At 42.3% G+C, this 59,821-nt stretch overlaps 4 protein-coding genes across 6 annotated transcripts; 2 read left to right on the top strand and 2 right to left on the bottom strand.

Moving 5' to 3' along the window:
• The first annotated feature begins 393 nt into the window (after window positions 1-393).
• Window positions 394-16,129, top strand: LOC128696665 (active regulator of SIRT1). Of its 3 annotated transcripts, XM_070094470.1 has the most exons (6): window positions 395-1,535; window positions 8,352-8,820; window positions 10,820-10,962; window positions 13,971-14,087; window positions 14,754-14,966; window positions 15,989-16,129. In XM_070094470.1, exons 2-5 carry the CDS (start codon window positions 8,766-8,768, stop codon window positions 14,907-14,909), a joined length of 471 nt encoding a protein of 156 aa, XP_069950571.1. In that variant the 5' UTR covers window positions 395-1,535; window positions 8,352-8,765; the 3' UTR covers window positions 14,910-14,966; window positions 15,989-16,129. The 3 variants fall into 3 exon arrangements, with proteins under 3 accessions (XP_069950570.1, XP_069950571.1, XP_053643972.1); XM_070094469.1 differs by lacking the exon at window positions 15,989-16,129 and having other exon boundaries at window positions 394-1,535; window positions 14,754-14,909; XM_053787997.2 differs by lacking the exons at window positions 395-1,535; window positions 8,352-8,820; window positions 15,989-16,129 and adding an exon at window positions 8,152-8,263 and having other exon boundaries at window positions 14,754-14,909.
• A 525-nt stretch (window positions 16,130-16,654) lies between these two features.
• On the top strand, window positions 16,655-18,178 carry LOC128696664 (nicotinamide riboside kinase 1). The gene has a single exon (XM_053787994.2). The coding sequence runs from the start codon at window positions 16,655-16,657 to the stop codon at window positions 17,309-17,311; it is 657 nt and encodes a 218-aa protein (XP_053643969.1). The 3' UTR covers window positions 17,312-18,178.
• Window positions 18,179-28,306: 10,128 nt separating this feature from the next.
• LOC128696735 (hornerin-like) lies at window positions 28,307-35,075 on the bottom strand. Its single transcript, XM_070094468.1, has 4 exons — window positions 35,026-35,075; window positions 34,038-34,112; window positions 33,572-33,708; window positions 28,307-32,938 (listed from the first exon to the last, which is right to left on the bottom strand). Exons 1-4 carry the CDS (start codon window positions 35,029-35,031, stop codon window positions 28,594-28,596), a joined length of 4,563 nt encoding a protein of 1,520 aa, XP_069950569.1. The 5' UTR covers window positions 35,032-35,075; the 3' UTR covers window positions 28,307-28,593.
• A 13,258-nt stretch (window positions 35,076-48,333) lies between these two features.
• Window positions 48,334-58,659, bottom strand: LOC128696736 (cuticle protein 16.8-like). Its single transcript, XM_070094467.1, has 4 exons — window positions 58,570-58,659; window positions 51,062-51,127; window positions 50,463-50,599; window positions 48,334-49,571 (listed from the first exon to the last, which is right to left on the bottom strand). The coding sequence occupies exons 1-4, from the start codon at window positions 58,582-58,584 to the stop codon at window positions 49,151-49,153; spliced, it is 639 nt and encodes a 212-aa protein (XP_069950568.1). The 5' UTR covers window positions 58,585-58,659; the 3' UTR covers window positions 48,334-49,150.
• Window positions 58,660-59,821: the final 1,162 nt, after the last annotated feature.

Raw genomic sequence — 59,821 nt, 5'->3', positions numbered from 1 at the left:
GAAACGTTTCATAATAAAGATACCTAACTGTTGCATATGTGTCTTACCTAACAACTAGTTACAAAGGTAATGAACTCCAGGTAGCTTGTGATGGAAATAGGATATGCCAGTCTGTGGTGGAAAATAACGGGGAAAATTATCCTGTGATGGGAAAAAGGCAAAACTCTCTTGTTCTGGAATATACCATTAAAATCATTATGTATGATGGAATATAAAAGGAAAACCATCCTTGATGAAGGAATATAATAGGGAAAACATCCTGGGATGGAATATAACAGGCAAGCTATAGTGTGTTACGATATAATACCATCCTGTGTGACAGAATATAATATGAAAATTATAGTGTTCAGTGAAGTAATACACAAACCCAGTTGTCGTAGTCGTGAAGCGTGTCAGCGTGCCTCGTTGTGCTCCGGGTTTTTCGTGTTTTCACGGTCGCTCTTACGTGCTAGAACTTTAATTTGTGTCATCAATCCTATACGATACATCCCTCTAGCGCCTGGAACAAATCTTGGGCGGAAAACATTATATACTGAGTCAAAAAAGGAGAATTAGTGTGCACTAGCAGAGTTTACTGCCAGAGGGGAATCATAGGCCTGTCCCGTGTGGAAAAAAAAATAATAATTGAACTTTTCATGTCAGAGGAAAGAAAGTCTCCCTGATAACATTGAGTATACATAGTGTATAGTGTATACTACAGGGGCTCCCTAGTATATTGATGATAAAGGCTAAAGTGTCATTTGAAAACAGGTGAATTTGTAAATGAAGTGATAAGCCTATAGAGGCAGGTGCCAGAAGTCGCCAGAACTTACCACAGGTCAGCTGTTTTTAATAATCTTCCTGGCTTGCCAGTGTACTCGCATATAACTAGTGATACCAGTGATTAGCAGAATACAGTGTTGTAGTAGCAACTAACCAGTATTATAATGGTACTTAGTGGAGTGGAGTGACTTTCATTAGTTTCTTTTTCTTGAAATACGAGACGTTACTGTGAATTTCATATAACCTGTAGTTACCAGCAGTCGCAATATACACAACGAGAAGCAATTATTACTACAGAAAAAGCGTCCTTCCTCCAAAATTTGCACCAGTCAACTATAGTGATAATATAGCATTTATTGTGGTGGAGACGGAAAAAAGAAAAAAAAAAAAAAAAAAAAAAAAAGAGAAAAGCCAGATACAGCGATTGATAAACAAGGAGGTGACCGTTCGTCATTGTAGGAGCTGCCAGATATCACCGGCTCTTCAACACGCAAGTTATACTTTTGTATCAGTCAAATCACATATTACTCGGGTAGATAATTTCCAGTAGATCCTTCATGTGTTAGCTCAAATCACCGACCAGTATGTTTTAAATAAGTGACCCACTGATCAGAGCAGATCGTCTGGCCCGAACCCTTGCCTGGTCCGAACCCTTGACTGGTCCGAACCCGGGACTGGTTTCAAACAGTTTCGTTGGACAATAAAGCAGACTGTAAACGGATGGGGTTGTAGGCGCCCTATAAACACAAACATTAAAAATCAGGAACGTGACGGTAAGCTGTCCAATATACAAAAAGAGTTAGAAACAGAAATACAAATAGCTAGAGCTTCATTTAAGGTTATTAATAGAATTTTCAAGAGGTTGCTAGTAGAATTTGCAGTAAATCAACCATTCAAATCATTATGAAGCCCTGTGTAGTCTGTGGTCAGTCAAACAAACGGGCTTCCACATGGATAAATTGTCATTTTTGTGGAAATTGGTGTCACGCCCCTTGTGCAGATATCCCAGAACTAGCTACAAGCAGTATTAAAACAGAGAAGTGTTTTTGGGTATGCTCAAATGAGGAAAATCTGTGGACTAAAATCACAAGGGTATTAAAAGAGGACAACATCAAAGCTGCTTTCATAGAAAACCTGGAAGCTTTCTACAACAGATGGGAACATAAAATGTCTGGGCTGAATGGTACTGCCCTTGATACTGGCCATGTAGTCATAAACTGTAAGGCTGGAGGTGATGTCCTGGTAGTCAGTAAATGTGGGGCTGATAGTGCTGTCCTGGGAGACAGTAATGGTGAAGCTGGAGGTGCTGTCCTGGGAGTCAGTAATGGTGAAGCTGGAGGTGCTGTCCTGGGAGACAGTAATGGTGAAGCTGGAGGTGCTGTCCTGGGAGACAGAAATGGTGAAGCTGGAGATACTGTCCTGGGAGACAGAAATGGTGAAGCTGGAGGTGCTGTCCTGGGAGACAGAAATGGTGAAGCTGGAGATACTGTCCTGGGAGACAGTAATGGTGAAGCTGGAGGTGCTGTCCTGGGAGACAGAAATGGTGAAGCTGGAGATACTGTCCTGGGAGACAGAAATGGTGAAGCTGGAGATATTGTCCAGGTAGTCGGGAATTATACGCAGGAAGGAATACATATAAATGATCTCATAGGGGACAGGAGCCATAGTAGGGAAACAAGTGTAGTCAAAGATAAGATAAAACCAATATTGCAAACTAGAAATACCGCAGGAAATAGCAAACAAGAGGACTCCAATAGCAATAGTGAGGATAAATTACCAAAAACAACTGGTGGGAGCTCCATTGTTGGTGCTAGGGAGGATAGAAGTAAGACAGGGAAACATGCACCAACAGGGAATACAGTCACAGAAACCCAAGGCAAGCGGAAACCAAGCCTGTGCACATACTATGCACTTGGTATCTGCTGGCATGGGAAATCTGGAAAAACAGATGGGACATGCAACTATGACCACCCTAGAAAATGCCATGCCCATATGAAAACAGGAAAATGCAAACTCCCTTCCTGTAAGCTTTTTCACCCTGAAATGTGTACCTCTTCAGTACAGGAAAGACTGTGCTATAACTTAAATTGCCAGGCATACCATCTAAAGGGGACAAAAAGATACAAAACATCCAGGCCATGGGAAAACCTGGGTAGCCACAGCCACTCAAGAGGGAGAGGTTTTTTAGTGCCAGGAAGGAAAAAAAACTGGCAGGAAATGGCAGAAATCGTACACCAAATCCAGTCATTCCTGGAGTGGAACCACAGTCGATGGCCTCCACTCCAAACCAACAGATACAGATACTAATGCCGGAAAAAAAATCCCCCCCCAGTACCAACAATACCACCAGTCCGATAACATTCTTCTTTGCAAATATACAGGGTCTAAAGCCAGCTACAAACAACAAAATACCTTTCATCCGTGGACTGCTTGCAGAGGCAAAGGCAATGTTCGCGGCTTTCACTGAGACCCACATAAAGGATCACTTGGACAACGAAGTATGGATCCCAGGTTACAACCTATACAGATGTGACAGAGTGAACAGGCAAAAGGGGGGGGTTGGCCTGTACATTGCAGAGTCACTTGTTTGCACAGAACTGCTTAATGCCTCAAATGACGTAGTGGAAGTTTTAGCAGTAAAGGTCGAGAACCAAAACCTAGTCATTGTGGTAGTCTACAAGCCTCCGGATGCAACATCCCAGCAATTCCAGGAACAGCTGTTAAAAATTGACCACTGTCTGGAAAATCTTCCAGCTCCTGCACCCAACATCTTGCTCCTGGGGGATTTCAACTTAAGGCACCTAAAATGGAGGAATATAGCAAATAATATTGTTGCAGTAATAACACCAGGAGGCAGCTCTGATGAAAACTCACACTCACACGAGCTTTTAAATCTCTGCACAAAATTCAATTTAAACCAGCAAATAATAGAGCCTACAAGACTGGAGAATACACTAGACCTCATCTTCACTAACAATGATGATCTGATAAGAAATGTCACCATATCAAAAACAATATACTCAGATCACAACATAATTGAGGTTCAGACATGTATGCATGGAGCCCCAGACCGACAAAATGAGACTAGTCACGAGGGAGCATTCACCAAATTCAACTTCAATAACAAAAACATAAAGTGGGACCAAGTAAACCAAGTCCTAACCGATATAAGCTGGGAAGATATACTAAGCAACACAGACCCAAACTTATGCCTAGAACAGATTAACTCGGTGGCACTCGATGTATGCACAAGGCTTATTCCTCTAAGAAAAAGGAGGAGTAGATGTAAAATAGAAAGAGACAGGCGCTCCCTTTACAGGCGACGGAAAAGAATAACAGAGCGGCTAAAAGAGGTCAATATATCTGAAATGCGCAGGGAGACACTGGTCAGAGAAATAGCAAGCATCGAACTTAAGCTAAAAGAATCCTTTAGGAGTCAGGAATCGCGGGAAGAACTAAAAGCCATAAATGAAATCGAAAGAAACCCAAAGTATTTCTTCTCCTATGCCAAATCAAAATCGAGAACAACGTCCAGTATTGGGCCCCTACTTAAACAAGATGGGTCCTACACAGATGACAGCAAGGAAATGAGTGAGCTACTCAAGTCCCAATATGACTCAGTTTTTAGCAAGCCGCTAACCAGACTGAGAGTCGAAGACCAAAATGAATTTTTTATGAGAGAGCCACAAAATTTGACTAACACAAGCCTATCCGATGTTATCCTGACGCCAAATGACTTCGAACAGGCGATAAATGACATGCCCATGCACTCTGCCCCAGGGCCAGACTCATGGAACTCTGTGTTCATCAAGAACTGCAAGAAGCCCCTATCACGAGCCTTTTCCATCCTATGGAGAGGGAGCATGGACACGGGGGTCGTCCCTCAGTTACTAAAAACAACAGACATAGCCCCACTCCACAAAGGGGGCAGTAAAGCAACAGCAAAGAACTACAGACCAATAGCACTAACATCCCATATCATAAAAATCTTTGAAAGGGTCCTAAGAAGCAAGATCACCACCCATCTAGAAACCCATCAGTTACACAACCCAGGGCAACATGGGTTTAGAACAGGTCGCTCCTGTCTGTCTCAACTACTGGATCACTACGACAAGGTCCTAAATGCACTAGAAGACAAAAAGAATGCAGATGTAATATATACAGACTTTGCAAAAGCCTTCGACAAGTGTGACCATGGCGTAATAGCGCACAAAATGCGCGCTAAAGGAATAACAGGAAAAGTCGGTCGATGGATCTATAATTTCCTCACTAACAGAACACAGAGAGTAGTCGTCAACAGAGTAAAGTCCGAGGCAGCTACGGTGAAAAGCTCTGTCCCACAAGGCACAGTACTAGCTCCCATCTTGTTCCTCATCCTCATATCCGACATAGACAAGGATGTCAGCCACAGCACCGTGTCTTCCTTTGCAGATGACACCCGAATCTGCATGACAGTGTCTTCCATTGCAGACACTGAAAGGCTCCAGGCGGACATCAACCAAATCTTTCAGTGGGCTGCAGAAAACAATATGAAGTTCAACGATGAGAAATTTCAATTACTCAGATATGGTAAACATGAGGAAATTAAATCTTCATCAGAGTACAAAACAAATTCTGGCCACAAAATAGAGCGAAACACCAACGTCAAAGACCTAGGAGTGATTATGTCGGAGGATCTCACCTTCAAGGACCATAACATTGTATCAATCGCATCTGCTAGAAAAATGACAGGATGGATAATGAGAACCTTCAAAACTAGGGAGGCCAAGCCCATGATGACACTCTTCAGGTCACTTGTTCTATCTAGGCTGGAATATTGCTGCACTCTAACAGCACCTTTCAAGGCAGGTGAAATTGCCGACCTAGAAAATGTACAGAGAACTTTCACGGCGCGCATAACGGAGATAAAACACCTCAATTACTGGGAGCGCTTGAGGTTTCTAAACCTGTATTCCCTGGAACGCAGGAGGGAGAGATACATGATTATATACACCTGGAAAATCCTAGAGGGACTAGTACCAAACTTGCACACGAAAATCACTCACTACGAAAGCAAAAGACTTGGCAGACGATGCACCATCCCCCCAATGAAAAGCAGGGGTGTCACTAGCACGTTAAGAGACCATACAATAAGTGTCAGGGGCCCGAGACTGTTCAACTGCCTCCCAGCACACATAAGGGGGATTACCAACAGACCCCTGGCAGTCTTCAAGCTGGCACTGGACAAGCAACTAAAGTCAGTTCCTGATCAGCCGGGCTGTGGCTCGTACGTTGGTTTGCGTGCAGCCAGCAGCAACAGCCTGGTTGATCAGGCGCTGATCCACCAGGAGGCCTGGTCACAGACCGGGCCGCGGGGGCGTTGACCCCCGAAACTCTCTCCAGGTAAACTCCAGGTAAAACCCCGGGAAAGATACATGATTATATACACTTGGAAAATCCTAGAGATATCACTGGCTGGATGAGGCATCACTAAGTCGAGGCATCACTGACTGGATGAGGCATCACTGGCTGGAAGAGGTATCACTGGCTGGAAGAGGAATCACTGGCTGGAAGAGGTATCACTGGCTGGAAGAGGAATCACTGGCTGGAAGAGGCATCACTGGCTGGAAGAGGTATCACTGGCTGGAAGAGGAATCATTGGCTGGAAGAGGCATCACTGGCTGGAAGAGGCATCACTGGCTGGAAGAGGTATCACTGGCTGGATGAGGCATCACTAAGTCGAGGCATCACTGACTGGATGAGGCATCACTGGCTGGAAGAGGTATCACTGGCTGGAAGAGGAATCACTGGCTGGAAGAGGCATCACTGGCTGGAAGAGGCATCACTGGCTGGAAGAGGTATCACTGGCTGGAAGAGGTATCACTGGCTGGAAGAGGAATCACTAGCTAGAAGAGGCATCGTTGGCAGGAACACTGCTGCATATCTGAAACATTTCTTTTCTTCTCTTGATTCTCCGGTACTCTCCCTGCCCGGGCCTTGGCTCCGTTTCGGGAGTATCTCAGACTAATGTCTGCCATGGGAGGAGGTACAAGTACCTCCTCATCGTTGGAACCAACTGTCCCCAGGCCTAGCCACATTCCCCGCCCTCACGGCTCGTAGGGAGAAGCTAGGCCTCTGTTCTGCCATCCCCGCACCAGGGAGGTTAATGGGAATGGCAGTCTTGTGAGCTGCAAGATCTGGCTCAGGCACCTACCCAACCCTAGAAGAGCTGAGCATAGTGTCGATCCTTTTAAACGCTTCTCTGCATTGCTTAATACAGTACATGAATTATGTTTATTTTTGTTGTTAATCTTGCTATAGTTTTTGCTATTGTGGTTATTATAGATTATTGATAATGAACCAGTTACACTAAAACCCATCACTAAGTATGATACATTAGTTAAATTAAAATTTAAAATAATGCAAGTTAGCTGATATACATATCATAGTATTTGAGAATATAGGTGATCCAGGTGGGAACCATGGACCATACCCACCTCTCCCAGCTGAGGCCGACAGACTTCATCACCAGTTGGTTGGAGTATTGAGGGAAACTATCCTATGTGGTAAAAAATAACAAGAAAACCATTTTGTGTGAAAAAAACATGTGGAAAACTATCTTGTATTAAAAAAAAATGCAATACAATTATAGGAAAGCATTCCTTAATGGAAAATAATTGGAAAAACAGAATGAACAAACTGGATAGAGCAACTAGGTAAGAAGCGAAAGACCTAAGTTTGATCCTGGGGTGGGTGGAAACGTTGGGCCATGTTTCCTTACACGTGTTGTCCCTGTTCTCTTAGCAATAATTAATGAACATAGATATGGTACCTGTTATGAATAATAGCCAACTGTTTTGGAATGCATCCTGCGGAGGAGGATTAGAGGATCCCATTGGAAGCAAGACCCACTACTTGGCTTTCTTTCTTGGGGTATCCTAGATTAATAACCCTCCTGGTTTATGCTTCGAATAAAGTCTTCTCGTCTTTATCAAGATGTTTTCCTTGAAGTGGGAAATTTTAAAGCTTCAAACACCTTTTATTGTACAGCAATAATGGAATGGAACAGATTGCCTGTACATTTCAAAGCCAGTCATAGGCATGAACCAGTTCAAGAAGAGAGCCAAAAGTTGCCTAGTGAATGTAGCGACCGAAAGGGAGAATTTTTTTTATATATTTTTAGCTAACACATGTAAATAAAAATAACTCAGTTTACCTTATTTCTAGTACATAGCCTTTATAGTATAATAATAAGATATTATTTCCTTTATAGTATAATAATGTGTTAAAAGGAATTCAGTGGAAATAAGTGACTGTCTGACTTTTTTGGATTATCCTAGGTTCTCGACACATATGCTGTTATGTATGATGATCTATGTAACTAAATGTATATACTTGAATAAACTTACTAATGTTACTGGGGAGCTCTGACGGTAGTGTCCAGGCGGCTCCCTGCGCTGACACTACCCTTACCCCCAACACAACACCTCCATTAGGTCTGCAGTTTCTTTCACATGGTCAGGTAGATGTTATAGGGGTGATTTTAGTCTTACTTTTTCCTAGACATGAAATGATAGATAAATTGATGTATACAATTATTTCTTTTCTAGAGTAAAACTTGTAAATTGTCAACGTTGGTAAATTATTATTGGGTGATGAACGGAGCCGGGTACCACTGAGACCTAGGACCCTGCATGGTAGCCTCAGCTGGCTGAGTGCTTCACCTGGCTGCCTCTCACCACCTGCCTCTCCTCATCACCCACGCTGTCACGACGATTGGTCACCGAGGTGGAACATGTCTCTTCCTGCGTTGAATTTCAACACCAAGAAGCGAAGACAACAAATAAAGAACATTCCGTGAAGATCTCATAAAAAAAAAAGAACTTGGGCAGGTTGCTCAATTCATGCATAAAACAGTATCCTCTCATACAGATGTTACAGTGTTTGTTCATTAAGTAAAGTGCTAGAATTGGAGTGTAAAAATAGGTATTTGTGAGGTTGAAAGAGTATAAAACACGAGCAGGATGTCCTGGGACCTTGTTCATAAAGGTTTAGAACTGTTTGACACAGATCTAGCAGGTGAGTTGTCATATTTTTTTTTTATTTTGCTCTGTTCATCAGTTTTGTAGTGTGAGTAATAAGTAAATGCTGTGTTCCGCTGGTATTATGCCAGTATAGTAGGCCTGGTCTGAGACGAGGTCATGGTGGTCCCACAGCTACTAACAGGTATTAACATGTACCCTGAGGTAAGTCTCCCAGGTCAAAGACACCAGAGGTAAAATCATCAGGTGAAACAATGTACTAGCAGCACCACATCAAGGACAAGAACAGGACTGGCCTAGGCTGAGCAGGTCCTACACCCTATCTACTAAAGTACCAACTCTCATGTATTTGTCAAAATATCTTTTTTTTCAGCTATATAAAGTGCTCGCTCAGTGCAAATAAGGTTTATTGGGTTCTCCTGGATTATTAATCATCTAGACTAATAAACTGAATGAAATCTTAATTTTCTGCTTCTTCAGTGACATATTATTCCATTCATCCACCCTTACTAGAGGGACTAGTACCGAACTTGCACACGAAAATCACTCACTACGAAAGCAAAAGACTTGGCAGACGATGCACCATCCCCCCAATGAAAAGCAGGGGTGTCACTAGCACGTTAAGAGACCATACAATAAGTGCCAGGGGCCCGAGACTGTTCAACTGCCTCCCAGCACACATAAGGGGGATTACCAACAGACCCCTGGCAGTCTTCAAGCTGGCACTGGACAAGCACCTAAAGACAGTTCCTGATCAGCCGGGCTGTGGCTCGTACGTTGGTTTGCGTGCAGCCAGCAGCAACAGCCTGGTTGATCAGGCGCTGATCCACCAGGAGGCCTGGTCACAGACCGGGCCGCGGGGGCGTTGACCCCCAAAACTCTCTCCAGGTAAACTCCAGGTTACTGCCAAATTTATGGTTTCCTATATTGTTTCTAGTTAAAAATATGTTCAGTGACCCATAAGAGTTTATTGCTTGGTTTACAATATAGCAGTGATGATAATTTTCATAAAAAAGCAACTTTAATGATAATTTTCATAAAAAAAGCAACTTTAATGATAATTTTCATAAAAAAGCAACTTTAATGATAATTTTCATAAAAAAGCAACTTTAATGATAATTTTCATAAAAAAGCAACTTTAATGATAATTTTCATAAAAAAGCAACTTTAATGATAATTTTCATAAAAAAGCAACTTTAATGATAATTTTCATAAAAAAGCAACTTTAATGATAATTTTCATAAAAAAGCAACTTTAATGATAATTTTCATAAAAAAGCAACTTTAATCCCTTGTGAGTTCTCTCTTGATTAGATATTTTCAGCACATTTGTATGCCTTACTTTTTCCATTTGTAAGCTTCAACAATGGCCACCTGTTTCTACATATTTTACAGAGGAGGTGCTTTGATGCTGGTGAGGGGCTCATGATCCCAGGAATTGGATCTGTTCTTCCCTTCCTGGGATCAAACCAGATTTCCTCCCATTTCCTCGACACTGTGTGACTTCTGTAATTTTAGTGCTTCCCCATGATAATAGTAATTATCATAATAAAAATAAAGGAAATTCTAGAAGGAAAAGAAAAGGATTTTCAATGTGTTATACTGACCCCCTGAATTTAGCAATTAAGGGAGACTGCTTTGGGACAAAATCATTGAGGCTTAAAGACACAAAAATGCATAGTTTCATCACTTAAAATTATTATTACCTGTAATAATTTCATATTCAGACAATTATATTAATCTTGGCATTCAGATAATCAAACTTTAGTTATATAATGTCAAATACTGTTGTTATAAATTATAATTTTAGTGTGCCCAGAATGCTCTGTGTAACAAAGGAATTTACAAAATTTATGAAATAAATGTCACCTAATTTTGTAATGATTATGTATACGGTATTTTGAAAATAAAATGTTTGTTTGCCAAATTATTGAAAACTCCATTATACAATATATTCTGTTTGAATTTTATTTTTAATTACTTAAGGCTCAGTGAATATGTTTTTATTAATTATTCCCCATTCTCTTATTTTCACAGAAAATAGTAGTTGGAAGGCTGATGGCAGTGCCAAGCCAATGAATGTCAGCACTAACCGTCACGGAATCAAAAAAGCGGCCAAGCAGAAGCAGAAGGCTCAGGCAAGGAGGAGAGAAGTTAAAGCACAACTTATTCAGAAACAGGTACAGTATATATTTATCTCATCTCATCCTAATTAAAATATGGTTAACATTCCTTTATTCTGCTATTAATATTATTTTGCAAAGCTTCTGTCAGTCTTTCTCAAATTGGTTTTCATTTTGGTTTCTCTTGCTGTCTCTGACTCGAACACTGGTAAAAACAGGTATGTTTTCCTACACCCACTGTTGTGGATTGCATCCTTGGGAAGTGGGTCAAAAGGTCCCAGTAGAAATAAGATGGACATAAGTCTTTACGTACTAGGTTACCCTAGGTTATGAACCCTCCTAATTAGTCATTTAAATAAAATCTTTTAATTTGACCTCTCCAGTTCCAGCCTTTATAACTCCTCTGTCTATCGATTTTGTTTTATTCTACACTTCATCATCATGGTCAGGGTGCTTCTTAAATGTTGCATCTACTACATTCCATAATCAAGACAAAATTGGTTCATAAAGCATTCTTAAACATTAAGAAAGCATATGAACAAGATAAGATAGTTTGCCCATTTGAGTGTGAAGATAATGTTCCTTATAGATTGCACTTTTATTGGCTCATCTGCTTTGCCATTATCATTTCAACTGTTAAAAAAAAAACTGAATACACAATATACACAATGAGAAGTTTTCAAAAGTCCTGTTCTTTTTTGTATTATTCTCTCTGATCATTAGTAAGGATTCTGTGAGGCCCTTTCTAGTAGTGATCTTTCTTAGTGGGTGCATTTAGTGCTAATTTTGTGAAATGTTGTGCAATATGTGAATATGAGATTATGATGCCATTTTATTTGTCAAATTTTGCTGCATAAATGACATTTAAAAAAAACAATTAAAAAAGTTAGGTAGTAGGTTGGTAGACAGCAACCGCCCAGGGAGGTACTACCGTCCTGCCAAGTGAGTGTAAAACGAAAGCCTGTAATTGTTTTACATGATGGTAGGATTGCTGGTGTCCTTTTTTTCTCTCTCATAAACATGCAAGATTTCAGGTACGTCTTGCTACTTCTACTTACACTTAGGTCACACTACACATACATGTACAAGCATATATATACACACCCCTCTAGGTATTCTTCTATTTTTTTTTTTCCAACAAGTCGGCCGTCTCCCACCGAGGCAGGGTGACCCAAAAAAGAAAGAAAATCCCCAAAAAGAAAATACTTTCATCATCATTCAACACTTTCACCACACTCACACATTATCACTGTTTTTGCAGAGGTGCTCAGAATACAACAGTTTAGAAGCATATACATATAAAGATACACAACATATCCCTCCAAACTGCCATGTACAAGCATGTATATACACACCCCTCTGGGTTTTCTTCTATTTTCTTTCTAGTTCTTGTTCTTGTTTATTTCCTCTTATCTCCATGGGGAAGTGGAACAGAATTCTTCCTCCGTAAGCCATGCGTGTTGTAAGAGGCGACTAAAATGCTGGGAGCAAGGGGCTAGTAACCCCTTCTCCCATATAAATTACTAAATTTAAAAAGAGAATCTTTCGTTTATCTTTTTGGGCCACCCTGCCTTGGTGGGATACGGCCGGTTTGTTGAAAAAAAAAAATTAAAGTTTCAAAAATATTGATTAGATAAGAAATAAAAGCTTTCAGAGAAATAAAATGAAATAAAATGCTTTCAGAGAAACTGGGCAAATGTCAGTTCAATACAGTAAACCCTTATTTGGTAGATCTCAATTTCACAGACTTCAGAAATACAGAACAAACTCTTCTCCATCATTTGATTCAGAAAGAATGGACAGTGTGTGGCCCGGTGGTCTAGTGGCTAAAACTCCCGCTTCACACATGGAAGGCCCGGGTTCAATTCCCGGCGGGTGGAAATTCCGACACGTTTCCTTACACCTATTGTCCTGTTCACCTAGCAGCAAATAGGTACCTGGGTGTTAGTCGACTGGTGTGGGTCGCATCCTGGGGGACAAGATTAAGGACCCCAATGGAAATAAGTTACAGTCCTTGATGACGCACTGACTTTCTTGGGTTATCCTGGGTGGTTAACCCTCCGGGGTTAAAAATCCGAACGAAATCTTATCTCTTATCTTATCTTATGATCACAAGAAAATAATCTGATCTCTATCCATCAAAATCACTAATACCAGCCATTCTTTGCCCACTGTTTATCTGTGACATTTAGAGTTTACTCTGACTTAACTGCTTGTCTTCAGATTTTCAGTACACCCATTTTTTTTGCATCATATTCTTCGCTCTATAATGTAGGGACATTATGACAGCTATAATAATTAATTTTGCTCATTGTATCTTAAAGGTGTATTTGCTACTAATTTTCTGGAGTCAAGATTCTGTTTTTCATTGCAGAAATTATTCTTTGCTTCTGGCTTTGCTTTACATAATTATTGCAAAGAAATATGTTTGTTTTTGTTGTCATTTATAGACAATTTATCTTGTATTGAGGTCACATTGGAAGTGTCATTAGTTTTAGTTTGTACCAATCTTATCTCTAGTGTAAGGAGGGAGTGATTTTTTTTTGGGAAAATGACAACCTTCCACATGGTTGTAAAATGATGTTGTTAGAATAGTTTAATTCCCTTACACTTCCTCCTGCTTCATATTGTTACACTTACAGTGTAGTAACTTGAGTTTTTCATCTTTGATGTTTAGCTTTATATTTATTTCAGATGCAAGAAGTCTAAGCTTTGCACGACTTGAACAGGAGGATCTTGAATGAGCTTATTTAAATTTACTGTATTGAAATTTCTATAGAAAAATATTTAGTCTTTTTCATCTGAGAGTCATAATCATGAGGATAGACTGCTATCCTGCATCATTCCACATGTTATTTTACCCAAGCACTTCCTTTTCTTAATTCATTCTAAAAAGGTTAAAACATACTATACCCTAAGATAAAAAGAATACTGTATTAAGTATGGTTGAGATTGATCTTGCATATGTACTATTGTAATTTAAAACTAGTGATGTATGTATTTTTTCACTTATTTTTCCAAATACAAAAGTTAAATATACTAATGTCATTTATTATTATTCACAGGTCACAAATGCCATTGCTGAGTATGAGAAATATGCAAAAATTGATTGCACAAATGATAATATTAAGCTATTGAAAAAGATTGACAGAAAGAAAGCACCCAACCAATACATTGAACAGGTAATAGTGTATTGCCTTAATATGTTGTACAGTAAAAGAATTCAATCCCTTAACCCTTTAAGGCATCTTTCCATGTGATTTGAATGAGATTTTTGTTGTTTTCTAGAAGCATTAGATTATTTTTTAATCTAGGGAATTGGTAATTTTCTGTGGCACTTTGTTGTCAGTGCTTTCACAGTACATTCGGATAAGCAGCATAGTGTTAAGCCCTATGCTTATATTCAGTCTGTTTTTCTCTTAGGGTTAAATAGGATACTGAGACTACTCAGAACTATCTTTACAAGTTGTTATCAGGTGTAGTATTTAAGTTTAATATAAGGGATTATTAAATGTATCTGCTTGGCCCATCCAGATGGACTTGTATAGCATTACAATCCCTATGAACTAAATATCACTTTGTATCTATTAGGGTGAAAATAAATATCAGTTGTTTGTTCACAAAGTCCTGCATGGGTCTCCTGGCTCTTTCAGGTGAATATGTTCATGATATAGGTAGATCCTGTAATAAAACATGATATAGGTAGATCCCATAATAAAACATGATATAGGTAGATCCCATAATAAAATATGATATAGGTAGATCCCATAATAAAACAGAGTTGTAGCAAACAATATAAATTAGTAAGTAGCCTTCTAGCTGTTCAGATTTGCATAAACCATTTCCAGGTTGTAAATCATCACGCTAAGGAGCTGGAGAGAAAAGGTGGTGTTCGAGATTTTGACCATCAGAAGAAAGGCAAAAAACGTGATATGGAAGAAACATCTGTATTCACTGATGAAGATTTTGAGAAGATGAACAAAGAGTGGCTGCGTCTCTACTAAATTTTGACTTCATGCTCCAATAGAATCAACAAATTTGCTGATCCAGTGCTTGAAAATGTTCGTAAGGTGTTTTTGTTACCTAGACGCATTGCATGGGCACAAATGGTATACCCTGAAAATCCTGGTACTGAAATTCATTCCATAGTATTGTATTTGTATATATACTGGTAGTTTGTATGATTGTAGATATTTGTGCAGTTATGGTGTTGCATGCAGTTCATTGACAAAGAATTTAGTAGAGCTGTAATTAAAGGTATTTACTTCCAAACTATTTGCATGTATTAATTAATTCATTTAACATTATTTAAATACTTGAAACAGAAATTCTAATGAAATCTACAGACAAAATATAAATTACCTACTTGTAAATGAACTGTAAATTATCTGTTTCAGCTGCATATAGTGTTACATAGTCTAGTACTTGTTTTTTAATTATTAAAATTTCCAGCTGCAGTTCTTATTGGTGTAGATGTCTTTGTGTGTGTATTGCAAAGGGAAGTATTGTCTTGTATGTTACTGTGTAATGATTGACTGCATGTTATCAATTTTTGTGTTAGGCAAAATTTATTTACTTATCAGAGGTTGAATATGGCTTTACAGTATTAAAGAATCTTAGGAATATTTTGTTGATACTGATATGCAGTATATCCATAAATACAGCTCTTCTGGTGGACAGAAAAATTATTAGCTGATCACTAACAAGCAGTCATCTTGCTCATTTAAAACTGGTAAAGTGTGACTAAAGTGCATTTGTGGAGTGTGTTTATTTGACTATTCTAAAACTGCTTGCATTTGCTTTATATAAATTTTTTTTACCCCATCACCACTTAAACCAATTAGAATGGCTTTAAACGAGAGGCTAACAGGTAGAATTGTTTTGTTTGTATTTGTGAGTTCCCTTGTGATAGTAACATTGTGGCACTTTCTGTATGGCTCTGAATATGATCTCTACAACCTTGTGCCATCACCAATGTATGCCTTTGTGATTACTAGATATCTCTTTCTTATGTTATCACTTGTTATTCTTTGCTTTATGATTTATGCCTGTGTTAATTCCCGTTCTCACACTTGATTTTCAGGGTTGGCACGATTGATGGATAAGGAGACAAAAGTTCCCATACTGTGGATATTAAAAATGCCCTAAATGTGTGATTGCAGAAGTTAGTGAAGTAAAAACTGGGAGATTTGCATAACTGCTCGCAGAAAATGTCAGACTTGAGATTTTATTTTTTTGAGGGTGGCTTATTTAGACCGAACCATTAATGTTTGGGCATGACAAAGTGATAGGTGAGTGTGTGCTTGGAGTGACAGCAGTTGTTGTGTCTTACTACCTTGTGTGGATTGTTGGATTACGTTTTGTGGATGAAGATAGTTCCTTGAGATCCTTTTTTCCTGATCCTCTCATTGCTATCATTGTCCCTGCTATTATTCTTGTGTTTCTTCTAACACTTACAGGAGTATACATTGTTGGGGCTCTGTATAAAGCTCACAGGATTGAGAGGGACTAATTGGATTAGTTATTGCCAAAAGATGTAAGTTTTTATGTGCATGGTGTTCGAATTTGTCACTTAGTACTTATTTTACGAACAGCAGTCCTAACATTGTGTGCATTTGTTTAAAGAAAATGTTGTCCTCCATGTCATACATCTTATAACAAAAACAGCTACCAGAAAGGCAAATTTGTTCATTTACCAACACCCCGTGTAGTCACAATTAATTACCCTTTACACTTATTAAAACTGATTATGTCACGCTGGCTTATCGTTGGAATCTCAGGTGCTACAAATAGTGGAAAATCAACTTTAGCCAAGAAGTTATTGGAGATTCTTCCTGAAACAACAAGACTTATCTGCCAGGATGACTATTTCTACCCTGTAGACTCGGCTCATCATATTCCCTCTCCAGGAGGCTTGAATAATCACAACTGGGAAGTCCTTTCAAGCTTGGATATGAACAAGATGATTAAGGATATCACAGAGACAATAAATTCCATACCAGAATTACCTGTCAAAGACCCAGTTTCTACAAGTGTTACAGTCTCTCTCTCTTCATGCTTAAATGGCTCTGTTGGAAGTCTACCAATTTTGCTTTTAGAAGGATTTCTACTTTTTGGTCATAGCAAACTGGCAGAAATGTGTGACCTTCGTTACTTCCTCAAACTGAGCCGTGAGCAGTGTTGGCAAAGGAGAAGTTGTCGTATTTATGATCCTCCAGATCCCCTGGGTTACTTTGAACAGTGTGTTTGGCCTATGCATGAATTGCACTTAAAGTATGTGAAAGAACATGTCCCAGATTTAATATTTTTGAATGGCAAGGAAGATCATTCCTCAGTCGTATACAAAGAAATTTTGGAAGCTTCAAGAACTCTATCATGCAAGCCAAATGGTCATTTGTTACATTAGTATTGTTACTGGACTAAAGTAATACAGTTCCAGCAAAGTTTAATCATTTATAAATTTCATTATTTACCAGTAGGGTGATATATGGTCACATCAACCACCCTGTAACATTATTATTATTGATACCTTTTTTTTTTTTTTTTTGGCCTGATTTATATATACAGTATAGGAGTTGAGGCTTTTTTTTTTATGCTCATGGAATTTTTTTTTTTTTTTTTTGTAATCTTTCTTGGCTCCTTGTAAAACTACAAATGTCCTCATTCTGTGTACCTCCATTGCATTTACAATGTATGTAGTACTTCTTTATTCAGTCATTGCACATACCCATATAATTTTAGTAGTTCAATGCTGAGATCCCGCCTATGTGTGAACTTGTGTTTTGTCTCATAATAGTTATACTGTTATGTTGGTGGAAGTGCTAACATAGAGCATGTCAACCAAAAAGAAGTTGCTCATATTTTCTCAGTGAATATTTTAAGTATCGAAGCAATACAGTATTTTAAAAGTGCTCAAAATATTTTGTATTATTCTCCCTCTCCTGTGTTCTTCTTTTTTGAGTAAATAGTTCACCTTAACTTTGTCTCTCTCTCTGTCTTCCCACCAATCTCCCAAGTTTGTCATCTTGCCTTGTGTTTTGTTTGTACTTGCAGTTTTTGTTATTGTTTCTTAGTTTTACTCTGGGTTTTCCTTTGTATGTTTTATATATATTTTTATTGCCAAAGGCACTGAGAGATATCTCAGGTCAAAGTACTCTTCAAATCTTCCACCTTGTTTTTTCCCTCTCATCTCTTCCATGGTCATGTGGACTTTCTTGTGCATTTTCATTAGCACTCATGCATGTGTGTGATCCAGGCAGTTACCAGACAGAATTCCTCTTCAAGGGGGGCTCCTTGGCGTGGTGAAGAGGCTCTTGGTCTGAGGAATTAGACCTATCGGTCTTCTTCCTCAGACCGAACCTAATTACCCCCCAATCTCCCCTCCCCTATCCCATCCTCCCCATCCTCCCCTTTTTCCTTTCCTCCTCCTCCTCCCTACTCCTCCCTTTTGCCCTTCCTCTTTTTGTCCTTTGGGATTTCTCCCACAGGCGCGCTAGTTCCTAGGTAGGGGAAAGGACACCGGGGTCCATCCCATTCCGTTGAGGTTTCTTGGCGGTGGCGTAGTTTGCCGTGGAATCTGGATTGCCTAGGGATGTCCCGATCCCTCTCCGGTATCCCGGAGTAGCTTTGGGCGTCTTTTGGGCGACGGGTGTATCTCTGGAAGCCACCTTTCGGATTCCGGGGGTGGTGGCTGAAGGAGGTATGCTTTGTGGCGGATATCCGGCCGCCCTCTCTTTTGTCCACCGAGGTAGCTCGGCAGATGTGAGGTTGCTATCCCAGATTGCTGGTTTACTGGCATGAAGGGTAGGGTATGGCACGGGTTCCATGCTGCATCTGCGCTACTAGCGGTGTCGAGTCCTCTTGGGCGCGGAGGGAGATTTCTGGCCCTTTCATTCCTCCTAGGAACTATCCCTCCCCGGTCCCCCCTTTTTTTTCTTTTTTTTATTTTTATTTTCTTTTCTTCTTTCTTTTTTTTTCTTAAAAACAAAAAGAAAGAAGTAACCTAACCATGGCAGCCCTAGTCCATGAACCTGGTACCCCCGGGCCCCTTCTTGATACCGCACCCCGTTCTGACCCCGCCTCGTCTTTGGACCACTCTTCAGACATTCCTCATGCCTCTGTACCTATTGCCGGTGCTGTTTCCTCACCTGCTTCAGGTACTGAGGCCTCGACTGACTCCTTCGATTTATCAGACCTTCGCTCTCCTCTGACTATGCTTCCGGCCTCTCCCTCTACGGTGCGGCAATTTTCAAATCGCCGACCCGTTCCACGTCGGACCAACTCTGGTCCCACGCCTAAACGTCAACGACAATTACCTGCTGATGATACTTCTCCACCTTCACCTTCTCGTTCTTCTCAGAAACGATCGACACGTCCTTCACTACCTTTCCACGCTCAGTTTCAGACTGAACAGTGGACTAAATTCTTCACTTTACGACCAACTTCCTCTACTGCCTATCTTTCTGACCATAGTATTGGCAAGGCACTCCTACGCCATGTTGGTAAAGATATTTCTTTTCATGCTCTTAAGAGCGGTACGCGCATCATTACCGTACAGAATGCTACCCAGGCTCGTGAGCTCTCTCGTCTTTCCCATATAGATACTGTTCCTGTCACCCTTGAAAAACATCATTCCCTCAATTCTTGTAGTGGTACCGTTATTCTGCCCCATACCATAGTTCAACAAAATTTCCAGACATGTGGCACCGACATTCTAGAACAGCTGGAACTCCAAGATCTCCCAATCCTCAAGGTAGACACTTACGTTCTTCCTGCCCGTGGGCGGAGACGATACCCTAGCAATGTGGCTCGTTTAACTTTTGACAGCCGAGAACTCCCATCCTCAGTTTATATAGCAGGACATCGGTTACAAGTTCGAAAGGTGATCCCTACACCACAACAGTGTAGAAATTGCTGGCGATTTGGCCATCCAGCGAAATATTGCAGATCTATCGCCGAATGCCCAGTCTGTGGTGCCGATGACCATTCTAATACGTCTTGCAATCGATCTCCCTCTTGCCTTAACTGTCATGAGGCTCACCCTTCGTACTCTCGCCGTTGTCAGGTCTATTTAAACGAGCGGGAAATCCGTTACCTCAAAGAGACAGAAGGTCTCCCTTATGCCATGGCAGTTTCTCATCTCCGCCTCCAAGGGAGACTCCCACGTGTTTCTTATTCCCGTGTTTCAAAACGTCCCCCCACTTCTGGTATCCCATCTTCTACACCCACCTCTGTGGTTACCTCTCCCATAATCACTCCTGTATCTAATCCTTTTGCTGTCCTCGGCTCAGACGTCCCTACTTCAACGCCTCAGTCTAATCTCGCTTCTTCGAGTTCTCTCTTACAAGCCTCAGTATCGACGAGACCTCGTACGACACCTCTTCCCAATCGTCCCTCTACTTCTCAAAAGTCAAAAAAAGGTCCGGTAACACCTCCTACCCATCTTCCACCTCCTCATTTTACCCTCCCTGTCTCTGTTCCTAGTTCTTCCCCTCTCACTGGCTCAGTTACAAGTGCAGAGGTTCACCCTCCTCCTCGTAATGTACCTTCCTCCCCTGTTCCCTCCCAAGTTTCTTCCTCTTCTGCCACCTCCCAGGTTCCTGTCTCTTCTGTCCCCTGCCACGCTTCTCCAGTTCCCTCCACCCTTTCGCCCCCCCCTACCTTGGTACAGTCCAATACAGTTCCAATCTTTACTCATCCTCCCCCTACCATTCCCAATATTGTCTCCCGTACGACATCTCTGAATTCCGAAACACTTGAAGCAATCTCTGAATATATTGCAGAGACCAAACCATCAATGGACACTGATCCACCTTCCGCTCTTTCTCTCTCCTCTGCTCCATCTGCGCAACTCCTTTCTTCACAGCGCACCGTTCCTTCGCTGCTTGAACATTTTCCACTGCCTCCGCATGTGGACTTTTCTAACCCTTCTAGTCCGTAGGAACCCTTACCTGCGGATTTCAAGTATCTTTATCATTGCCAATCATGGCCTTTTTACAGTGGAATATACGTGGCCTCAGGGGTAATCGGGGTGAGCTTCAGATGTTACTCTCCCAGTTTGCCCCTGTTGGTGTTTGCTTACAGGAACCAAAATTACACTCTGCTGTTATTTCTCACATCTCAGGCTATAATTTATTGTATTCTTCAGATCCTTTTCCTGATGGGACCTTTAATGAAAGTGCCCTTCTTCTCCGCACTGATATTCCGTACCATCAGCTATTTGTTCATACTTCGCTGCATTACACAGCAGCCCGTATCCACTTACATAGGTGGTATACGCTCTGTTCTTTATATCTCTCTCCTTCTCGGGCATTATCTATTCCGGATTTTGCCTTCCTTGTTTCGTCACTACCGCCACCGATTCTGTTACTTGGTGATTTTAATGCCCACCATTTCCTCTGGGGGGGGTCTCACTGTGATTCCCGTGGAATTCAGTTAGAGGCTTTTCTTGCCACCCACCCCCTCCATGTTTTAAATACAGGTACTCATACCCATTTTGATCCTCGGACTCATAATCTCTCTTGCATCGATCTCTCAGTTTGCTCTTCCTCCGCCGCATTAGACTTCACTTGGTCTGTTCTCCCGGACTTACATGACAGTGATCATTTCCCAATCATTCTTACTTCCCCTTCATATTCGCCACCTCTTCGCACCCCACGCTGGCAATTTAATCGGGCAAATTGGAACCTTTACTCACACCTGACTGTTTTTAAAGAGGTTCCTTCTTCGTCCTCCATCGATGAGCTTTTACACCTCTTCTCGTCCTCCGTTTTCACCGCAGCTTCTCATTCTATACCCCAAACTTCGGGCAGGCATTCTCAGAAATGCGTGCCTTGGTGGTCTCCTGCTTGTGCTCGTGCAGTACGTTTGAAACGCGCTGCATGGGGCAGGTACCGGTACAATAGAACCACAGAGCGACTCCTTGATTTTAAACAGAAGCGTGCGATCGCTCGCCGTGTCATCCGTGACGCTAAACGCACTTGCTGGCGAGATTATGTCTCCACCATCACCTCTGCTTCCTCTATGAGTGCAGTCTGGAAAAAAGTACGAAAACTGAGTGGTAAATATTCTCCTGACCCGGCTCCTGTTCTGCGGGTTGCCGGTGTTGATATAGCAAACCCACTAGATGTTGCCAATGAAATTGGCAATCATCTGGTCCGTATTTCTCAGGGACTCCATCTATGCCCCTCATTTCTTTCCTCAAAGTCTGCCAGAGAGTTAGCACCCTTGGACTTTTCTTCTCTCAGAGAAGAACAGTATAATGTGCCTTTTACACTTCAAGAACTGGAGGCAACACTCTCAGCTTGTCGATCATCGGCAGCTGGGCCCGACGACATTCATATTTGTATGCTACAACATTTACATCAGTCAGCCCTTGCAGTCCTATTACGCCTTTACAATCTTATTTGGTCACAAGGAGTTCTTCCACAGCTGTGGAAATCCGCCATTGTTCTCCCTTTCCGCAAACCAGGCACTACGGGACATGAAACCTCCCACTATCGTCCCATTGCTCTTACCAGTGCAGTTTGCAAAGTAATGGAACGTCTAGTAAATAGACGTTTAGTGTGGTATTTAGAGACACACAACAGTCTCTCCACTCGTCAATATGGCTTTCGTAAGGGACGTTCTACCATAGACCCCTTACTGCGCTTGGATACGTATGTTCGTAATGCCTTTGCGAATAACCACTCAGTTATTGCCATATTTTTTGACCTTGAGAAGGCATATGACACAACTTGGAGGTATAATATTTTATCCCAAGCCCACTCCTTAGGCCTTCGAGGCAATCTACCATCCTTCCTTAAGAACTTTTTAACTGACAGGCATTTCCGTGTTCGGGTTAATAATGTGCTCTCCCCGGACTTTATCCAAGCTGAAGGTGTCCCCCAGGGATGTGTTCTGAGCACAACACTTTTTCTCCTTGCTATTAATGATTTGGCCTCTAGTCTTCCATCAAATATTTGGTCATCACTCTATGTTGATGACTTCGCTATTGCCTGTGCAGGCGCTGACTGTCACCTCCTTACAGTTTCTCTCCAGCATGCAGTCGACCGTGTTTCCAATTGGGCCACCACACATGGGTTTAAATTTTCCAGCACTAAAACCCACCAAATCACTTTCACTAGACGCTCTGTCATCTCCGATCATCCTTTGTACCTCTATGGCTCCCGTATCCCTGAACGTGATACAGTCAAGTTTCTGGGCCTCCTCTTTGATCGTAGGTTATCCTGGAAACCTCACATTACCTCTCTGAAGGCAACTTGTCACAGCCGGCTGAACCTTCTTAAAACCCTTGCTCATCTTTCGTGGGGAGCTGATCGTCGAACCCTCCTTCACCTACATTCCACCCTTATTTTATCGAAACTTGATTATGGTGACCAGATCTATTCAGCGGCATCTCCTGCTACTCTCTCTAGCCTTAACCCTATTCATCACCAAGGATTACGTTTATGCCTTGGTGCTTTTCGCTCTTCCCCTGTCGAAAGCCTCTATGCAGAAGCGAACGTTCCATCCTTATCCGATCGCCGTGATGCCCATTGCCTGCGCTACTATGTACGCTCTCATGATCTCCGCAATCCTTCCATTTATAGAATGGTCACTGATATTAGTAGACATTCTTTATTTGTTCGCCGCCCCTGCTTACTCCGTCCCTTCTCTCTTCGCCTTCATTCGCTCTTGTCTTCTCTTCAACTACCACCTTTCTATGTACATGTAGCATCTCACTTTTCCCTACCCCCCTGGGAAGTTCCAGCTGTTCGAGTCTGTTCTTTCTCCCTCCCTTGCTCGAAAGCCCAACTGTCTACGGTCGCTTCCCGCTCTCTTTTTCTTGACCACTTTCACTCTCATTCTCATGCCATTGCTGTGTACACAGATGGCTCTAAGTCTTCTGACGGCGTAGGATTCGCAGCAGTGTTTCCGGACAGCGTCGTACAAGGGCATTTACTATCTTCGGCTAGTATTTTTACTGCTGAATTATATGCCATCCTTACAGCACTTATCCGTATTGCATCTATGCCTGTGTCATCATTTGTGGTTGTCTCAGACTCCCTTAGTGCTTTACAGGCTATACAAAAATTTGATACACCTCACCCCTTAGTCCTCCGTATCCAACTTTGGCTACGCCGCATCTTTACCAAGCATAAAGATATTGTTTTTTGTTGGGTCCCTGGTCATGTTGACGTACAGGGCAATGAACAGGCAGACACTGCTGCGCGGTCAGCAGTACATGACCTACCAGTTTCTTATAGAGGTATTCCATGTACGGACTATTTTGCTGTAATATCTTCCCACCTTCACACCCGTTGGCAACAACGTTGGTCTACTATGCTCGGCAACAAACTTCAGTCTATTAAACCGAGTATAGGTTACTGGCCGTCTTCTTATCACCAGTGTCGAGGTTGGGAGACTACTCTCTCCCGTCTTCGCATTGGCCATACTCGTCTTACTCATGGATATCTCATGGAGAGGCGTCTTGCTCCTCTCTGTGAGAATTGCCAAGCTCCATTATCAGTCAGCCACATTCTGTTGGACTGCCCACTTTATCAACGAGCACGCAGAATTTACCTCTGTCGTCGTCTTCGCCCCGCTGCTCTCTCTTTACCTTCCCTTCTCGCTGATGGACCCACCTTTCATCCGGACTCTCTCATTGACTTTTTGACAACGACTGACTTACTACACAAATTCTGATACTTTCAGCCCTTTCTACTTGAATCTCTTGCTACCCTCTACCCCCGTACTATCCCCTGCCCCGCTGTTTTCTGTAACCTGCTGATCATCCCCCCTCCCTTCTGCCATCCAATTCCCTTGCTTCCTTCCCTACCCTGCAGCGCTGTATAGCCCTTGTGGCTTAGCGCTTCTTTTTGATTATAATAATAATAATAAAAAGTACATAAAAGTATCAATGCAATACCGGAGGATTAAAAAATAAAAGGCAGCAATAGGTTGGTGCACCAATAAACAAGAGGTTTTCAGAATGAATGGTACACCAGTGGCTTAATGTGCAGCTAGGCAAGGAAGAGGGTTGATCCATGTGTGTGTGTGTGGGGGGGGGGGGGGCTGGCTGTGCCTTGATGCCAGTGAGGAACTTTTGATCCAGGGAATGGGACTTGTCCTCCCCTTCCTTGGATTGAATCTGAATGACTCCCATTCCCAAGGTGCTATGTGACTACTACAGGATTAGCACTTTCCCTTCAGTAAAGTAAATGGCCCATGATCAATGACTGTCTACCAGTGTGCTTGCACATCTACAACTCTTATTGTTAAATGAGTTCCATTTTTTCATATTATAATTAATCTAGCTAAATTAATCAACTTTACAAGGAACAGATAGCTAATGGTTTGTCAATTTATTTATTTTATTAACACCAGCCATTTCCCACCAAGGTAAGGTGACCCGAAAAAGAAGCACTTTCATTATCATTCACTCCATCGTTGTCTTGCCAGAGGTGTGCCCACACCACAGTTGAAAACTTGCAATATATCAGCACCCCTCCTTCAGAGTTCAGGCACTTTACTTCCCACTTCCAGGACTTAAGTTCAACTAACCGGTTTCCCTGAATCCCTTCATAAATGTTACTTTGCTCACACTCCAACAGTATGTCAAGTCTCAAAAACCACTTGTTTCAACAATTATCAAACATGCTCATGTATGCTTGCTGGAAGTTCAAGCCCCTTGCACACACAACCTTCTTTACCCCCCTCCCTCCAACCTTTCCTAAGATGACCCTTATCCCACCTTCCTTCCACTACAGATTTATAGGACCTCCAAGTCATTTTATTTTATTCCATCCTCTCAGAAATGTCCAAACCACCTCAACAACTCTTCCTCTGCTTTCTGGATAATTCTTTTAGAAACCCTGCACCTCTGTCTAATCTCCAAGCTACGGATTCTCTGCATTATATTCACACTGCACATTGGCCTCAGATACAACACTGCCTCCAGCCTTCTTGTTGCAACATTCACTGGACATGCTAACTGTTATGGGGTGAACAGTAGTGATTTAGAGTTCCAGGGGCCCTAAGTGAAACAACATTTAGGAGAGGGCCCCCAAAGGAGAGCAACATTTATGAGAGGGGGGCCTTCCAAGTATAATAACATTCAGGGAAGGGCCCCCAGGAAGAGCAACATATAGGGGAGGGGGGGCCCCCCATCCTCCCCCAATCACACTGTTGGAAACTGAATTTTAACATTACAGCTTGACGTATGATGATTGCATGACTGCTGCTGGCCTGCTGGAGCATGTCATGTAAATGGATTTTTGAAAAATAAATATTCAACAAAATATGAGAACTTAAAAATAATAGCATTTTGATTTCAGAATTGAAATACAGTAGTTTGTATAGCAAGGCACATAAATGTTCTGGTTACATTGGGATCCTGAGGGACTACAAAAAGGCAAACATTACAGATAGAGGTGTGACTGTGTGTAATCAACTATATATGGTTGCAAGGGTCGAGTCACAGCTCCTGGCCCCGCCTCTTTGCTGGTCGCTACTAGGTCTACTGCTGTATAGTCCTTGTGGCTTAGCGCTTCTTTTTGATTATAATAATAATAATACTAGGTCTACTTCCAGTTCCAAGAACATTATTGTATCTCTTCTTGAATCTATGTATGGATCCTGCCTCTGCTACTTCACTCTCCAGATTGTTCCATTTCCTGATAACCCTAAGGGTATACTCGCCCTCATTTGGTTGCAAGGGTCGATTCACAGCTTCTGGTCCCTCTGCCCGTTCGTCTTGCCTATTTGTTTGACAGGGTCTTGGCTCCCGACCCTGTCGAAGGAGGGACAGTGATGTGACCCAGTTGCTAAAGTCCCACCTGTCTCCCAAGTACAGTAAGTGATTACACTTACTGTACTTGGATAGTGTGTGTGTAAGCACACACACACACACTATGCAACACCTTGATACCTTGTAAACACACTCAGACATCTCAGTGACAGAGTTTTGGCATCCGGTAAAGTTATGACGACGATAGTTTTTGTTGCCCTGTCATTTCCGCTAATCTGTTATGTCTGTGCCAGAGTTCTCCCCAGTTATTTGTGTGAAATGTTAATTCAGGATTGTACCTGTGAAATTCACCCATGTTATTTCTTACAACTAGGATTACTAAATTATGTTAAATTTAGCAAGGCAAGTTGTCTAACTATTAAGTTCAAAATTGAATTATTTTTACCATTTTAATTAAATAGTATATCAGTGAATTCTTAAGATATTTCTTTAATAGATTATTTTATTGACAGTGTTGTCTAAGTGAAAGATCTGTTTATTAGTTTTTACATACGTATATATATGTATGCTCAGACACAGCAAACTGATATATTATTCTCACAAGATATAAAAAGTGTCTATATATATATATATATATATATATATATATATATATATATATATATATATATACGTACAGTGGAACCTCAGTTTTCGTCTTTAATTCGTTCCAGAAAACCAAATTCGACGAAAACTGAAGCAATACATATATCCCATAAGAAATAATGTAAATCCAATAAATCTCTTCCAGACACCCAAAAATATTAACAAAACTAAATTTTAGAGAATAATTATAGTTTTACATACAGAAAGCAATGAGAAATAAATATAAAGCACTAATGAAATAGATAAATGAACATTTAAATCACATTTACCTTTACTGAAGACTATTGCTGGCTTATGGAAGACGGCGAGGAGAGGTTTTCTCTGCTACCACCACTACCACCCTCTACCACCACCACTACCACCCTCTACCACCATCACTACCACCCTCTACCATCATTGAATTCTATCATGTTTCTCGCCTTCTTTATCAGAACTTTCTTTGGCCCCATGTTGGCTTATTTAGCAGTCGCACTCAATAAACAAGCACAAAAAACAGTGGATTATTATGAAATTTTTCGTATGAATGAGCAAGGTAATGTTCATTTGATGAGAAACAGTCAGACTGACTCAGAATGTGTGTGTGGGATGCTTTGTGTGGATACAGGAAGATGGACATGTTCGGTATAGCGGATGAAAACCGAGGTGATGAACAAAAACTGGGACAACATTTTGACGAAAAAAGTTGTCGAAAACTGAATTCGACGAAACCCAGGGCAAACAAAAACAGAGGTTCCGCTGTATGTACACTATATATTTTTTCGACATGCCAGCCGCCTCCCACCAAGGCAGGGTGACCCAAAAGAAAGAAAAATGCAAAAAGAAAGAAAGGAAACTTTCACTGTCAGTCAACACTTTCACCATCACACATACATAATCACTGTCTTTGCAGGTGCAGTTAGACCTTTTCAGGTATAGCGCTTAGTTATATTTGTATTACTATTCATCTTAGATCGAACCTGATTACTTGTCCTTGTGGATATAAATCTTAATAATATGTTCATAAGTTGGGATGAATCATACAATAAATTAGTGTAATGCGTTGTCCATTGTATTTTAATAATACTTCGTCATATCAACAAATTAAATAAATACTATCAATTAGGATTTATTAACAAACATCTTAGGTCTATGAAAAACGGTTTTATCTTCAAATACTTAAACCTGATTTACCATTCACTAGAAGTGATAAATTCATCTGTTGGCATTATTTTTGAGGGAAAAAATGAAGTCACTGCTCGAGTCCTTTGCCCCTGGGTTTGGACGGTCCATCTGGGGTGAGGAACTGAGGATCACTGCTAGGTTACCAGGAGTCCTCAGCCCCTGAATCGAGACGGTCCACCCGGGGTGAGAATCCCTGCTACGTTACCAGGTCTAGTGGCCGCCTGCTTCAGGGTGGTGGTACTGAACCCGTTAAATCCTGAGCCCAAGCTGCCTGGTCTTGAACTGAAGCTGCCTGAATGTGAATTAAATCTGCTTTGTCCTGCACCGAAGCTACCCTGTCCTGTACCGAAGCTGCCTTGTCTTGTGGCTAAGCTGCCTTGTCCTGCACCGAAGTTAGCCTGTCCTGCACCAAAGCTGCTTTGTTCTGCACCGAAGATGCCTTGTCCTGCACCGAAGCTGCTTTGCCCTGCACCAAAGCTACCCTGTCCTGTACCGATGCTGCTCTGTCCTGCACCGAAGCTGCCTTGTCCTGCGCCGAAGCTGTCTTGTCCTGTGCCGAAGCTGCCTTGTCCTGCACTGAAGCTGCCTTGTCCTGCACCGAAGCTGCTTTGTCCTGCACTGAAGCTGCCTTGTGCTGCACCGAAGCTGCTTTGTCCTGCACCAAAGCTACCCTGTCCTGTACCAAAGCTGCCCTGTCCTGCACCGAAGCTGCCTTGTCCTGCACTGAAGCTGCCTTGTCCTGCACCGAAGCTGCTTTGTCCTGCACCAAAGCTACCCTGTCCTGTACCGAAGCTGCCTTGTCCTGCACCGAAGCTGCCTTGTCCTGCACCAAACCTGCTTTCTCCTGAACCAGAGCTTTGTTCTGAGCCAAATTTGCTTTGTCCTGATACGAAGCTGCTTTGTCCGGAACCAACGGTGCCATGTCCTGAAGGAAGGCTACCTGCTGTTGCACTGAAGCCAGTGGGTTGTGATCCAGACCTGGAAGCTACTGACCTATCGGGAGTAGTACCTGGACCAGAGCCAGTCAGTCCTAAACCACTGATGGTGGGTCGTGAACCAAAGCTGGTAGATCCAGAACTGAAGCTAGCGGATCGTGAACCGGAGCCCGTGGATCCTGGACCGAAGTTGGTAGCTCCAGAACTGAAGCTAGCAGATCGTGAACCGGAAACTTGAGGTCCTGAACCGAAGGCGGATGCTTGTGAACCAAATCCAGGGGATCCTGAATGAGAGCTGGTCGACCCTGAATCGATATCGGAAGTTGCTGAAGCGAAATGGCTAGCTTTTGAACCAAAGACTGTAGGTCCTGAACTGAGGCCAAGAGATCCTGCCCTGAAGCTGGTAGGTCCTGAACCGGAACTGATAGATCCTGCACTGGATCTGGTAATTCCTGAACCGGAGCTAGTAGAGACTGAGACGAGACTGGTAGGTTTTGAAATAAAGATTCCTTGACCGAATCTACTTGATTCTGAACCAAAGCTGGTAGATCCTGAACTGGAGCTGGCAGGTCGTGAACCGAAGCTGGCAGGTCGTGAACCGAAGCTGGCAGGTCTTGCAATGGATCCAGTAAATCCAGAAGCGATGTTGGCAGATCCAGAAGTGAAGCTGGGAGGTTGTGAGCCGGTGCTAGCAGATCCTGAAGTGAAGCTGGTAGATCTTGAGCTGAAGCTGAAAGGTTGTGTACCAAAGTTGGAAGATCCTGCACCGAAACTGGTAGATCTTGAGCCAGGACTGGCAGATCCCGCACCGAAGCTGGTAGGTCTTGAGCCAGTGCTGGTAGATCCTGCACCGAAGCTGGCAGATCTTGAGTCAGGACTGGTAGACCCTGCACCGAAGCTGGTAGATCTTGAGTCAGAACTGGTAGATCCTGCACCGAAGCTGGTAGATCTTGAGTCAGGACTGGTAGATCCTGCACCGAAGCTGGTAGATCTTGAGCCAGGACTGGCAGATCCTGCACTGAAGCTGGTAGATCTTGAGTCGGGACTGGTAGATCCTGCACCGAAGCTGGTAGATCTTGAGCCAGTGCTGGTAGATCTTGAGTCAGGACTGGTAGATCCTGCACCAAAGCTGGTAGATCGTGAGCCAGTGCTGGTAGATCCTGCACCGAAGCTGGTAGATCGTGAGCCAGTGCTGGTAGATCCTGCACCGAAGCTGGCAGATCTTGAGTCAGGACTGGTAGACCCTGCACCGAAGCTGGTAGATCTTGAGTCAGGACTGGTAGATCCTGCACCGAAGCTGGTAGATCTTGAGTCAGAACTGGTAGATCCTGCACCGAAGCTGGTAGATCTTGAGTCAGGACTGGTAGATCCTGCACCGAAGCTGGTAGATCTTGAGCCAGGACTGGCAGATCCTGCACTGAAGCTGGTAGATCTTGAGTCGGGACTGGTAGATCCTGCACCGAAGCTGGTAGATCTTGAGCCAGTGCTGGTAGATCTTGAGTCAGGACTGGTAGATCCTGCACCGAAACTGGTAGATCGTGAGCCAGTGCTGGTAGATCCTGCACCGAAGCTGGTAGATCGTGAGCCAGTGCTGGTAGATCCTGCACCGAAGCTGGCAGATCTTGAGTCAGGACTGGTAGACCCTGCACCGAAGCTGGTAGATCTTGAGTCAGGACTGGTAGATCCTGCACCGAAGCTGGTAGATCTTGAGTCAGGACTGGTAGATCCTGCACCGAAGCTGGTAGATCTTGAGTCAGGACTGGTAGATCCTGCACCGAAGCTGGTAGATCTTGAGCCAGTGCTGGTAGATCTTGAGTCAGGACTGGTAGATCCTGCACCGAAGCTGGTAGATCGTGAGCCAGTGCTGGTAGATCCTGCATCGAAGCTGGTAGATCCTGCACTGGAGATGGTAGATCTTGAGCCAGTGCTGGTAGATCCTGCACCGAAACTGGTAGATCTTGTGTCAGGACTGGTGGATCCTGCACCGAAGCTGGTAGATCTTGAGTCTTGACTGGTAGATCCTGCACCGAAGCTGGTAGATCTTGAGCCAGGACTGGTAGATCCTGCATCGAAGCTGGTAGATCTTGAGTCTTGACTGGTAGATCCTGCACCGAAGCTGGTAGATCTTGAGTCTTGACTGGTAGATCCTGCACCGAAGCTGGCAGATCCTGCACTGAAGCTTGTAGATTCTGCCCCGAAACTGGTAGATCTTGAGTCAGGACTGGTAAATCCTGCACCGAAGCTGGTAGATCCTGCACCAAAAGTGGTAGGCCTTGAGCCAGTGCTGGTAGATCCTGCACTAAAACTGGTAGATCTTGAGTCAGTGCTGGTAGAGCCTGCACCGAAGCTGGTAGATCTTGAGTCAGGACTGGCAGATCCTGTACCGAAGCTGGTAGATCCTGCACCGAAACTGGTAGATCTTGAGCCACTGCTGGTAGATCTTGAGTCAGGACTGGTAGATCCTGCACCGAAGCTGGTAGATCTTGAGTCAGGACTGGCAGATCCTGCACCAATAGTAGTAGGTCTTGAGCCAGTGCTGGTAGATCCTGCACCGAAACTGGTAGATCTTGAGCCAGTGCTGGTAAATCTTGCATCGAAGCTGGTAGATCTTGAGTCAGGACTGGTAGATCCTGCACCAAAAGCGGTAGGTCTTGAGCCAGTGCTTGTAGATCTTGAACCGAATCCAGCTGATCCTGAACCAGATCTGATAGACCCTGAACCAGATCTGATAGATCCTGAGGCTGCACTGCTGGGTTCTGAGCTGAACGACCTGGTAAGAGCATGCTCACTTCTGAGAATGCTGCTTCCTCCGAAACCTCCATTGATAATTCCATTGTCAGTTATACTCCCTTCAACAAAATCTCTGAATTGAGGCTCTCGTGGACTTTCCAAGTCCTGTTTTCGGGTGAAGGCCTGGTTGGGAGAGATTTTCTTGGCCCTGAAACTCTGCTCGGGAGAGATCTGTGTGGCGCTGAAGACTTGGTTTTGGGACTTTTGCGGGGTGCTGAAAGTTTGGTGTTGAGCAGTATGTAAACCACTGAAGCTTTGACCTTCGCGGGCCTGTGCGTCATTAAAGAACTGACTCTGAGACCTCTGTATGCTTCCGAAACCCTGTCCTGGAATGCTCTGTGCCTCGTTAAGACTTTGACTCTGGAGGGTCTGTGCGTTGCTCAACCCTTGATTTTGCAACCTTTGTGCGCTCTTAAAAGTCTGACCTGGAAATTTCTGTAATTTGTGGAAGTTTTGTCTGCTATGAGGCTGCGCGTCGCTGAAGACTTGGCTGTCTAGAATGGTACTGAAACCTACACTCTTAAGATTTTGAGTTTGGCTTGGCTGACTTCTTTGCGTGCTCCTGAATTTTGGTGTGCTGCTGAAACCTTGGTTTCTTAGGTTGTGCTGATTGTCAAAGACTGGTTGGCCCCTGCTGCTGCTGGTGGTGGAGGACTGAACGCTGACTGTCGTGTCAGAGGTCTTGGAATGGTAGTTGGTCACTTGGTCTCCGGCCTCCTCGGTGACGGTGGCCTTGAAGCCTGAGTCGCCGTCCACTGAGTAACGAACCACCCTAAGTAAAAAGAAAAAATTAACATTCCAAAAGTTGGCATTCAGTTATTACAGCATTCATTTTATACTATATACTTTGTTGTACCTAAAGTAAAACTATTAAAGACGTTTGTTGAACTCTAAATGCATTTTTTAATGTGGCTATGGTCGCTGTTCGAAGTAGCGTTTTGCTCATAAAAAGAAATTTAGACTTTAAAAAAAAACGGAAAAAAATCAGTCAAGAGTTCTTTTCTTCTAATAATTGATGCCTGTAAAGGCGAGCAAGTGAAAACGAAATTTACAATACAAGATTACGACCTGAAAATTACAGTATGTGGCTACGAACCATATTATTTGTATTCATCGCCGGAGAACTGCAATTACAAATCTAAATTATGTAATAAATCATAAATTAATATCTAAAGATGTGTTAAAAAAAATCACATTATATTGCTGGAGTGGATAAGAAGACTCTTGTATAAATAGACAAACTTAACAGGATTGACACGAAAAAATAACTAGAGGGAAACTAGCTATAAAAACACTTAACTAAAAAGGTCTGTTGACCTGGAGTCTTAAGTTGAAGCTAGCGTATTCAGGACTCCCCTGAAGAGTACATTGAGTTGGACGCAGCTGTATTCAAGACGACCCTTACCTGAAGAGTCCGTTGGGTTGGAGGACGCGGTATGCTCCTTCAGTCCGTCCTGACAGGGAGACGGACTCCTTGTGTTCCTTAGCGTCACCCGTCTCTGCCACGTTCACACCGTACCCGAAATCATAGGGCGTCAGCGGCTGCAAGAACAACATTGCCACCTGAAACAGTCTGGTTTTTCCAGTATGCAAGATCACTTGACTGATACGTAATTCGTGAGTCATATTGCTACTAACCGGGTTTCATACCCTCGTCTCCAAGTGTTACAACCAACAATATTTATATTATTCAATAAAATATTTTTTTTGACTCTGCCCTAAATACTAACTTTTATTTTATAGCCCATATGCAAGAAATTTATTTGCACTGATATTTTCAAATTCATCTTCGCTGCTTACTTATGGTACACAGTGACTATCAAAATATGATATATAGTATGTTTTAATTATTAATAAAAGTATCACTTCACCTGTTGGTCAGCGAGGTCAAACCTTGACTCAGCGTTGGTTATGACCACCAAGGTCAGCACCGCACACACCAGGACCTACATGAAACATCGAATACATAAATATTGATATTCATAGCTAAAATGGGGATAATTACAAAACTATTTGTTGTGAGTAAGACAGAGAAAGGAAAGAATATTTAGAAATGAAGTACGGATACAGTACAAAATTTCAGTCCATATAGCAGACAAACTGAGATTAATAATTATAATAGTTACAGTAATGTACACAAATTCTCATTAGGATATTTCTGCTAATGAGCATCGCAACGACAGTATAGACATATTTTCAGAGTGATACAAAAACACGGGGAATTGGACCATGACGAGTCACTACCCGTACAAGACGTGAGTTACCATGACAGCTGATCAGGGAGCTTTAATAGGCGCCTGAGTTTTATTGTTTCCTAACATCATGTTTATTTTTTTCCCTATAATCCATCTTGTCCATAATTACTATTGCATTTGGTTTGTCTGCTTTCGTAAGGTGAAGTCTAGAATCTTTCCTTAATTCATGGCATAACAAATCTTTGATGATAATTGTGTTGCAGAGGTCTGAGCTTCGTTTACACTTCTGCAACACAATTGTCATCAAAGATTTAAGTCATTACCATGAATTAAGGAAAGATCCTAGACTTCACCTTACGAAAGCAGACAAACCAAATACGATAGTAATTATGGACAAAGCAAATTATAGGGCGGAAATAATATGTTAGAAAACAGCGGAACTTACGTGCCCCTTAATTAAACTAGTTTCATCAATATATTATTAACCTTATACCCATTTTGTTACCAACAGTTAAAAAAAAATACTAGAGGTACATAATGGGTCCAAAGGCTAGATCCCAACATTTTGATAGCTATGAATATTACAGTAGTAATGAAATATTTGCGAACTTGATTACTAATATTAGTAATGAGTTGGTTAGAGAGGAGCTGTGAGAGGTGTTACCTTCATGGTTGTTGAGGGAACACTCTGAAGACTGAGTTATAACTTGTCAGTGTGGTTTATATAGTCATCACACCTTTCCCCTGTGGCGCTGACCTTGACGACCACACCATCCTGAAAGTTGATGTGACATATTGATAACAACAGGTGATGGGTGGTGGGTGGCGGGTGTTTGGTGTGGGTATCTGGGTTATAAAGCATGTGATGGGTAGTGAACGTGGGTATCTGGGTCATGAAGCCAGTGATGGATCGTGGGTGTGTGGGTCATGTAGTGGGTGATGGGTGGTGGGTGTGTGGGTCGTGTAGTGGGTGATGGGTGGTGGGTGTGTGGGTCGTGTAGTGGGTGATGGGTGGTGGGTGTGTGGGTCGTGTAGTGGGTGATGGGTGGTGAGTGGGTGAGTCATGCAGTGGGTGATGGGTAGTGGGTGTGTGGGTCATGTAGTGGGTGATGGGTGGTGGGTGTGTGGGTCATGCAGTGGGTGATGGGAGGTGGGTGTGTGGGTCACGTAGTGGGTGATAGGTGTAGGTCATGTAGTGGGTGTGTGGGTCATACAGTGGGTGATGGGTGGTGGGTGTGTGGGTCATGTAGTGGGTGATTGGTGGTGGGTGTGGGTCATGTAGTGGGTGATGGGTGGTGGGTGTGGGTCATGTAGTTCGTGACGGGTTGTGGGTGTGTGGGTCATGTAGTGTATGATGGGTGTGGGTCATGTAGTGGGTGATGGGTGGTGGGTGTGGGTCATGTAGTGGGTGGTGGGTGTGGGTCATGTAGTGGGTGATGGGTGGTAGGTGTGGGTCATGTAGTGGGTGATTGGTGGGTGTGTGGGTCATGTAGTGGGTGATGGGTGGTGGGTGTGGGTCATGTAGTGGGTGATGGGTGGTGGGTGTGGGTCATGTAGTGGGTGATGGGTGGTGGGTGATGGGTGGTAAGTGTGTGGGTCATGTAGTGGGTGATGGATGTGTGAGCTATGCAGTGGGTGATGGGTGGTGGGTGTGTGGAAACTAGCTCTGGTGGATACTGGTGGGTCAGGAGGGTCTGGGCACAACATGGGATCAGTGCTGACTACAGTATCACCTTATTCGTAACAACTTACTACAAGCAGATGAGAACTATTAACGGTAATTAATATATATATATATATATATATATATATATAGATAGATATATATATATATATATATATATATATATATATATATATATATATATATGTATGTATATATATATATATACCTGGAGTTTACCTGGAGAGAGTTTCGGGGGTCAACGCCCCCGCGGCCCGGTCTGTGACCAGGCCTCCTGGTGGATCAGCGCCTGATCAACCAGGCTGTTGCTGCTGGCTGCACGCAAACCAACGTACGAGCCACAGCCCGGCTGATCAGGAACTGTCTTTAGGTGCTTGTCCAGTGCCAGCTTGAAGACTGCCAGGGGTCTGTTGGTAATCCCCCTTATGTGTGCTGGGAGGCAGTTGAACAGTCTCGGGCCCCTGACACTTATTGTATGGTCTCTTAACGTGCTAGTGACACCCCTGCTTTTCATTGGGGGGATGGTGCATCGTCTGCCAAGTCTTTTGCTTTCGTAGTGAGTGATTTTCGTGTGCAAGTTTGGTACTAGTCCCTCTAGGATTTTCCAGGTGTATATAATCATGTATCTCTCCCTCCTGCGTTCCAGGGAATACAGGTTTAGAAACCTCAAGCGCTCCCAGTAATTGAGGTGTTTTATCTCCGTTATGCGCGCCGTGAAAGTTCTCTGTACATTTTCTAGGTCGGCAATTTCACCTGCCTTGAAAGGTGCTGTTAGAGTGCAGCAATATTCCAGCCTAGATAGAACAAGTGACCTGAAGAGTGTCATCATGGGCTTGGCCTCCCTAGTTTTGAAGGTTCTCATTATCCATCCTGTCATTTTTCTAGCAGATGCGATTGATACAATGTTATGGTCCTTGAAGGTGAGATCCTCCGACATAATCACTCCTAGGTCTTTGACGTTGGTGTTTCGCTCTATTTTGTGGCCAGAATTTGTTTTGTACTCTGATGAAGATTTAATTTCCTCATGTTTACCATATCTGAGTAATTGAAATTTCTCATCGTTGAACTTCATATTGTTTTCTGCAGCCCACTGAAAGATTTGGTTGATGTCCGCCTGGAGCCTTGCAGTGTCTGCAATGGAAGACACTGTCATGCAGATTCGGGTGTCATCTGCAAAGGAAGACACGGTGCTGTGGCTGACATCCTTGTCTATGTCGGATATGAGGATGAGGAACAAGATGGGAGCTAGTACTGTGCCTTGTGGGACAGAGCTTTTCACCGTAGCTGCCTCGGACTTTACTCTGTTGACGACTACTCTCTGTGTTCTGTTAGTGAGGAAATTATAGATCCATCGACCGACTTTTCCTGTTATTCCTTTAGCGCGCATTTTGTGCGCTATTACGCCATGGTCACACTTGTCGAAGGCTTTTGCAAAGTCTGTATATATTACATCTGCATTCTTTTTGTCTTCTAGTGCATTTAGGACCTTGTCGTAGTGATCCAGTAGTTGAGACAGACAGGAGCGACCTGTTCTAAACCCATGTTGCCCTGGGTTGTGTAACTGATGGGTTTCTAGATGGGTGGTGATCTTGCTTCTTAGGACCCTTTCAAAGATTTTTATGATATGGGATGTTAGTGCTATTGGTCTGTAGTTCTTTGCTGTTGCTTTACTGCCCCCTTTGTGGAGTGGGGCTATGTCTGTTGTTTTTAGTAACTGAGGGACGACCCCCGTGTCCATGCTCCCTCTCCATAGGATGGAAAAGGCTCGTGATAGGGGCTTCTTGCAGTTCTTGATGAACACAGAGTTCCATGAGTCTGGCCCTGGGGCAGAGTGCATGGGCATGTCATTTATCGCCTGTTCGAAGTCATTTGGCGTCAGGATAACATCGGATAGGCTTGTGTTAGTCAAATTTTGTGGCTCTCTCATAAAAAATTCATTTTGGTCTTCGACTCTCAGTCTGGTTAGCGGCTTGCTAAAAACTGAGTCATATTGGGACTTGAGTAGCTCACTCATTTCCTTGCTGTCATCTGTGTAGGACCCATCTTGTTTAAGTAGGGGCCCAATACTGGACGTTGTTCTCGATTTTGATTTGGCATAGGAGAAGAAATACTTTGGGTTTCTTTCGATTTCATTTATGGCTTTTAGTTCTTCCCGCGATTCCTGACTCCTAAAGGATTCTTTTAGCTTAAGTTCGATGCTTGCTATTTCTCTGACCAGTGTCTCCCTGCGCATTTCAGATATATTGACCTCTTTTAGCCGCTCTGTTATTCTTTTCCGTCGCCTGTAAAGGGAGCGCCTGTCTCTTTCTATTTTACATCTACTCCTCCTTTTTCTTAGAGGAATAAGCCTTGTGCATACATCGAGTGCCACCGAGTTAATCTGTTCTAGGCATAAGTTTGGGTCTGTGTTGCTTAGTATATCTTCCCAGCTTATATCGGTTAGGACTTGGTTTACTTGGTCCCACTTTATGTTTTTGTTATTGAAGTTGAATTTGGTGAATGCTCCCTCATGACTAGTCTCATTTTGTCGGTCTGGGGCTCCATGCATACATGTCTGAACCTCAATTATGTTGTGATCTGAGTATATTGTTTTTGATATGGTGACATTTCTTATCAGATCATCATTGTTAGTGAAGATGAGGTCTAGTGTATTCTCCAGTCTTGTAGGCTCTATTATTTGCTGGTTTAAATTGAATTTTGTGCAGAGATTTAAAAGCTCGTGTGAGTGTGAGTTTTCATCAGAGCTGCCTCCTGGTGTTTTTTCTGCAACAATATTATTTGCTATATTCCTCCATTTTAGGTGCCTTAAGTTGAAATCCCCCAGGAGCAAGATGTTGGGTGCAGGAGCTGGAAGATTTTCCAGACAGTGGTCAATTTTTAACAGCTGTTCCTGGAATTGCTGGGATGTTGCATCCGGAGGCTTGTAGACTACCACAATGACTAGGTTTTGGTTCTCGACCTTTACTGCTAAAACTTCCACTACGTCATTTGAGGCATTAAGCAGTTCTGTGCAAACAAGTGACTCTGCAATGTATGTATGTATATATATATATATATATATATATATATATATATATATATATATATATATATATGTATGTATATATATATATATATATATATATATATATATATATATATATATATATATATATATATATATATATATAAAATATATATATATATATATATATATATATATATATATATATATATATATATATATATATATATATATATATATATATATATATATATATATTCATTTGTGGAAATTGGTGTCACGCCCCTTGTGCAGATATCCAAGAACTAGCTACAAGCAGTATTAAAACAAGGAAGTGTTTTTGGGTATGCCCAAATGAGATAAATCTGTGGACTAAAATCACAAGGGTATTAAAAGAGGATAACATCAAAGCTGCTTTCATAGAAAACCTGGAAGCTTTCTACAACAGATGGGAACATAAAAAGTCTGGGCTGAATGGTACTGCCCTTGATACTGGCCATGTAGTCAGAAACTGTAAGGCTGGAGGTGATGTCCTGGTAGTCAGTAAATGTGGGGCTGATAGTGCTGTCCTGGGAGACAGTAATGGTGAAGCTGGAGGTGCTGTCCTGGGAGACAGTAATGGTGAAGCTGGAGGTGCTGTCCTGGGAGACAGTAATGGTGAAGCTGGAGGTGCTGTCCTGGGAGACAGTAATGGTGAAGCTGGAGGTGCTGTCCTGGGAGACAGTAATGGTGAAGCTGGAGGTGCTGTCCTGGGAGACAGTAATGGTGAAGCTGGAGGTGCTCTCCTGGGAGACAGTAATGGTGAAGCTGGAGATTTTGTCCAGGTAGTCGGGAATTATACGCAGGAAGGAATACATATAAATGACCTCATAGGGGACAGGAGCCGTAGTGGGGAAACAAGTGTAGTCAAAGATAAGATAAAACCAATATTGCAAACTAGAAATACCACAGGAAATAGCAAACAAGAGGACTCCACTAGCAATAGTGAGGATATATTACCAAAAACAACTGGTGGGAGCTCCATTGTTGGTGCTAGGGAGGATAGGAATAAGACAGGGAAACATGCACCAACAGGGAATACAGTCACAGAAACCCAAGGTAAACGGAAACCAAGCCTGTGCACATACTATGCACTTGGTATCTGCAGACATGGGAAATCTGGAAAAAACAGACGGGACGTGCAACTATGACCACCCTAGAAAATGCCGTGCCCATATGACAACAGGAAAATGCAAACTCCCTTCTTGTAAGCTTTTTCACCCCGAAATGTGTACCTCTTCAGTACAGGAAAGACTGTGCTATAACTTAAATTGCCAGGCACACCATCTAAAGGGTACAAAAAGATACAAAACATCCAGGCCATGGGAAAACCTGGGTAGCCACAGCCACTCAAGAGGGAGAGGCTTTTTAGTGCCAGGAAGGAAAAAAACTGGCAGGAAATGGCAGAAATCGTACACCAAATCCAGTCATTACTGGAGTGGAACCACAGTCGATGGCCTCCACTCCAAACCAACAGATATAGATGTTAATGCCGGAAAAAAAATCCCCCCCCCCAGTACCAACAATACCACCAGTCCGATGACATTCTTCTTTGCAAATATTCAGGGTCTAAAGCCAGCAACAAATAACAAAATACCTTTCATCCGTGGACTGCTTGCAGAGGCAAAGGCAATGTTCGCGGCTTTCACTGAGACCCACATAAAGGATCACTTGGACAACGAAATATGGATCCCAGGTTACAGCCTATACAGATGTGACAGAATGAACAGGCAAAAGGGGGGGGGGGTTGGCCTGTACATTGCAGAGTCACTTGCTTGCACATAACTGCTTAATGCCTCAAATGATGTAGTGGAAGTTTTAGCAGTAAAGGTCGAGAACCAAAACCTAGTCATTGTGGTAGTCTACAAGCCTCTGGATGCAACATCCCAGCAATTCCAGGAACAGCTGTTAAAAATTGACCACTGTCTGGAAAATCTTCCAGCTCCTGCACCCAACATCTTGCTCCTGGGGGATTCCAACTTAAGGCACCTAAAATGAAGGAATATAGCAAATAATATTGTTGCAGTAATAACACCAGGAGGCAGCTCTGATGAAAACTCACACTCACACGAGCTTTTAAATCTCTGCACAAAATTCAATTTAAACCAGCAAATAATAGAGCCTACTAGACTGGAAAATACACTAGACCTCATCTTCACTAACAATGATGATCTGATAAGAAATGTCACCATATCAAAAACAATATACTCAGATCACAACATAATTGAGGTTCAGACATGTATGCGTGGAGCCCCAGACCGACATAATGAGATTAGTCACGAGGGAGCATTCACCAAATTCAACTTCAATAACAAAAACATAAAGTGGGACCAAGTAAACCAAGTCCTAACCGATATAAGCTGGGAAGATATACTAAGCAACACAGACCCCAACTTATGCCTAGAACAGATTAACTCGGTGGCACTCGATGTATGCACAAGGCTTATTCCTCTAAGAAAAAGGAGGAGTAGATGTAAAATAGAAAGAGACAGGCGCTCCCTTTACAGGCGACGGAAAAGAATAACAGAGCGGCTAAAAGAGGTCAATATATCTGAAATGCGTAGGGAGACACTGGTCAGAGAAATAGCAAGCATCGAACACAAATAACCCGCACATAAAAGACAGAAGCTTACGACGACGTTTCGGTCCGACTTGGACCATTGACAAAGTCACACTAACAGAGGAGGAGCAGGACGGCTATATATAGGCAGGAAGAGGTGGAGGTGTTAGTGTGACTTTGTCAATGGTCCAAGTCGGACCGAAACGTCGTCGTAAGCTTCTGTCTTTTATGTGCGGGTTATTTGTGTATCGTTCCAGTCACGGTATTGTGCCTTTTTGTTATTTATTTACAAGCATCGAACTTAAGCTAAAGGAATCTTATAGGAGTCAGGAATCGCGGGAAGAACTAAAAACCATAAATGAAATCGAAAGAAACCCAAAGTATTTCTTCTCCTATGCCAAATCAAAGTCGAGAATAACGTCCAGTATTGGGCCCCTACTTAAACAAGATGGGTCCTACACAGATGACAGCAAGGAAATGAGTGAGCTACTCAAGTCCCAATATGACTCAGTTTTTAACAAGCCGCTAACCAGACTGAGAGTCGAAGATCAAAATTAATTTTTTATGAGAGAGCCACAGAATTTGGTTAACACAAGCCTATCCGATGTTATCCTGACGCCAAATGACTTCGAACAGGCGATAAATGACATGCCCATGCACTCTGCCCCAGGGCCAGACTCATGGAACTCCGTGTTCATCAAGAACTGCAAGAAGCCCTTATCACGAGCCTTTTCCATCCTATGGAGAGGGAGCATGGACACGGGGGTCGTCCCACAGTTACTAAAAACAACAGACATAGCCCCACTCCACAAAGGGGGCAGTAAAGCAACAGCAAAGAACTACAGACCGATAGCACTAACATCCCATATCATAAAAATCTTTGAAAGGGTCCTAAGAAGCAAGATCACCACCCATCTAGAAACCCATCAGTTACACAACCCAGGGCAACATGGGTTTAGAACAGGTCGCTCCTGTCTGTCTCAACTATTGGATCACTACGACAAGGTCCTAAATGCACTAGAAGATAAAAAGAATGCAGATGTAATATATACAGATTTTGCAAAAGCCTTCGACAAGTGTGACCATGGCATAATAGCGCACAAAATACGTGCTAAAGGGATAACAGGAAAAGTCGGTCGATGGATCTATAATTTCCTCACTAACAGAACACAGAGAGTAGTCGTCAACAGAGTAAAGTCCGAGGCAGCTACGGTGAAAAGCTCTGTTCCACAAGGCACAGTACTCGCTCCCATCTTGTTCCTCATCCTCATATCCGACATAGACAAGGATGTCAGCCACAGCACCGTGTCTTCCTTTGCAGATGACACCCGAATCTGCATGACAGTGTCATCCATTGCAGACACTGCAAGGCTCCAGGCGGACATCAACCAAATCTTTCAGTGGGCTGCAGAAAACAATATGAAGTTCAACGATGAGAAATTTCAATTACTCAGATATGGTAAACACGAGGAAATTAAATCTTCATCAGAGTACAAAACAAATTCTGGCCACAAAATAGAGCGAAACACCAACGTCAAAGACGTGGGAGTGATCATGTTGGAGGATCTCACCTTCAAGGACCAAAACATTGTATCAATCGCATCTGCTAGAAAAATGACAGGATGGATAATGAGAACCTTCAAAACTAGGGAGGCCAAGCCCATGATGACACTCTTCAGGTCACTTGTTCTATCTAGGCTGGAATATTGCTGCACACTAACAGCACCTTTCAAGGCAGGTGAAATTGCTGACCTAGAAAATGTACAGAGAACTTTCACAGCGCGCATAACGGAGATAAAACACTTCAGTTACTGGGAGCGCTTGAGGTTCCTAAACCTGTATTCCCTGGAACGCAGGCGGGAGAGATACATGATTATATACACCTGGAAAATCCTAGAGGGACTAGTACCGAACTTGCACACGAAAATCACTCACTACGAAAGCAAAAGACTTGGCAGACGATGCACCATCCCTCCAATGAAAAGCTGGGGTGTCACTAGCACGTTAAGAGACCATACAATAAGTGTCAGCTGCTCGAGACTGTTCAACTGCCTCCCAGCACACATAAGGGGGATTACCAACAGACCCCTGGCAGTCTTCAAGCTGGCACTGGACAAGCACCTAAAGTCAGTTCCTGATCAGCCGGGCTGTGGCTCGTATGTTGGTTTGCGTGCAGCCAGCAGTAACAGCCTGGTTGATCAGGCTCTGATCCACCAGGAGGCCTGGTGACAGACCGGGCCGCGGGGGCGTTGACCCCCGGAACTCTCTCCAGGTAAACTCCAGGTAATATAAAAATTAACGATTTTATACCAAAAGAACCTTAAGACACTTACCTAACCTTATTATAACAACGCAATTTATTTTACCCTAATCCAACTAAATATATTTTATATAATTTACAATAATTTAGTAACAAACATAGACAATGAAATGTTTTTTTCGTTAGATTCAGAAAGATTTTTGCGAAATTATTGCATACACAAATTTTCGCTTGTTTTATTCGGCAAGAAGAGCATTGCCATTTAAGGTAGGTTATAGTGGGAAAATCATCGACACCATGCTCAGCCCTTCTAGGGTAGGGTAGGTGCCTGAGCCGGAGCCTGCAGCTCACAAGACTGTCATTCCCATTAGCTCCCCTGGGGCGGGGATGGCAGACCAGAGAGGCCTAGCTTGTGGTTAGGCCTGGGGACAGTTGGTCCCAAAGATGAGGAGGTACTTGTGCCCCCTCCCATGGGAGACTTAGGTCTCAGGCACTCCCAAGACAGGGAGCCAAGGCCGGGCCACCACTTGGAAAAGGCCTGGGCCGGGAGAATACCGGCGAATCTTTAATAATAATAATAATAAATAAGTGGGAAAATGAACACGTTGTTAGAGAATGGGGAAACTTACGTGCTCCTTAAAATTAGTTTTGTGTGAAGTCAACACACATACTGCGCCTGGCATGAGTGAAACGCATCTTCACCATTCATGGCAGGTGTTTCTAATGTTACACTCAGTGTGCCACTCACTCGCACTCGTGTATACACTCCGCTACCCGTTTTACCTGTTGCCTGTGAAGCGAAACGAGCGCGGGCAGGTGAGGTGTCCTGTTTCTGGATTTGCAGAGCCCAGGCCGACAGCCAGGTCCCACTCAGATACTGTCTCTCACATTCAGATACTGACTCTTCCACTCGGATACTGATTCCTCCATTCAGATATTGATTCTTCCATTCAGATACTGACTCTTTCATTCAGATACTGATTCTTTCATTCAGATACTGGTTCTTCCATTCAGATACTGACTCTTCCATTCAGATACTGACTCTTCCATTCAGATACTGACTCTTCCACTCAGATACTGACTCTTCCACTCAGATACTAAGTCTTCCATTCAGATACTGACTCTTCCACTCAGATACTGACTCTTCCACTCAGATACTGACTCTTCCACTCAGATACTGACTCTTCCACTCGGATACTGATTCTTCCATTCAGATACTGACTCTTCCACTCAGATACTGACTCTTTCATTCAGATACTGACTCTTCCATTCAGATACTGACTCTTCCACTCAGATACTGACTCTTCCATTCAGATACTGACTCTTCCATTCAGATACTGACTTTTCCACTCAGATACCGACTCTTCCATTCAGATGCTGACTCTTCCATTCAGATACTGACTCTTCCACTCAGATACTAAGTCTTCCATTCAGATACTGACTCTTCCATTCAGATACTGACTCTTCCATTCAGATACTGACTCTTCCATTCAGATACTGACTCTTCCACTCGGATACTGACTCTTCCATTCAGATACTGACTCTTCCACTCAGATACTGACTCTTCCACTCAGATACTGACTCTTCCATTCAGATACTGACTCTTCCATTCAGATACTGACTCTTCCATTCAGATACTGACTCTTCCACTCAGATACTAAGTCTTCCATTCAGATACTAAGTCTTCCATTCAGATACTGACTCTTCCATTCAGATACTGACTCTTCCATTCAGATACTGACTCTTCCATTCAGATACTGACTCTTCCACTCAGATACTGACTCTTCCACTCAGATACTGACTCTTCCACTCAGATACTGACTCTTCCACTCAGATACTGACTCTTCCACTCAGATACTGACTCTTCCACTCAGATACTGACTCTTCCACTCAGATACTGACTCAGCTGCTGTCTTCCACTCAGATACTGATTCAGCTGCTGTCTTCCACTCAGATACTGACTCAGCTGCTGTCTTCCACTCAGATACTGACTCAGCTGCTGTCTTCCACTCAGATACTGACTCAGCTGCTGTCTTCCACTCAGATACTGACTCAGCTGCTGTCTTCCACTCAGATACTGACTGTTCCACTCAGATACTGACTCTTCCACTCAGATACTGACTCTTCCATTCAGATACTGACTCTTCCATTCAGATACTGACTCTTCCATTCAGATACTGACTCTTCCATTCAGATACTGACTCTTCCATTCAGATACTGACTCTTCCATTCAGATACTGACTCTTCCATTCAGATACTGACTCTTCCATTCAGATACTGACTCTTCCATTCAGATACTGACTCTTCCACTCAGATACTGACTCTTCCATTCAGATACTGACTCTTCCACTCAGATACTAAGTCTTCCATTCAGATACTGACTCTTCCACTCAGATACTGACTCTTCCACTCATATACTGACTCAGCTGTTGTCTTCCACTCAGATACTGACTCTTCCACTCAGATACTGACTCTTCCACTCAGATACTGACTCTTCCACTCAGATACTGACTCTTCCACTCAGATACTGACTCTTCCACTCAGATACTGACTCTTCCACTCAGATACTGACTCTTCCACTCAGATACTGACTCTTCCATTCAGATACTGACTCTTCCACTCAGATACTGACTCTTCCACTCAGATACTGACTCTTCCACTCAGATACTGACTCTTCCACTCAGATACTGACTCTTCCACTCAGATACTGACTCTTCTACTCAGATACTGACTCTTCCACTCAGATACTGACTCTTCCACTCAGATACTGACTCTTCCACTCAGATACTGACTCTTCCACTCAGATACTGACTCTTCCATTCAGATACTGACTCTTCCACTCAGATACTGACTCTTCCACTCAGATACTGACTCTTCCACTCAGATACTGACTCTTCCACTCAGATACTGACTCTTCTACTCAGATACTGACTCTTCCACTCAGATACTGACTCTTCCACTCAGATACTGACTCTTCCACTCAGATACTGACTCTTCCACTCAGATACTGACTCTTCCATTCAGATACTGACTCTTCCACTCAGATACTGACTCTTCCACTCAGATACTGACTCTTCCACTCAGATACTGACTCTTCCACTCAGATACTGACTCTTCCACTCAGATACTGACTCTTCCACTCAGATACTGACTCTTCCACTCAGATACTGACTCTTCCACTCAGATACTGACTCTTCCACTCAGATACTGACTCTTCCACTCAGATACTGACTCTTCCACTCAGATACTATCTGGCTGTGTTGAACTTGCCGAATAGGCAGAACTCCCTTAAAAATTAAACTTTAAAAAAAAAAAAATCTTAAACAGTGGCCCCCGTGGCCTGGTGGCTAAAGCTCTCGCTTCAAGCGGCGAGGGTCTGGGTTCGATTCCCAGCGAGGGTAGAAACATTGGGCATATATCTTTACACCAGTTGTCTATGTTCACCCATCAGTGTTAGTCGACTGGTGTGGGTCGCATCCTGGGACAAAACTGACCTAATTTGCGGGAAATGCTCTGCATAACAAGTGGCTTTGTATATAGTATTATGTCACTGATGTCAGCTATGATCTGTATACCTTGTACAGGTACTGTAGTAAATAAATATATATATAATTATTATTATTATTATTAATGATAAGTTGCGAGAGTTAGGATGGTTATTGGAGCATATAGGTGTTCATTTGTTGAATTTATTTTAAAAATGGAATAGTATTTTTCCGATATCAGTTATTTTAGCTGACGCATCTTATGAAAAAATAAGGATTTATTTTTGGTTTCGACTGTGTTTAAAAATATCCTCGTATTTCCTAGGCACATCTCTGTCTACCTCAAAGCATACAAACGGCGTAGTGCAAGGCCATTGTAATTTGTAAAGCAGCAACACATATATGTATACATCTATGTATATGAACTGTATGTATGTATGTGTATGTATGAATGGATACCAAATTAAAAAATCTTGTTTTCTTACGCTGATTTGTGAGTGTCTCATCTGACTGACTTCAAAAATTCTGAATGGCTTAAACTTTAAATGCTCGTATATTTGAAGATATTTGTCTATGTGCAATTACCAGAAAATAAGAACATAAGAATAAAGTAACACTGCAGTAGGCCTACTGGCTCAAACTAGGCAGTTTCTTGTTTAAACTATCAAGGCTGGTGCAACTTAGCAGAAGGTTCGAACTGGTTTTAGGTCGTAGGTGTCGATTTGCCATTATTATTGAGGATACTAGTTTCCATGGCTGACTGTTTTCATATTTCACTAATGATATTTAACTACATCAGAAGTTTATTTCACACTCATCTATAGTAATCACTTTGTGTTTATTGAAGTGGAGAAAACTGGACTTACCAGCCACGGGAAGGTCTAGTTAATGAGGCACTTACGTTCATACAGAGGTGTAAATTGTGAATAATAAAGATAAATTTACTATTAATTTTTATTCGTAACACAAACAAAATATAAAAATATATAGAACATATATATATATATATTAATGAAATACTGTGAATATGAGTCGGCTTCAAACAAGTTCAGAAATTTCAGTCAAACCTGAACTTCAACTCGAGTTTATAACTGTATCAACAAGGCTTCTATTTGAGTCCACCGAGCTAAAACTAATGGTAACAAGTCATCCACTGTCGACGTTGTTCCTCAGCATCAACAAAGCAAAATCTATACAGATGACTACAATGATCTGTTGCCAGACAAGCAAGAGGCAAGATAACTTAAACGTCTCCACAGAAGATGTAGATCTTAGACCTCTTTTTTTTCAGTTAGGGCGACCTTATTACCATCATGACTCACGAAATGGCTAGTGAGTCCTAGGACTCACTGGCCATGGGTTCAAGACCCACCCGTTCCTCGATTTGATTTACTTATTTCCATGTTTGCCATATCCACGGGTTTCATGAATGATGGCTGCCGACTCGTATTCTCTGTGCTTCATGTGTACTGAAGATTAAGACACAGGTACAACAGTTAGGTATATTTATTCATAAAACATTTAGCCTACACAGTAGGCTTCTTCAGTTAAATCCAGAGGGAGCAGTACTACTGCTCCCTCTGGATTTTACTAAAGAAGTCTACTGTGTTGTCGAAATGTTTCATCAATAAAGATACCTAACTGTTACACATGTGTCTTAATCTTCAGTTTGTCGGTATTTAATACCATTTCCAACATTCGTGTGTACTGTCTACTTGGGAGCGAGGGTCGCATCTGTAGTCAATTTCAAAACTTGTTTAATTGATAAAACCGCCGTCGATGATTCCTCCATCAATGATTCCACCATCGATGATCCCGCCATCAATGATCCCGCCATCAATCACATTGCCAAAAGATCCTTGTTGGCTGTTGAAGCTCTGTTGGTTTCGGAAGCTCTGTTGCCTACTGAAGCTCTGTTGTTGACTTTGGAATGTCTGTGCGGGTTTGAGAGAGGCCGGGCGGCTGCGACTGGGCTGGCGGGCGCTGATCAGGTTGGCAGCGATTCCTAGGGTAGATTGGCCAACATCAATGCTCTTAGCCAAGCCCTGAGATGCGGCTGTCCCTGAAGATGTCTCTTGGCTGAGGGAGTTGGTATAGTAATTGACGACGTCCGGGCCGGGTTCTTCACTCACTTGGGCTTGAAAACCTGAGTCGCCATCTACATAATATCGGACCACCCTGAGGAAGGAGAGACAGCCGAGGCTGAAGTCTGTAGTCAAGTGTAAGGATTAAGTTTTAGTGCAAAACAAAGCCGGTGAATATTTTTTGTTCACAACTTAGTGCTACAGTGCATACAAAAAATAAAACAAAATAAAAACACATATCAGCTAATTTTCAATAATAATTTAAAATGCAGGTAGATAATAAGAACTACATTTTATTAAGTTGAACAATACTTGATAATTAAACTGGAAAGACAAACAGAAGGGAGAACAAAGCGAGACAAGAAGTTGTAGTTAGTACACTATACCACCTTATAAACAAACTTCAGATGGTACAGGGAATCATCGCCCTTGCGACCCAGTCTAATACCAGGCCTCTTGACTGATGGCCTGGTAAGTCAGGCTCTTGGTGCTAGCTACCTGCATTTCAGCATCACAGTGAAGGCATTGGTAATTTCCTTGACACACGCCTTAAGTAATGACATAGCAAATTCACCCTGAAGTTCTTTTCACAACCTTGAGACAAACTCCACCGCAAGTTTCACTTTCTCCTTGAAAAAACACATGATGCAAGGAATAACAGTAGACAGCAAACACTGGACTTATTACAGTTTAAACATGGCTATACCTGCATATGTTACAGTGTCAACATGCAACTGAAACTGATAATTATTATTTGTTGGTTTATTTAGTTTAAAGCCTTTTGATTATACGAGGTTTATTAAAATTGCGTGTCACCTATTCACCGTCAAAGATATTTTGATTCCTAAAATATGTGTTAAAATAAACTCTCAGCATATATACACTGAGAAATTGAAATTGAATCATTTGCCATTGTGGGTTAATATTATAATTGCCTATGCTTACCTACTTACGTACAAGGTACGCAGAGCTGAAGGGGACCTACCTGAAGAGTCCGTTGGGCTGTAGCCAGCGGTACTCTCCCTCGGTCCGTCCTGACGGGGAGACGGACTCCTTGTGTTCCTTGGCGTCACCCGTCTCCTCAATGTACACACCGTACCCAAAGTCATAGGGCGTCGGCGGCTGCAAGAACAGCACTTTAGTACTAGGTTGAAGGTGAGAGAGAGAGACTTTACAAAAATAATAATACTTTCAACAAAAAAAATCGAAAGAAATCTTCTCAATTGAACCACGAGCTGTATAGCCCTTGTGGCTTAGCGCTTCTTTTTGATTATAATAATAATAATAATAATTGAACCACAAATGGGAAATGAAAACTAGACAACGTTTCGGTCCGTCCTGGACCATTAAATCACAATAATGCATCCAGAAGGGATGCATTACTGTAATTTGATAATGCATCCAGAAGGGACCGAAATGTCAGTGTATGGATTAGTTTAAAATAATTCCACCCAAATTTAAGAAACTTCTCTTTTTTACTGAACAGTCTAAGGTCGCCACAACTCTACACACACTAAGTTGCATGAGTTAGCACTAAGAGTCAATGTTTACTCTGACAAGGTGTTGGCGGAGGGTGATAATTACCTCGTTAGGGTCGACTTCGAACTGAGGGGCGGCGGAGACGACACCTACCAGGGTCACCAGGAACAACTGCGGAAGAACAAGCTTGGTTGATGTTATACTCTTTGTGTGTACTCACCTATCTGTGGTTACAGGAGTCGAGTCTCAGTTCCTGGCCCTGCCTCTCAAATTGATCGCTCATTGGATCACTCTCTTCTGACTTCATGATCCATATTATGCCTAGTCTAAAAGCTGTGTATAGGTCCTGCCTCTACCACTTCATTGTCCAGATCACCCCACTTCCTGACCACTCTGAGACTGAAGAAATGCTTCCTGACATCCCTGAGACTAATCTGTTTCTTTTTATCTTCCTGCTGTGCTCTCGTGTACTGCACCCCTTCCCCTCCTCGAGCACCCTGTCCCTGTCCACCTTGCCAGTTCGTCTGAGTATGTCGATATTATGTTTATCTAATTTTTCTTTCTCCTTTAATGTGTGCAGAGTGGGGGGGGAGATCTGTGTGCAGAGTGGGGGGAGATCTGTGTGCTGAGTGGGGGGAGATCTGTGTGATGAGTGGGGGGAGATCTGTGTGCGGAGTGGGGGGAGATCTGTGTGCTGAGTGGGGGGAGATCTGTGTGCAAAGTGGGGGGGGGGGAGATCTGGGGGGGGGGAGATCTGTGTGCAAAGTGGGGGGAGATCTGTGTGCAGAGTGGGGGGGAGATCTGTGTGCTGAGTGGGGGGAGATCTGTGTGCTGAGTGGGGAGGGGAGATCCGTTCAACTGTTGGTCAGTTCATCCGTCTAGTCATCTCAGCAAACTCTGTCTAAAATATTTTCATTCTCCTTTCATCCTCTCAGCGAGGTCAGCAAATATTTACTGTTTCTTAGATTCCTGTCTAGAGAGGCAAGTGTCAACAGGCGTCATGGAAAAGGAGGACAACAACAGGCACCGAGGGTACAAGAAATATTAAAATATTATCAGAGAAATGGAGTGAAACGGGAGAAATGTGCAGTAGTAGACACCAGGGCGAGGCAGCGAAGAGAGTCAACAATAAATGTAAATTACCGTTAATAACTTATGATAATATGGAACAAAACTATAATATAACCTGAGTAAATATAAGGTTTCGAAATGCGTTGAAAGTTTATGGAAAAATCAGAAAAATGATGTAAAAACTTGAGAGAGAGAGAGAGAGAGAGAGAGAGAGACTGTAAGCCTCACAAGGACCAAGCGGTGGTGTCGAGCTGCGGTCCTAAAATTAACTTTCAGGAACCTCAATAGAGTCACGCATAACCATCAGTGCATGTCACCTGCGTCATGTAGTACGCAGCGCCATCACTGAATGCACTCGTAATAAAACATCTGCCGTAATTTGAGAAAGTTCAGAGGTTTACATTGAGGCTGGTTCTGGGGTGAGTAAAAAAAAAAAAGCAAAAGGTTACAATTTTGGCTAGGTTAAGATAGGCTTGATTAGGGTTTTATATGGATTTTTTCATCTACTTTATATTCCTTGATTAAGTTCAGGAGCACAGTGAAATGGAGTACGTGTAGAAGGTAAAAGAACCAGGAGAGGCATGATTACGACGTAAGGAATGTTCAGAATACTATTTGATAGGGTGATCAAGAAAAGACTTCGAGAGGCGAGAAAGGAAAATACAAGAGCCAGAGTGATTTTCAGAAAATATTCTATCAGGTTCAAGATGGTCTGAAGTTGAATTACCTGAATGAAGAAGGAGAGGCAGATTCCTAACACAACCTCAAGAACAGGTTTGATAGGATCCACAAGGCTAAGTAAACTTAGTCATTATCAGTTCAGAGGCGGGGCCAGGAGCTTAGACTCAACTGTCTTAATTTGAAAAAATAGATGAGTAAAAACACGAGCAACATAGATCAAGAGGTCACACTTTCAAGCTACCAAACAAGAGGCAAAGAAACAACACACACACACACACACACACACACACACACACACACACACACACACACACACACACACACACACACACACACACACACACACACACACACACACACACACACACACACACACACACACACACACACACACACACACACACACACACACACACACACACACAAGTATTTCTTCAGCCACAGAGTAGTCAGTAAGTGGAATAGTTTGGGAAGCGATGTAGTGGAGGCAGGATCCATACATAGCTTTAAGCAGAGGTATGATAAAGCTCACGGCTCAGGGAGAGTGACCTAGTAGCGATCAGTGAAGAGGCGGGGCCAGGAGCTCGGACTCGACCCCCGCAACCTCAACTAGGTGAGTACAACTAGGTGAGTACACATACACACGCACACACACACACACACACACACATATATGTATATATATATATATATATATATATATATATATATATATATATATATATATATATATATATATATATATATATATATATATATATATATATATATATATAAATGTTATCCACCTGCCACACTCCACCTACCACACTCCACCTACCACACTCCACCTACCACACTCCACCTACCACACTCCACCTACCACACTCCACCTACCACACTCCACCTACCATATTCCACCTACCACACTCCACCTACCACACTCCACCTACCATATTCCACCTACCACACTCCACCTACCACACTCCACCTACCACACTCCACCTGCCACACTCCACCTACCACGCTCCACCTACCATATTTCACCTACCACACTCCACCTACCACACTCCACCTGCCACACTCCACCTACCACGCTCCACCTACCATATTCCACCTACCACACTCCACCTACCACACTCCACCTACCACACTCCACCTACCACGCTCCACCTACCACACTCCACCTACCACACTCTTCCACAATCCTCTTAACATTTGCCTTCCTCTATTGCCTCTTCCTCCCTTTCTCCTCATCAATCTTAATCCCTCTCCTTTCCCACCCTCCTCCCTTCCACCATTCCCGAGCCACCAACATTCCCCCCCCCCCCCATTTACTGCTTTGTGTCGCCTGAGTGGGTAGTTTATTGTGTTCCTGCAATTCACCCCTTAAGTGGTAGAGCACTAAGAACCGGATTGCAGAGGTCACTATACATCAGACCTCACTGAGCATGATTACATCTCAAAGATATTAATAATATTATACATTACAAATTCTTTACATAGCTAGCTAATCTACGGAGTTTTCTGTAAGATTTGTTTGGACGTATATCTAAATGGTTTCATGTTTGGACCCTTTAAAATATATTGTACTAGTGTATGGCACTGTCTCTGTCCATACATTGTCATCTCCATATAAACGGGTTTTCCAGAGGTATATAATTATTGCCTAGCCTTAGCCTGGCACTGGCAGTAATAATGTCTTGTAGTCTTGGACTCCGATGAAAATAAGTCACTCGGTGTGACGTTTTTGGGTTATCCTAGGTTCTTTACACATATAATAATAATAATATCTTTATTTCTACAAGTACATGTACAAGGTATACAGGTCTAGCTGACATCAATGACATGCTACTACGTATATAGAAAGCTCTTTGTTATGCTCTCAGAGCATTTCGGGCAAATTAAGTAAATTTTGTCCCAGGATGCCACCCACACCAGTCGACTAACACCCAGGTACCCATTTTACTGATGGGTGAACATAGACAACCGGTGTAAAGAAACATGCCCAATGTTTCTACCCTCGCTAGGAACCGAACCCAGACATTCGCCGTGTAAAGCGAGAGCTTTAGCCACCAAGCCACGGGGCACCGTGGCCTGGCTGCTATGTATGATAATCTATGTCACTGTATTAGTGTATACCTGAAACTGACTTACACTGATCTTGTCAGTGTCTCCATAGAAATATTTTATTTAACACCTTTTATTATGATGAACAATGGATCTACTAGCTCATATCTGTACAGTCGTACTATTTATTTATTTATTTATTAATTTGAATATGATACAGTGAAGTACAAAGGAATACAGTTATTACAGTGTAACATGCCAAAGTCCCTTGTATGCAGAGCATTATGGGCAGCTTAAAATTAACTTAAGATTAACTAAGCAATGATATATTCAGTGGTAAAAACATTATTGTAAACAGATAACAATTTAGCACAAATGAGTATTACAAAGACAGGTCATATGGTCATTTACTGTGTTTACCTGGAGTTTACCTGGAGAGAGCATTCAGTAGAATGGAGTATTCTGTTAGGTAATGTAATTAAAAAATAACAAAGTTTGATTGGGTCACAGGTTAGACATTTATGAGATGCAATAATGAGAAACATTTATGAGATACAATTTATGAGATACAATTATTCAGTATTTATTTAGTTGCTAGTTTGCAAGTTCTTTTCCAACAGATCAATGTGTAAGGTGGATGCCCATTTATTACTTCTAATACACCTCTGCATTGTAATACCTCCCGCACTCCCACTGTCGCAGTTTAACTAGTCATCAGCGTAGATGGCATTGTTAGCGTGCAGGTAGTGTACGTGCTTCAGAGCACTGAGCTTAGAAAGCTAGCTTAGAGTAAGTGGATATGGTAATGGCAAAGACTGTTAATCTTCCAGTGTGGCAGGGTATGATTTTGTTTCCTAGCATGACGAAGTTCATATAATCTAGATATTTTTGTATGTGTGGCTGTTATTTAAGATGCAACGCTGTATAGCTCTTGTGGCTTAGCGTTTCTTTTTGATTATAATAATAATGTTATTTAAGTTTATTTTGACTCACTTGTCTCATGGCTGACATGTTCTAGCGACAGCAGCACGGTCATTCCTCTCGATATGATACTGATTTCACGTATTCTATTAGCGTATCTAATTATTTCCTCATATTAGTATTCTATGGTTGTAGGACAGACACGAATAATTCACTGGGGCCCACCAGCAATCTCCTACAAACCCAGCCTCCCTCCCAACACCCCACATTCCCTCCCCACACCATACTCCCCTCCCCATCGTACCATCTTCCATGCCAGGCTTCCCATGAGTGTGTGCTGACTCACTCTTCTTCACTTTCACTGACCGTGGTGGATCGAGCTTCCTGTGGGATCTTCAGCCTTTCAGTATTCAGTATGTGCGTATAGGCTCTCTCGTGCGTAGAGGTGAACATGCTCACATGCATATATGCAACAGGCGCATTTGTACAGAGAAGGATGTGTGCATGTATATACATAAACACAATATACCGGCGTGGAAGTTCGGAGGCAGCAACACAGGTGGTGTTGTTCGTCAGGATACAGGAAAAGTGTCTCGTAACGAAGGTCTTTGTCAATGATCCTTCAAGAAAACAGTAAAGTCAGAGGCGGCTACAGTGAGAAACTCTGTTCCACAAGGTGTAGTACTCACTCCCATCCTTTTCCTCATCCTCATGTTTGACATAGAAAGAGATATAAGCCACAGCTGGTGATACCAGAATTTGCATGACAGTGTCATCCATTGAAGACACTGTAAATTTCCAGGCCGATTTAACCAGGTATTTAACTGGCCTCAGGAAGCAATATGAAGTTTAATGAAGACAAATTTCAAGTACTCCGCTATGGAAAACTCGAGGAAATAAAACAATTTCCAACTACATAATAGAGCGAAAAACTAATGTGAAGAACTTGGGAGTGATAATGTCAGAGAATCTCACTTTCAAACATGATAACAATGTCTCTACCACATATGCTAGGACAATTATAGGATGGGTAATGAGAGCTTCAACTACACGTGTAAGTACAATAACACACCTAAGTTACTGGGAACGGTTGAAGTCCCTTGACTTGTGTTCCTTGGAACGCAGGCGAGAAAGATACGTGATAATATACACTAGGAAAATCCTAGAGGAACTAGTCTCAAATCTGCATACGGAAATCACTCCGTACGAAAGCAAAAGACTCGGCAGGTGGTGCAACATCCCCCTTACCCAATGTAAAGTAGAGGAGCCACGAGAACACTAAGAGACAAGACAATAGCTTTCAGGGGCCCAAGACTGTTCAACTGCCTCCCAGCATATATTAAGGAAATTACCAATAGACTCCTGGCTGTCTTCAAGAGAGAACTGGACAGGCACCTCAAGTCAGTACCTGACCAACCGGGCTGTGGTTCGTACTTCGGTCTGTGTGCAGCCAGCAGTAACAACCTGGTTGATTAGGTCCTGATCCACGGCGAGGCCTGCTCATGGACCAGGCCGCGGGGGGGTTGACCCTCGAAAAAACCCTCCAGGTATACGCCAGGTATATTCCACTTGCCTACCCGAAATAGGTTTTACACTCACAGGAGAAACAAGAGATGATCAACACATAGTAATGTTCTAAGATATGATTAGTTGGCAGCACTAAGTAAACCACAGTTCCAGATCTTCAACAAAGCACCAGAAACAGGTAAACTACCTGAAGATGGTATACCAATGTTCAAGAAACCTAAGACTGAGTCATCACTTAACTGTAAGAGTATAACCCCATTGGGAATTTTATGTTCAGTGATGGAGAAAATAATAAAGAGTGCATGTTGCAGGAATATCTTAAGTGATACGTAAGTTTTCCCGTCTTCTAATAACCTGTTCATTTGTCCATAATTATTATCGCATTTGTTTTGTCTGTTTCGTAAGGTGAAGTCCAGGATCTTTCCTTAATTCATGGTGTAACTTAACAAATCTTTGAGGACAATTGTGTTGCAGAGGTGTGAGCACAGCTCACACCTCTGCAACAAGTTCACTAATTTTTCGCATTTGTTGTTCTGTATATTGTGATATCACCTGTATACTGTGATACTGTACGCATATGTCGTGCCGAATAGGTAAAATTGGTCAGTTAGCAAGAACTCATTTAAAATTAAATCCTTTCTAAAATTTTCTCTTATACAATTAAATATATATTTTTTCATTTATGTTAATGTAAAAATTAATAATTTTGCACCAAAATAACCTTAGAAAACTTATCTAACCTTATTATAGCAAGCGCAATTCAATTTAGCTTAATCCAACTAAATATATTTTAGATAAATTTACATTAACTTAATAATAAACAAACACAAAGAAAAATATTTTTTTCGCAGGTTCAGAATGTTTTTTACGCAATTATTGCACACAAATTTTCGCTTGCTTTATTCGGCAAGAAGATTGTTGTTATTTAAATCAAAATCGCAAGTTTTACCTATTCATCACGACATTTTATATATATATATATATATATATATATAATATATATATATATATATATATACATATATATATATATATATATATATATATATATATACATATATAAATATATATATATATATATATATATATATATACATATATATATATAAATACATTATATATATATATATATATATATATATATATATATATATATATATATATATATATATATATATATATATATATATATATATATATATATATATATATATATATTTATTTATGATTGACTCTGAACAATGGGTTATAACAGTTTGCGAATAAACCGATGATTGTCCTTCTTTCGGTATTACTGTCCCTCAAATTGTTGTTCGCAGTATCCTCGTGTGTTGGTTTACTGTCCTTACAACGTTACGTCTCACCTGTACTGCCGCCATGTTGGCTGGAGAAGAGAGGGAGAGTGACTGTGTGGGTGTCCTCTGACGCCTTCTTTATATAGCATCACTTTCACGTCTGGGCCCAGCTCTTGGCGGGAAAGATCAGATGTTGAACGGCGGAATTCAGGACACATAGGCCGCCCTCACCACTCAAGATTAAAGTGCTCTGCAGTGCCCCAACCTGTGTGTCAGAGCCCCTGCTGCCCGAGGTACAGCCAATATGTACGATCGACACTCAGGTATGCAAATAACGTAATACAAATTACATTGTTGGATTCTGTTATGATATCTTAGGTTTAATCTAATAAATGCACGATAAATATTATGACCATAACATCCGTGTGCCCTCAAAATCATTGTGAAAAAAATAAATGCATATTTGTGAGACTTAGACAAAAACTTGCTTTCTTATGGCTGAAGAAAGGTGTTTAAAGGAGGTGGGTTGCGGGAGTGACAACTAGAAACCTTTTGTTTTCAACTTTACTAACCCATGAGGAGAATCTCGGGAGGAATAAAAGCCACATTACCGAGGCTGCAACAATTTACAATTAAACCACAAATTGAAAATGAAAACTAGTGTACATTTGGTGCAGGTTAACTATTTTCTGATGACTGATTGAAACGCCGTCTACTTAACTGTGAACAGTTCACTCCAATGAAATACAAAGGTTTGCACTGAGACGTTCTAATTTTATTAACCCAGTAATCTTTCCATGGGTAGAACTTGGAAAATCGTGTTTATTATGCCTTCCTGAGACAGTCTCGTCCCAGGAAAGACCCCTCGTAATATCTCAACACCTGGGATGAACACCCCAGCCTCAACACCTGGGATGAACACCCCAGCCTCAACACCTGGGATGAACACTCCAACCTCAATACCTGGGATGAACACCCCAGCCTCAACACCTGAGATGAACACTCCAGCCTCAACACCTGGGATGAACACCCCAGCCTCAACACCTGGGATGAACACCCCAGCCTCAACACCTGGGATGAACACCCCAGCCTCAACACCTGGGATGAACATCCCAGCCTCAACACCTGGGATGAACACCCCAGCCTCAACACCTGGGATGAACACTCCAGCCTCAACACCTGGGATGAACACCCCAGCCTCAACACCTGGGATGAACACTCCAGCCTCAACACCTGGGATGAACACCCCAGCCTCAACACTTGGGATGAACACCCCAGCGTCAACACCTGGGATGAACACCCCAGCGTCAACACCTGGGAT

This window comes from Cherax quadricarinatus, chromosome 46 (genome assembly GCF_038502225.1).
Source record: "Cherax quadricarinatus isolate ZL_2023a chromosome 46, ASM3850222v1, whole genome shotgun sequence".
In the NCBI taxonomy this organism is placed as follows: Eukaryota; Metazoa; Arthropoda; class Malacostraca; order Decapoda; family Parastacidae; genus Cherax; species Cherax quadricarinatus.
This window is presented reverse-complemented; position numbering and strand designations above follow the sequence as displayed.

Coding starts and splice junctions, on each gene's coding strand:
- LOC128696665 (XM_070094470.1), top strand. CDS start 8,766: ATGTCCTGGGACCTTGTTCATAAAGGTTTAGAACTGTTTGACACAGAT. Junction 8,821..10,819: donor GTTTGACACAGATCTAGCAG/GTGAGTTGTCAT, acceptor TTATTTTCACAG/AAAATAGTAGTTGGAAGGCT. Junction 14,088..14,753: donor CCAACCAATACATTGAACAG/GTAATAGTGTAT, acceptor AACCATTTCCAG/GTTGTAAATCATCACGCTAA.
- LOC128696664 (XM_053787994.2), top strand. CDS start 16,655: ATGTCACGCTGGCTTATCGTTGGAATCTCAGGTGCTACAAATAGTGGA.
- LOC128696735 (XM_070094468.1), bottom strand. Junction 33,709..34,037: donor TTGACCTCGCTGACCAACAG/GTGAAGTGATAC, acceptor TTGTTCTTGCAG/CCGCTGACGCCCTATGATTT. Junction 32,939..33,571: donor CAACCCAACGGACTCTTCAG/GTAAGGGTCGTC, acceptor CTTTTTACTTAG/GGTGGTTCGTTACTCAGTGG.
- LOC128696736 (XM_070094467.1), bottom strand. Junction 50,600..51,061: donor TCGAAGTCGACCCTAACGAG/GTAATTATCACC, acceptor CTGTTCTTGCAG/CCGCCGACGCCCTATGACTT. Junction 49,572..50,462: donor CAGCCCAACGGACTCTTCAG/GTAGGTCCCCTT, acceptor CTCCTTCCTCAG/GGTGGTCCGATATTATGTAG.